Consider the following 72,089-nt stretch of genomic DNA (forward strand, 5'->3'; position numbering starts at 1 on the left):
GTACTCGTGGCTGATTTGACCCAAAAAATAATAATCAAAAAACGAATCTGGACCTTGCTGTATAGATTATCCTTTGCCAAAACCAGAGTCTTCACGTGGATCTTTGTGAGCTGACCGAACATAGCTTTAGCAATTGAGGAATAGTGAATCAGCCTAGTCCTTCGCGTATAGCAAACAGATGAACTTTTAGGCAATAATTGGCCTGGGAACTTTTAGGTTTGCCCCTCCGTATAGCAAACGGATATTCTGAAAAAGTGCAAATTGATTTGCACGACTCGGTCTTTGCGCCAGGGAGTCATACTCGATCTAGTCTGATTGGACTATTTTGCCTTCACATAGAAAAAAATACCAACACCGTACGCCTTGGATTTGCCTGCTACCACCGCTGTGAATTTCCTCCGGACTTGTACGTACACACCGCCACACATAACAAATAATCTCGCGTGCGTGTTTGTTCTGTTCCAGGTCAAAATATGGATTTGACTCGGCCTTCACTTTTAGGAAAAGGCGTGACTGATTCCCTCGAGACATGGAGCCTCACGCGGCTGCAGCGAGTTTTTTCCTTCGATCCGAAAAGTGAGATGCTTTCGATGGATGGAATCTCCTGTTGGTTTCGGCGACCTTCGTAGGCAGCAGAACCCGATCTAGACGGATCATCTGGTTACGTGCGGCCACGCGCACAACCCTAAATTTTCCTTGAACCTTAGATCTTACAAATATTCAAATCTGGACTGATGAACTTGACGCTGATGCAAATCCTTTCAAACCAGCTTTTTTATCCGAAAAATTACGAGCCCCTCGATCCCTAGGAGTGATCCCTCCAAGAACTCAACACCACCGTGCGCCTGGCCCCACGGTGGGCGCCAACTGTCGTGGAATTGTCACGTCAGATGTCCTTAATGTCAGGACTTAGTCGCGAGGCCAACACATCTATGTGGTAGCTTGAGAGGGGTTGAGCGGGACGATAGACGCGATGTTTTACCCAGGTTCGGCCCCTCACGGTGGAGGTAAAAGCCTACATCCTGCTTCATTGATATTGATGATGATGATCACGGTTACAAGAGTGCTCTATCTCGAGAGCTATTGTCTAAACCTAACTTGTCCAACTTGTGGAACTTGTCAATCTTGTCCCCTTTTGGGAAGCCCTGTCCCTCCTTATATATGTTGGAGGGGCGGGTTACATGTAGAGTCCTATTAGGATTAGGACTAATCTATCTCTAATACAAACCGGATACAAGTCCAGGTCTTAGCTCCTTGTAAGATAAATGTTCCTCATGCCTTTCCTCTTAAACCGGCCCATCATTAACATAAACCGGCATGTTGGGCCTTGGGCCTTGTCATTCATCTGGAACACGCGCCGGGTCACCAATGAGTCTTCAGGCTCGTGAATCGTCATACCAGTGAACCGCCAGACACGTAAATCGCCAATCACGTAAACCGCCAATTACGTAAACCGCCAATCCTCTGGCGGTTTACCAATGAAACGCCTAGTCCGGTCGGGTTATACTTCCGTCCGGTTTACACCGCGGGGTATATCCCCGACACAAAGAGAAGGAACCCTCACAGGATCATAGCTGAAGTGAGATCCCTGAAGAAACTGCCAGGTATTGGAGAACCTGCCGCCCTCTAACGCAAATGGACGTGCTCGTCCTCCTCCCTGACATGACGACGTACCACCTCCGGCGGGGCCGTCTCCCTCCGCACTGAAACTGGCCCACGCGAACGCCACGAAACGAGATCAGGGTCGACGATGGGACCCAGGGCCGGGTTCCTCATCAAGCGGCGCGCCCCTCCAGGCAGCACCTCCCAGTGCCAGCCCGGCGGAGCCCAGTCCCGAACATGGGTCAGCCGGACGTCGTCGCGGACGGGTCGACGGCGAGGATGCGGGCCGGGCACCGTCGAGAACAAATACTAGCTATATGCCCGCAAAAAGTAACATTTTTTTAATAATTGGATTTTGATAACTAAAATTTCTAACATTTCTATATAACTAACATTCCTATAACATTTCTAACAATGCTATATAACTAACATTTTTATAACATTTCTAATATTTCTATAACTAAAAAACAGAAGAAAAAAATTATAACATTTCTATATATATAACTAACATTTGTATAACATTTCTAATATTTCTATAACTAAAAAAAGAAAAATTTCTAACTTTTTTATAACTATTTCTATAACTAAAGAACAGAAAAATTTCTAACAATTCTAACATTTCTATAACATTTCTAACAATGCTATATAACTAACTATTTCTATAACTAAAAAAAGAAAAATTTCTAACATTTTTATAACTATTTCTACAACTGAAAAACTAAAAAAAATGTATGTGTGTGTGCTCACCGGCGAGGCGAGAGGCGACGGGGGGCGGCGACGGGGACAGCGACGGGCGCGGCGACGACGGGGATGGCGATGACGGGGATAGGGACGGGGCGGCGACGACGGGAACGGGGACGTACGGGCCGGGGCGGCGACGACGGGGACGGGGCGGCGATGACGGGGACGGGGATGACGCGTGACGGGCCGGGACGGGGCGGCGGTGACGACGGGGACAACGGGGACGGGGACGACGGGGACGGGGCGGCGACGAGGGATATGGAGACGGGGGCGGTGAGCGATGGGGCAGAGGAGAAGAAGCAGTTGAGAAACTGAAAATTTTGAAGTGTTTAGTTATATAGGATGAACCTTTAGTACCGGTTGGAGCCACCAACCGGTACTAAAAGCCTGTTTTGGCCAGGCCAAGCGGCGGCAAGCGCACCCCCTTTAGTACCGGGTGGTGGCTCCAACCGGTACTAAAGGCCCCCCTTTAGTATCGGTTGGTGCCACCACCCGGTACTAAAGGGGGTGCGCTGGCACAGGTGCGGTGTGGCAAGTTTAGTCCCACCTCGCTAGCTGAGGGGCGTCCGCACTGGTTTATAACCCCCCGTGCGGTAGCTCTCTCGAACTCCTCTCCAAAGCAGGCCTACTGGGCCTACATGTTTTGTGCTGCCCTGTGGGCCTACTGGGCCTTTGCGGGCCTGCATCCTGGCCCAACAACAAGTTGGGTTTCTAGTCGTATGCAGGCCGCTCTGGCCCAGTAGGCGGGCTTTTTATTTTTATTTTTTTGCTTTATTTATTTTTGAGTTGTTTTTTTGTGTATTTAGAGTTTCTTTGTGAATATTTTTGCTTTAGGTACAAAAAATTACAAACTTTCTGTGGAATCCAGATTGGCATAACGGGTTCTACGTGAAGTCAGCCGTTCGTAGTTTGTGAATAACTTAACTTTAAAAATCAGTAAAGGCATGAAAGAATTTGTTTGCACATAAAATTTCTTCGCGTTTCAAATGCCAAAACACATAACTACCCTAACTATTACAGAGATTCCCTCCTGGGTGTGAAACACAGAAGAAAGTGATGATAGTGAAGCCGATCACATCCCAGATATTTGGGTGTGAAACTTTTTCTTCGCGTGTGTCCCTTTGCGCCGTAACCATGGAAAATCTTCATCATTTAACAGGATGCTCGGGTCAATATTCACTGTGAATGGAGCAATTTCATCAAACTTTTCATAATCTTCTGACATGTCTGTCTTGTCATCCACTCCCACGATGTTTCTCTTCCCAGAAAGAACTATGTGCCGCTTTGGCTCATCATACGATGCATTCGCTTCCTTTTCTTTTCTTTTTCTTGGCTTGGTAGACATGTCCTTCACATAGAAAACCTGTGCCACATCATTGGCTAGGACGAATGTTTCGTCTGCATACGCAAGATTGTTGAGATCCACTGTTGTCATTCCGTACTACAGGTCTTCCGTTACCGCGCCTCGTGTCATATTGACCCATTTACACCGAAACAAAGGGACCTTCAAACCACGTCGATAGTCAAGTTCCCATATGTCCTGTATATAACCATAATATGTTTCCTTTCCCGTCTTGGTTTCTGCATCAAAGCGGACACCACTGTTTTGGTTGGTGCTCTTCTTATCTTGGGCGATCGTGTGAAATGTATTACCATTTATCTCGTACCCTTTGAAATTCATTATATTCGAAGATGGTAACTGGGACAACAAGTACAGGCCATCTTCAATAGAGGTGTCATGCATGGTACGTGTCTGCAACCAGCTGGCGAAACTCCTGGTTTGTTCACGTGTAATCCAGTCATCAGACCGCTCCGGTTGTTTGGAGCGTAGCAAATTCTTGTGTTCATCCATATACGGAGCCACCAGGGCGGAATTCTGTAGAACTGTGTAGTGTGCTTCAGTGAGAGAATGTCCGTCCATACATATTATTTGTTCCCCTCCTAGCGTGCCTTTTCCATCCAGTCTGCCCTTATGCCGCGATTCAGGAACACCAATCGGCTTAAGGTCAGGAATAAAGTCAATACAAAACTCAATGACCTCCTCATTTTCATGGCCCTTGGAGATGCTTCCTTCTGGCCTAGCATGGTTATGAACATATTTCTTTAAGACTCCCATGAACCTCTCAAAGGGGAACATATTGTGTAGAAATACAGGATCCAAAACGTTAATCTCTTCGCATAGGTGAACTAGGACGTGCGTCACGATGTTGAAGAAGGATGGTGGGAACACCAACTCGAAACTGACAAGACATTGCACCAAATCATTCTCTAACCTTGGTATGATTTCTGGATCGATTACCTTCTGAGAGATTGCATTGAGAAATGCACATAGCTTCACAATGGCTAATCTAACGTTTTCCGGTAGAAGCCCCCTCAATGCAACCGGAAGCAGTTGCGTCATAATCACGTGGCAGTGATGAGACTTTAGGTTCTGGAACTTTTTCTCTTCCATGTTTATTATTCCCTTTATATTCGACGAGAAGCCAGACGGTACCTTAATACTGAGCAGGCATTCAAAGAAGATTTCCTTCTCTTCTTTGGTAAGAGCGTAGCTACATGACCCTGATGTATGCCGTCTTTTCCGTGCATATGTTGCTGGTCCTCCCGTGCCTCAGGTGTATCTTTTGTCTTCCCATACACGCCCAAGAAGCCAAGAAGGGTCACACAAAGATTCTTCATCACGTGCATCACGTCGATTGCGGAGCGGACCTCTAGGTCTTTCCAATAGGGCAGGTCCCAAAATATAGATTTCTTCTTCCACATGGGTGCGCATCCGTCAGCGTCATTCGGAACAGGTTGTCCACCAGGACCCTTTCCAAAGACCACCTTCAAATCCTTGACCATATCATGTACATCAACACTAGTACGGTGGCGAGGCTTCGTCCGGTGATCCGCCTCACCTTTGAAATGCTTGCCTTTCTTTCTTACGGGATGCCTGCTCGGAAGAAATCGATGATGTCCCAGGTACACATTCTTCTTACAATTAGCCAAATATATACTGTCGGTATCGTCCAAACAGTGCGTGCATGCGCGGTATCCCTTGTTTGTCTGTCCTGAAAGGTTACTGAGAGCAGGCCAATCATTGATGGTCACGAACAGCAATGCCTTTAGGTCAAATTCTTCCCCCATGTGCTCATCCCACGCACGTACACCTATTCCATTCCACAGTTGTAAGAGTTCTTCAACTAATGGCCTTAGGTACACATCAATGTCGTTACCGGGTTGCTTAGGGCCTTGGATGAGCACTGACATCATAATGAACTTCTGCTTCATGCACAACCAAGGAGGAAGGTTATACAAACATAGAGTCACATGCCAGGTGCTATGGTTGCTGCTCTGCTCCCCAAAAGGATTAATGCCATCTGTGCTTAGACCAAACCATACGTTCTTTGCGTCATCTGCAAACTCCTTCCCGTACTTTCTTTCGATTTTTCTCCACTGCGACCCGTCAGCGGGTACTCTCAACTTTCCGTCTTTCTTACGGTCTTCTCTATGCCATCGCATCCCCTTGGCATGCTCTTTGTTTTGGAACAAATGTTTCAACCGTGGTATTATAGGAGCATACCACATCACCTTGGCAGGAATCTTCTTCTTGGGCGCTCGCCCTCGACATCACCAGGGTCATCGCGGCTGATCTTATAGCGCAATGCACCGCATACCGGGCAAGCGTTCAAATCCTCGTACTCACCGCGGTAGAGGATGCAATCATTAGGGCATGCATGTATCTTCTTCACCTCTAACCCTAGAGGGCAGACATCCTTCTTTGCTTTGTACGTACTCTCGGGAAATTCGTTGTCCTTTGGAAGCATATCCTTTATCATTACCAGCAACTTTCCAAATCCCTTGTCAGATACACCATTCTCTGCCTTCCATTGCAGCAATTCCAGTGTGGTGCCCAACTTTTTCTTGTCGCCTACGCAATTCGGGTACAACAATTTTTTGTGATCCTCTAACATGCGCTGCAACTTCTTCTTCTCCAAATCACTTGCGCAGTTTCTCTTTGCATCGGCAATGGCCCGACCTAGATCATCAACGGGCTCATCCGATGCCTCTTCTTCTGCTTCTTCCTGCATTGCCGGCTCAGCTTCTTCCCGCATTACCGGCTCAGCTTCTTCCCTCATTGTTGTATCATCGTATTCAGGGAACCCATGGCCAGGATAGCTGTCGTCGTCCTCTTCTTCTTCATTATCTTCCATCATAACCCCTCTTTCTCCATGCTTGGTCCAAACATTATAGTGGGGCATGAAACCAGACTCAAACAGGTGGACGTGAATGGTTCTTGACGTAGAGTAATTGTGACCATTCTTACAGCCAGCACATGGACAAGGCATAAAACCAGCCGCTCGCTTGTTTGCCTCAGCCGCAAGCAGAAAAGTACGCACGCCATTAATGAACTCGGGAGAGCATCGGTCATCGTACATCCATTGCCGGCTCATCTTCAATACACAGCACCAAAAACATCAAATTAATACAATACATAAAGTTCATACATAAAGATCATACAACACTTAAATGCAACAAACAAATAACTCTCTAGCTAAAGAATTTAAATGCAACAACAAATGCGATCAAGATCGCAACTAAGGTAACAATTGATCCAACAACATAATGATACCAAGCCTCACTATGAATGGCATATTTTCTAATCTTTCTAATCTTCAAGCGCATTTTCTCCATCTTAATCTTGTGATCATCGACGACATCGGCAACATGCAACTCCAATTGCATCTTCTCCCCCTCAATTCTTTTCAATTTTTCCTTCAAATCCTCGTTTTCTCTTTTAACTAAATTTAACCTCTCGACAATAGGGTCGGTTGGAATTTCCGGTTCAACTACCTCCTACATACAAATATCTATGTCAACTTGATGGGCATAATTTTTCATAAACACGAAATGCAATGAATAGTTTTAAAAGAGAATATACCACATCCGAATCATAACCTGGACGAGGGCAAACGGGGACGGATATCAAAACCATGGCACTATGTATAACAAACAACGTATGGGTAAGATAATTATACGAGTAACTATATATCCAAATCACACAAACATCAATTTTTTATATAAAACTTCATGAACAAGAAGCTCACCACAAGGTGGTGCCGGCGACGGGACGTTGCGAGCGATCGACGGTGGTTACAACAGAGATTTAGAAGGTACTAAGTAAACCACACCTACATATGCAAACTAAGTGTTATTTTTGACCTCAAATTGCATATAAATCAAATACTAGCACATATATATAATTCCTCCCAAATTACTAAACTCAAAAATCAATCACTATATAAAGCATTGCATGAGCTAATCTAGCAATGAGAGATGAAAGGAAAAAGTTGCTAACCTTTGTGATCATTTGAATGGATGGGGGCCTTCAAATCTTGACAAATTTTGGGCAAAATGTGTGATGAGCTTGAGAGGAAGAGGGAAAAGAACAGAGAGGAGAGGGGAAAGGGGAAGAACAGAGCGAGCTCGGGTGGACGAAGGGTCTATGTAGGACGACCTTTAGTACCGGTTCGTGATACGACCCGGTACTAAAGGTGCTGGAGGGGCCCCAGACTAACAACATCCTTCCACCACTCACTTTAGTACCGGTTCGTGGCATGAACCGGTGCTAAAGGTTCGCCATGAACCGGTACTAATGAGAACGGCCGGCTAGCCGTTGGAACCGGCACTAATGCACACATTAGTGCCGGCTCAAATTCAAACCGGCACTAATGTGCTTCACGTTTGACCCTTTTTCTACTAGTGGGGAAGGGTCTCGAACGCCTACTCGCGCATACGTACGGCCAAGGCTCATGTACATGGCTGGGTCGGAATGGAGAAACTGCGTCATCGTCGTGTTCTTGGGGAGACAACGGAATGCATCGTGTTCATCGGGAGGCAACGGAACACATGTTGTTCATCGGGAGCCAACTGGCTTGGACGGAACAACCGACGGAAACGAGCACTACTGCAGGATGCTACTAACGCGACGCTACGATCAGAGACCCTTCGACGAAACTATGTGCGATGCCATAATCGCAAACGGTGGTGTAAAAACCGTCAAAAAGGTGCAAAACATTTGCGATGGAGGATGCATCAAACACGGTTCAGATTTTAGTTGCATGTGCGATGCAGGGTATACGGTTCAGCTCAGTTAACCGTTTGCGATGAGGAGGAACAAAAGAAACGGGCAGCCAGATGAAGGTTTGTGCGATGTACAGCATACGGTTCACTCGGATGAACTGTTTGTCATTATGGATGCGGTTCACAAACAGTACAAAAAAACAGGCAGCTAGATGAAGGTGTGTGTGATATACAGCATGCGGTTCAATCGGATGAACTGTTTGCGTTGAGGCAAGAGAAAAGAAACGGTTCAATATAACAAGATGTTTGTGATACGCCGCAAACAGGTCTGTAATTTGAAATGTGTGCGAATACCGATAATAACAGAAACGGTTCCCTAGTGTGGTCCATGTTCATCTGATCATAATCTCCTTCTTGTGCTAGCTCGATGTTCATTCTATGCTAAGTTTCCATTAATTGATGGCGTATTATGAACACGCCACCGTTTCCCACCACCCAGTGATATTGTGCATAGGCGGCGCACGACGCACGGAGGCGACAAGTGCAGCCTGTAGAACATCCACCTTTTCCAAGCATACCAACCCACCAAAGCGCCGCCTCTGCCATCAACCTCGTCGACGAGAAAAACGAGCAGGCGCCACGGCCCGTCGAGGCCGAGGCGCTCCCCGGCAACATGATGGATGACGCCGTGATGCGCATCATCACCAGGGTTGAGCAGACCTTTGGCGCATGGCGCTTGAGCGCCGCGGATCAAGATAGGCATGTCATCACCGACAGGCTGCAACTCACTGCACAACATGATCGATGGCGCGCCGCAGAGCAAGCTAGGCGCGTTCGCACTGACAGGCTGCGGCTCACCGCACGGCGAGACTGTTGGAGTGCCGTAGAGCGAGAGGTGCGGCGCGCTGCATAGCAAAAGCGGATCCATCGGCGCTTGTATGCTGTCGACACGGCGTCGCAGCTGGGTACACGTCCGGTCAGTACCTTCATTCCTCACCAGGAGTGGCCAGAGGCCCTCAGCACCATACTTGCACCAGAGGCCGGCCGCGCCCTACTTGCACCGGACGCCCGCCACGTCGTTCGCATGGGTGCCGCCGTTCGCCTTATCCGCGGCCCGCTGGATGCCAACGCACTAGTCCGTAGGCTCGTCCGCCTCCTTGGTCCAGGTGTCCACCTGGGCGCAGTAGAGGAACATGGCCATCGCATCCTCGAGCCGGTGATCTCCGATGAAATAGCAAAATTGGAGCTCGAGATCGCGCTCCAGATGTACCGCGAGCATGTCGACCGCTTGGACGAACGCCTGCACGAGTTCAGGCAGAGCCAAGAGCGACCGTAGGCAAGGGCTGCTAGTCATGGTATCATGGACGCGTTTTATTTTGAAAAGTCATTTCGACATGGATAGCTATGTATTCACAGGAATCATAGTATTGCTCTGTTTCAATATGTGTACTCTGTTTTCCATTCTTATATGTTCTGTTTCAATGTGTGTATATAAGCTTTCCATTCTGTATATGTGGATGATAACAACTAGATTCAAATTAGTATACAAAAACAGATAGAAAATGGAATTCATAATATATATATATATATGTTAAATGTTCATTTGTTCATCACAGAATGAACATTTAACATATATATATATATATATATATATATATATATATAATATCATCACATATATGTGATGATACTTAACTACTAGGTACAATGCATAAAATTGAAAATGAACAATACTAAAACTAATAATCCCTCCTGGGGCCAGTATTCCGGCATCCCCTCGCCACCAGCTCCCTGGTGCGCGGCGTCTTCCCAGTGCAGAGGCAGTACTCCGCCTCCTCCGCCTCGCAGCGCTTGACATACCGATCTGCCTCTTGCTGGCGGACGTGCGTGGCTGATCTTGCCATTTCGTTGGGCGCCCACCGGAGCTCCTCGTCGGTGGCACACTGGAGCTTATCGGCCCACCTCCACGCAACGACGAGGTGCCCAGCGCCTATGACCTTCCTCGCGAAGTACCCGTCTTCGTACACCTCCTCAGCACAATGACGCGCCCGGCCCCAAAGCTCCGCCGCCTACTTTTTCCAGGCGGCATCACAGGCTTCACAGGCCGCCTGGTACCTGGCTTCCTCCTCCGCCATCTCCTTCTTGAACGCCACTTGCCTGGCTTTCTCAGCCGGCAGCAGCGACTTCCACAAACAAAGATTGTACTGGCCCCAAAACCAATCCAAAGTTGGGGGGTCTGGAGCAACCTCGTCAAGCGGCGCGTAGGGGTCCTCGTCGCTGCTAATCGAGTGAGCGTCCTCAGGGGGCGGCGACTCCTCGTCGACGCGTGGGCAGATAGGCGACGCCATGGCAAAGATTTGAGAGAGAGAGAGGGCGAGGGAGGGGAGGATGTAGATGAGAATGCAGGCGGGACGACGTGAGCAAGGTAGTATTTATTGGCGGCCGGAATATAGATCGACGGGGACAGTACAAACGCCGGTCGCCAGAATTTATGAGTACTATAGTTTGAATTACACATGATTCCCGCAGCAAATTCCGTGTGTGAACATAATAGCCAAAATCCGTGTGTGAACATAATACCTGATGGTTTCCAATGCAGAACCGTGTCTGATTAATGATCCCCGCCATTCACCGACCAAACCTCGAGCCGCGAGATAGACTGCCAATCGTGTGGGGGCCGGTTGTCTTGCCAGATCTTTACATTTTCTTTTTTGAACACCAGATATTTACATCGTATGATGATTTTTTAACTCACACACAAGTACACAAAAATATGATGTTTCAAACCGTTATGGTTAGGCATTGCATGTAGATGTAGTTCAAATTTGAATTACGGTCATTCAATGGTTAGAAAATCACTTAAATGTATTTAAAAGGTCAAATGACCTCTGAAATTCTCCAAATTTTCACAATATAGTTGTATTAGTGCACGTTAAACGTAGAAAAAAATTTGAAGGCCGTAAGAGGAAGCTATCTCCCATTCGTCATCGAACATGCATTGTTCCCTCTCGGAACCACAAACCTTCTAGTGAGTTGCTCCGGTTTGTGAGTGGTGTGTGTCCAAACTTTCGTCAAACAGGCCAATTTTTTTTACCACATCATCTTGGTGGCATGACATTAAATCAAGTAAGGTTTCATGTTTTTCTGATCATTTTTTAATTTTTTGGAATTAAAATGCCATGCTACTCCATGCATGTGTGCCCATGCCTTGAGACCAATATGTTTGAAAATTCCTTCTAATTTACCGCATATGGAATTAACTCGCACATAAGTACACAAAAATATGATTTTTCAAACCGTTATGGTTAGGCGTTGCATGTAGACGTAGTTCAAATTTGAATTACGATCATTAAATGGTTAGAAAATCACTTAAATGTCTTTAAAAGGTCAAATAACCCTTGAAATTTTCAAAAATTTCACATGATAGTTGTATTAGTGCATGTTAGACGTAGAAAAAAATTGAAGGTCGTAAGAGGAAGCTATCTCCCGTTCGTCATCAAACATGCATTGTTCCCTCTCGGAACTATGAACCTTCTAGTTAGTTGCTCCGGTTTGTGAGGGGTGTGTGTCCAAACTTTCTTCAAACGGGCTAATTTTTTTACCACATCATCTTGGTGACATGACATTAAATCAACCAAGGTTTCATGTTTTTCTGATCATTTTTTTAATTTTTGGAATTAAAATGCCATGTCACTCCATGCATACGTATGCATGTGTCCAAGTCGTGAGACCAATATTTTTGAACATTCCTTCTAATTTACTGCACATGGAATTAACTTGCACACAAGTACATAGATATGATTTTTCAAACCGTTTTGTTAGGCGTTGCATGTAGATATAGTTCAAATTTGAATTACGGTCATTAAATGGCTAGAAAATCACTTAAATTTTTTAAAAGGTCAAATGACCCCTAGAATATTCAAAAATTTCACATTACAGTTGTAGTAGTGCACGTTAGATGTAGAAAAAATTGAAGGCCGTAAGAGAAAGCTATCTCCCGTTCGTCATCAAACTTGTATTCTTCCGTCTCGGAACCACGAGCCTTCTAGTGAGTTGCTTCGGTTTGTGAGGGGTGTGTGTCATCAAACATGTCAATTTTTTACCACATCATTTTGGTGGCATGACATTACATCAACCAAGTTTTCATGTGTTTCTGATATTCTCTAATTTTTTTGGAATTAAAATGCCATGTCACTCCATGCATACATATGCATGTGTCCATGTCGTGAGACAAAAATATTTGAAAATTCCTTCTAATTTACTGCACATGGAATTAACTCACACACAAGTACACAAATATGATTTGTCAAACCATTATAGTTAGGTGTTGCATCTGATGTAGTTCAAATTTGAATTAAAAGGCTATAAAATCACTAAAATGTCTTTCAAATGTCAAATGACCCCTAGAATTTTCCAAAATTTCACATTACAGTTGTAGTAGTGCACGTTAAACATAGAAAAAAAAATTGAAGGCCGTAAGAGGAAGCTATCTCCCATTTGTCATCAAACATGCATTGTTCCCTCTCGGAACCACGAGCCTTCTAGTGAGTTGCTCCCGTTTGTGAGGGGTGTGTGTCCAAACTTTCATCAAACAGGCCAATTTTTTACCACATCATCTTGGTGGCATGACATTAAATCAAGCAAGGTTTCATGGTTTTTGATCATTTTTTAATTTTTTGGAATTAAAATGCCATGCTACTCCATGCGTGTGTGTCCATGCCTTGAGACCAATATGTTTGAAAATTCCTTCTAATTTACTGCACATGGAATTAACTCGCACAGAAGTACACAAAAATATGATTTTTCAAACCGTTATGGTTAGGCATTGCATGTAGATGTAGTTCAAATTTCAATTATGGTAATTAAATGGTTAGAAAATCACTTACATGTCTTTAAAAGGTCAAATGACACCTGAAATTTTGAAAAATTTCACATGATAGTTGTATTAGTGCATGTTAGACGTAGAAAAAATTTGAAGGCCGTAAGAGGAAGCTATCTCCCGTTCGTCATCAAACATGCATTGTTCCCTCTCAGAACCACGAACCTTCTAGTGAGTTGCTCTGGTTTGGGAGGGGTGTGTGTCCAAACTTTTGTCAAACAGGCCAATTATTTTACCACATCATCTTGGTGGCATGACATTAAATCAACCAAGGTTTCATGTTTTTCTAATCATTTTTTTAATTTTTTGGAATTAAAATGTCATGTAACTCCATGCATACGTATGCGTGTGTCCATGTTGTGAGACCAATATGTTTGAAAATTCCTTCTAATTTACTGCACATGGAATTAACTTGCACACAAGTACACAGATATGATTTTTCAAACCGTTTTGGTTAGGTGTTGCATGTAGATGTAGTTCAAATTTGAATTACGGTCATTAAATGGCTAGAAAATCACTTAATTTTTTAAAAAAGGTCAAATGACCCCTAGAATTTTCGAAAATTTCACATTACAGTTGTAGTAGTGCATGTTAGACGTAGAAAAAAATTGAAGGTCGTAAGAGGAAGCTATCTCCCGTTCGTCATCAGACATGCATTGTTCCCTCTCAGAACCACGAGCCTTCTAGTGAGTTGCTCCAGTTTGTGAGGGGTGTGTGTCCAAACTTTCGTCAAACATGCCAATTTTTTTACCACATCATCTTGGTGGCATGACATTACATCAACCAAGGTTTCATGTGTTTCTGATTTTTTTTATTTTTTTTGGAATTAAAATGCCATGTCACTCCATGCTTAATTGTGTCATAGCCTTGAGACCAATATGTTTGAAAATCCTTCCAATTTACTGCACATGGAATTAAATCGCACACAAGTACACAAAATATGAGTTTTCAAACCGTTATGGTTAGCTATTTCATGTACATGTAGTTCATATTTCAATTACGGTCATTAAATGGCTAAAAATCACTTAAATGTCTTCAAAGGTCAAATGACCCCTGAAATTTCCCAAAATTTGACATGACAGTTGTATTAGTACTACAAAAATTCTTGTACATTTAAAACACCATCTGTTGCCACTGTACTCCAAATTCGTCTTTCACAGCTAATAAAAAATATCTACAACATCATACACAGTTGGTTTCAAGAAACCGTTTGTGATGAAAATATATGGGTCTATTTAAGTCTCCCTCCTTAAGCTTCGCCGGCTCGTCTGCTCCAGTGCTGGCAACCCCCGAATCCATGAATCCCGACCCACATTCCCGCACCCCCTTCTTGCAAAGATGACTCCGTGGAAACGCTTCATGAAGGCCTATACGGTGGCCGCACCCCCCCCCGAGCGCCACCGCCTACGCTGAGAGTGTCGCCGCATCCGCATTGAGTGCGGCCGCTTCAGATGAGAGGGCGTCTGCGACAGCCGACAGGGCAGCTGCAGTCTCCGAGACGGCTGTAACTACTACTGCGACGGCGGCTGCAAACAACAAGAGCGCTCGAGCTGTCGTCTGTGCCGCTGATATCGCCCTGGCCCAGGTCGAGGTCATCCATGCCAAGATCGAGGATGCACACGCCAAGATATTCTGGGCCACCTCAGACTCCAGCATGCAACCCACGTCTGAAAACGTGGTGGTGGCCATGGAGCACCTGCTTCCTCATGAGGTCGCCAAGCGGGAGCTGGAGATGTAGGAGGCGGCGGAGATCGAGGAGCGCCAAGAGGAGTTGCGCGTGGCCGAGGTCGAGGTAGAGAAGAGTCTGTCCGTCAAGGAATCGGCGGTGGAGTACCAACGCGAGCTCTGGTGCACCCACTACTACGAGTACTACAACCTTCAGGGCAGCACCGAGGACGAGGACGCGGTCGACTTCAGCCGGTGGGACACGGAGTCCACCAATGGCGGCATGTCGCCAGGACAAGTCATCGACGTCTCATCTCACACCGGCGATGCATAGGCCGGTGAGGCGGCGGATTTGTTAAAATTATGTGTACTTAGGCTTTGTTTTTAATCCTGGTCTTTTGTTTAGCAATGTTTAGGTCAACTGTCTCTGTTTAATTACTAAAATTGCTCGATTCAGTAAGTGTGGTCTGTCTACTATACGCTCTTTTGTGTGCCCAAATTATCAAGCGATGTTAAATTATGCAATGACGTACCCGGGGAAATGTCCACCAAAATTTGAATTATCAAACTCATCCCATGCGCATAAAGTAGAAGAATCGTTTGCGATGCACACAATCGTTCAAAGTGAATGGTCCGGTGGCACTGCGCACAAAGTTTCCCTCCACATTTCCAAAATTTTGGCCTACCACCAAAATATCTACCCCCACCCCCTCCCCCCCTTCCCCACCCCCTTTTCTCCCTGACCACAAGTCACATTTCCCATGTTTCCTCCTTCCTTCCTTCCTTTCTAAGCTCTAGCCGCTTCCTTGCTCTCACCGTCCCGCATCCTACCGCCGGGGTCGCCATGGTCTTCTTCAAAGACATCTCCAGCGGTTCCTCCTCCGGCGAGTACTCCTTCACCACCCGGGTATGCCTCTCTTCTCTCTCTCAGGCTATGACTTGGAATGAAGGATTTTTACCCGGCGGTCGATTTGAGTCATTTCTTCCTCTTGTAGCTCCCTAAGACCATCAGTGGCAATGAATGGAGCGGGGTGGTTGAAGATCTATCTGCTCGTTGTCACCATCAATCTCCATACGTGAAGCTAGTTGCGTTTGATTCTGTGGACAGTGGGAGGAAGTTTCTGGCATGTGCACAGAAGGTTAGACCCTCTTTTGTTGTTACAAATCATTTGTTAGATGTGATTCAGACACTGTCACTGTCCCAACCCATTCATACCACAGCTTCAACCAAACGCATTCTAGGATAGTGTCACAGTTTGTACCTAGTATCTTAAATTGTTGAAATCTCATCAGCCGTGCCATTAGAAAATTATTTGGCACCGCTTTAGCATTTTGTGCAACCAACTTTGGTCCGCACATCCGAGCAGCCAAGCAGTAAAATACTAAATCTTTATGGCACGAAGGAACTGGGCATGGGAGCAACTACGTGCTCTGGGGTGCTAAATCTTTAGTGCTATTAGTTCTATGTTACTAAATTTGTGCATGTACACACCTGTTAATATCAATTGTTTACATCCAAACATTGTCTATGTTGTTGGAGTTATATTTACCTTCCTCATAAAATGTTCAATTTGTTATTTATTGTACATGAGTAAGAACTTGTAGCGTTGTTGTAGTTAATTATAGCTTTTGATGTTCCAGAATTTGGTTGTTGTCTCAGTACCAAATATTTCATTTGCACATTGATCTTTTTGAGAAGATATGTCATAATTAACATGTTTCTTCAGTTTTTCAAAATAAGCATTGGTGATTTTCTATCTTGCTATAAACCCATTTCCCCTAGAATTGTTATTGATCTAGTTTTAAATATTATAGGATGAACGGAAGTGTTCTTACTTGGAGTGGGTTGATCAAGAGTGGCCACAGTCTTTGAAGATGTGCCTAGCGAAAAGCTCTAGAGCATGTATGAGGAAGAGAACACACATAGGCTTAGAGAAAGTAATGTCAACGTTGAAGCATATTTCAAGATGCGGGATAAAAAGTTGAAGGTGGAGAATGAGCTCAGATTTTTTAAATCAGACTTTGCTAAGATGGTGTTGGCGAAGGAGCAGGCACTTTCCCATTTGGCCCGTGCAAAACAGGTTCTTACTGAACTGAAAGTAGAGGTGGATAAGATGAGCCTGGATGATCTTGATTAGGGAAATGAATATATTGTTCTTATGAAGTTGAACTAGCTATATGTTGTACTATCATGTTTTCATGTAGCTACTGTACTGTGATGTTATAATATATTTATGTGCCTGATATGAAATTGGCAAACAACTGTTCGATATGAAATGTGAATTAGCGTAATACTGGAATTATTAATTGTAAACTAATAAACCTGCTAAATGTGTCATGGACCTTTGCAAACGGTTCTAGCAGAAAAAGCACTTGCGATGGATAGCCCAATGCCACACAGTTTTCTTCATCAAATCGTGTGTGATATAGTTGATAAAAGCAAACAGTTAACCATGGCAAACCGTGTGTGATAATTACACCATTCACACACGAGCCTACACATAAAACTGTGTGGGGTGTACGTCCGAATGGAAACGTGTTCCCTAGATTAACTGTGTGGGATGTACATAAGAACGGAAACGTATTCCTTGGATTGACTGTGTGTGATGTACAAACGACCGAAATGTTTTTCTGGGATTCACCGTGTGGGATGTACATACCTACGGAAATGATTTTCTCGGATTACCATGTGGGATGTACATACCTATGGAAATGATTGGGTTTTGATGCCTCGCCCGATCGCACACGGCCCCAGCCTGGGTCCCAGGAGGGCCTATCCCCGATGATTTCTGGGTCATGTGCGAAGGACATGCTATCACATACACTCACTTGGCGATGGTTCCAAATGCCGTCGCGGAAAGGGGTTAAAAACCGTTTGTTTAGGACCGACGCGCACAAGTGGAGGCATGGCGTACCGCAGAATGGAGGAAACGGCCTTGTGTTCGATCGGCCACGGTCGAAACGGGATCATGTTCATCGGGAGGGGTCTGGCGTACCGCAAAATGGAGGAAACAGACTTCTCTTGGTCGAAACGGGGTCCTGTTGATCGGGAGGGGTGTGGCGTATAATTAGTCTGCAAGTTCGGGAAGAGGTGGAGTGATTCGGCTACGGCAGATATCGGTCTGTGTTACGGCGAGAGGCTTCACGAAAATTCCTGAAGGGCGGACAGGGGCGATGCAAGTCAGATTTCTTGGTAGATCACGGACTACGGCGTGGCTTCAGACGAGGAATACGAGATCAGTGATCTTTTTCGTGAGGAAGTCGCAGAGGAAAAGGGCGGTAAGACCGGCGGCAACAGGTTGGTTAGATCGCGGCTTGGCATGGCGCCGGGTTCACCAAATTTGATTTGGATAAATTCGATGGCACGGGTAACTTCGGTCTATGGCAGACAAGAGTCAAGGATATTCTGGTGCAGTAGGGAATGTTGAAGGGTTTGCAGGAGACGAAGCCGACCAAGGTTGACAACGATGCGTGGGAGGATATGCAAGTGCAGGCGGCCGCTATCATATGACTTTGTCTTGCGGATCAGGTCATGTATCATGTCATGGACAAAGATACTCCTAAGGGAATTTGGGACAAGTTGGCAAATCGTTATATGTCCAAGTCAGCAACCAATAAGTTGTATTTGAAGCAAAAGTTCTATGGGCTGAAGATGTAGGAGGGGTCGGATCTTGTGGAGCATGTGAATTCCTTTAATCAGTTGGTCACGGATCTAGCACGTCTGTATGTGAAGATTGAGGACGAGGATAAGGCACTACTTCTTATTGTTTCGTTGCCACCGTCCTATGATCATTTGGTCATTACATTGACACATGGAAAGACAACCGAAAATAATGAGGAGTCACTGCAACGTTCCTTGGACATGAGTTGAGGAAGCAAAAGAATGCTACAGAGGAGAGTACTCAAGGTTTGGGGTTGGCAGTTAAAGGTTATCAGCTCAGGAAGGGACAAGAGGCGGAGAAGAAAAAGAAGAAAAAGGTGCAGTGCTACAGGTGCAAGGACTGGGGACATGTAAAGAGGGAATGCCCAGAACTAAAGGGTGGGGCAAGTGCTAATGCACCTACTCATGGTGATGACTCAGACAGAAGTAGTGCTGTTCTCGTAGTATCAAACAGGCGGTTAACAAAAGCTGAAGCATGGATGTTGGATTCAGCTTGCTCTTTTCATGCGACGCCCAACAGGGAGTGGTTCTCTTCGTACAAGTATGGTGAGTTTGGTTTAGCCTATGTGGGCGATGACACAGGTTATCGTTGTTGGAAATATGCCCTAGAGGCAATAGTAAAATGGTTATTATTATATTTCCTTGTTCATGATAATTGTCTATTGTTCATGCTATAATTGTATTAACCGGAAACCGTAATACATGTGTGAATACATAGATCATAATATGTCCCTAGTAAGCCTCTAGTTGACTGGCTTGTTGATCAATAGATGGTCATGGTTTCCTGGCCATGGACATTGGATGTCATTGATAACGGGATCACATCATTAGGAGAATGATGTGATGGACAAGATCGAATCTTAAGTGTAGCACAAGATCGTGTAGTTCATTTGCTAAAGCTTTTCTAATGTCAAGTATCATTTCCTTAGACCATGAGATTGTGCAACTCCTGGATACCGTAGGAATGCTTTGGGTGTACCAAACGTCACAACGTAACTGGGTGGCTATAAAGGTGCACTACAGGTATCTCCGAAAGTGTCTGTTGGGTTGGCACAAATCAAGACTGGGATTAATCACTCCGTATGACGAAAGGTATCTCTGGGCCCACTCGGTAATGCATCATCATAATGAGCTCAATGTGACTAAGGAGTTAGCCACGGGATCATGCGTTACGGAACGAGTAAAGAGACTTGCCAGTAACAAGATTGAACGAGTTATGGGGACACCGACGATCGAATCTCGGGGAAGTAACATACTGATAGACAAAGGGAATTGTCTACGGGATTGATTGAATCCCCGACATCGTGGTTCATCCGATGAGATCATCGTGGAACATGTGGGAGCCAATATGGGTATCCAGATCCCGCTATTTTTTATTGGCCGGAGAGATGTCTCGGTCATGTCTGCATTGTTCCCGAACTCGTAGGGTCTACACACTTCAGGTTCAGTGACTCTAGAGTTGTTATGGGAAATAGTATGTGGTTACCGAAGGTTGTTCGGAGTCCCGAATGAGATCTCGTACATGACGAGGAGTTCCGGAATGGTCCGGAGGTGAAGATCGATGTATTGGACGACGGGTATTGGAGTCCGGAATTGTTCCAGGGGTACCGGGTGACGACCAGCGTGTCCGAAAGGTGTTTTGGAGGCCCCGACAAGCGTTGGGGGCCTTATGGGCCAAGGGGAGGGGGCACACCAGCCCACTAAGGGGCTGTGCGCCCTCCCAACCCCTCTCACATAACCTGGAGAGGTGGGGCGCTTCCCCTAGGGCAGCCACCCCTCCCAGCTTGGGGGGCAAGTTTCCTAGGGGTGGGGGCGCCCAAACCCATCTAGGGTTTCCCTTGTGGCCGCTGCCCCTCCCCTAGGGAACCCTAGGGCGCCTCCTCCACCCCCTTCCCCCCTATATATAGTGCGGGAGAGAGAGGGCAGCCGCACCCTTCCCCTGGTGCAGCCCCTCCCCCTCTCATACACCTCCTCCTCCGTAGTGCTTGGCGAAGCCCTGCCGGAGAACCACGAGCTCCATCACCACCACGCCGTCGTGTTGTCGGAGTTCTCCCTCAATTTCTCCTCTCCCCTTGCTGGATCAATAAGGAGGAGATGTTCCCGGGCTGTACGTGTGTTGAACGCGGAGGCGCCGTTGTTCGGCGCTTAGATCAGAATCAACCGCAATCTGAATCGCTGCGTGTACGACTCCACCAACCGCGTTCTTGTAACGCTTCCGCTTAGCAATATTCAAGGGTATGAAGATGCACTCCCTCTCTCTCATTGCTAGTATCTCCTAGATTGATCTTGGTGACACGTAGGATTTTTTTTTGAATTATTGCTACATTACCCAACAATCGTGTTGCTGGAGTAGGTGACATCAAAATCAGGATGTTTGATGGAGTTGAGCGAATGCTTCGGGGAGTCAGGCATGTGCCAGGGCTAAGGAGGAATCTAATTTTGCTTGGTGTTCTTCATGATGGTGGTATGGAATTCCGTTCTGACCGGGATAAGAAGACCATGAAAATCATGAAATATGGGGTGACTGTGATGATAGGAGAGAGGACGGCTTCACATCTTTACAAGTTGCAAGGGAGCACTATTGCAGGTGGAGCCATGGGGAGTGGAGCTGCAAGAGTAGCAGTGGAGTCTCACGGTGGCAGTGGGTTTGGCCCGTCGGGTAGCTCTCAGTAAGCTGCAAAGAAGACAACCTGTTGGGGCTATAGTTACTAGAGGTAAACCGGCTAGGCATGGCCGGATTAGTGCCATGAATATTGAAGCCCATGAAGATGAGAAGATACTGGCGCTTTAAGAAGGCCCAAGGACCAAAGACAGATTAAAGCCTGTAGAGGTGAACCAACTTTATCATGTAAACTTGTATTGTAAGTTAGAGGAATAGAGACCGAGCCGGACACCTCTATGATCCGGCCTCGGGACTCTGTAAACCGGAGGGCGTCAACCTATGTATATAAAGGGATGACCCGACCACGGTTTGAGGACAGAAAACAACAACTCGAGGGCCAGCCAAAGCAGATTCGCTCCCTAGCAATACCAATCACAACTAGACGTAGGCTTTTACCTTCATCGAAGGGGCCGAACTAGTATAAACTCCCCGTGTCCCCTTGTCCGGTTTAACCCCTCTAAGCTAACCCGTTGCGATGGCTCCACGACTAAGTCCTTTCATGAGGACATCTGCCGTGACAAACCCACGATAGTTGGCGCCCACCGTGGGGCTATCGCACGATGGTTTCAAGTTCTTAAAGGGCAGCTTTGATGGACTCAAGGGATACGCTGTGGGCCGGATGACGAAGATTCATCGTGGCAAGCTCTACATCTACAACGCGGGATGGGGCCCTGAGGCCGATTCAATCGAATACGGGTACCGGGTCCCCTTTGGTGGGATTCACGTCTTCATCGGCAAAATTGGCAAACCAGGCCCTGAGCCGGACACCTGCACCGACATCATCGAGATGGCTCAGCGTGCAAGCCCTTCCCCGGTTCAGCCCATGGCACAACATGTTTTTGTTGGTGTCATCCATGGGCAGAATATGAGGATGGACCGGCAACCGTTGTCTGCTCCGACGATGAGTCTTCTGGAGAGACCGAATCGCTCTATCAGTTGCAGGATGGCCGGATTAGTGGAGGTTCCGAGGGCAACATTATTCTGGACTCCCCTGATCTGCCAAACCGGGCCGCTATCTTCATGGCCGGTACACAATCAGAGCCCCACTCATCAACCGCCGCAGCGATGCTCTCCGGTTCAGCAACAGCCACGCCGGCGGGGACAGGGAGCTCTGCGCCACTTCCGGCTCAAGTTCTGTCTGACTTGTTCGACGCTTTGGAAACATTGATGGCCGCGGAGGTGGACACAGCTGTGGGGACCCCGACTCATAAGTCGAGATCACCGAATGCACGTGTACAGTGATCCCAGAGATCAATGCTCACTGAACACACAGAAGCTGAATAACAAGAGTCTTACATCCATACATACCGTCTTACACGAATTGTGACCATTATGGTCAAGTCTTACATAGATAAAGCCACAAGGGCTGAACACCAAATAAACTTAAGCAGCAGAAATTCTTCGTCGATAAGTAGAACCCATGCCATCTGCCTTAACCCTACAGGCATTCTGACTGGGGAACGTCCTAGTTCGCATGTTCGTCTCCAAAGAACTCTTCTTCGAACTCCTGTTCTTCCATGCCTGGCCAATTAAATAACCAGTGGCAAGCCAATGAGTACTTTGAATGTACTCGCAAGCAACCCATGATTGGAACAAGGCACAATAATGCAATGATATAGCACTAAGTAGGTAGTTTGCAGAAAGCTAGTTTTGAGTGCAATGGCATGATCTATCAACCTGTAAAGTATGAGAGTACTGATATCCGTATGAGCAAGTTACAGATATCAACATAAACAGAGTTGGACACCAATCCAACTTGATCATCGGGTCAAGTCATCTGACTTAACCCATTTAGCCTCATCAACACACACACACACACGTGGTTTGTAAAATTCTGGACCTAGTTTAAGCAGCACCGCCCAACTGTCCTTGACCGTGGACACAGCTATTCAAGTAGTTTTACACTCTGTAGAGGTTGCACACTTTACCCACAAGATCCGGGGAAATTCCTTGTCATCCACGACCCGCGGTACCTCAAGTACCCGGGGTAAGCACCCGATCACTATCTTTCCCTAGACGACACTAACAAGGAGTCCACTCGTTGTTCCATATCCTCACGATGTACATCATACGAGACTCACTCGGGATCGTACCATCCGAGAGGGGACACAACGGTGTATCCGGTGCACTGTGAAAACAGTCGTGGCCGCCCTACCTGGCACGAATCCGTCCTGGGAGAGAGCACCAACTCTCCCCCATCACTAGTAATGCGGGCTCCAAGCTAGTATCGGCCTAGGTAATCAATAATGCCCTTTCCGATACAAGGGTAGAGTGGTTGCGCATGTAAGGTTGGGACAGTCGACAAATCTTAAATCTAATCCGTTTTCGAAAACAACACACACACTTGCCTCGGTACACCACTTCGTCATAAAGTGGTTACCCATCTCATTATCTCCCTCGGGCATAAGTGGCACCCGACGGGGTTTTCGAAAGGTCTTTTGAAAAATACTTTGTCTCCTCCACCATGCATATTCCCGTCCCTTTTTGCGTAGCACTACTTTAGCATCCTATCTACTCCCACCGGGATAACCCTCATAAGAAGGTAGGGTCATGCACAATGCAAGTATCAACGAGGAAGTAATGGTGGCAAACCACCCCATGTGGTCACCACGGTATCATGACTTCGATGCAAGCAATAAAAGTGCTATATGACATGCATAAAAAGGGTTTCATAGACATGGTCAAAGGGCTGCTTGCCTGGCTCAACAAAGTCTTCTGGGTCTTCAAAGTCTTCTGGTCCAACTCCTTCGTCAGCAACGCAATCTATCATCGCAAAATAATAACGAGAAAAATAAGGCAATAATAAAACAGAAAAACCAAAGTGCTCAGAAAAATGTCAGCTCATTTTTGTTAAATACTATGGCGAAAACTAAGAAGGGCAAAATTCCTAGTTTTGGATTTGGAGTCATGGAAACAGTGCTAGGAATTTTAAATGACAGGCATAAATGCTCAAATTCAAATTTAAATTTGAACAGTGAAGAAAAGTTGGTTTGATAAGAATGAAAACTGCACCAATAAATAGGTGGAATTATTACAAGAATTTAGGAGTTGGAATTATTGCATTTGGATTATTATTTAATCCTGTGGATTTTTTGGAAAAGTTACAGAAAAAGAAAAGGAAAAAGGCCACTGTGCAACTGGGCCTATTCGGCCACAGTGCAGCAGGCCCAGGGGGAATCCAGCCGGTGTAAGGCTGCCACGTCGAAGGCGTATTTGGGAAATACGCCTCCAGCCGACGTAGCGAACCGGTGCGCGCGCGTGTGTTTTAAACCAGATGTGTGGGACCCACACGTCAGGACGTGAGGCTGACGGAATGGACCCACGGCCGTCGTCGTCAACCTTGGGTCAGAGAGGGCGGCGAGCTCGCCGGCGCCGCTGTGGTCGACGGCGAGGCGATCTGAGGGCACCGACGTGCTCAGGACAAAGTCGCCGTTCGGGTGGAGGTGGAGTTGGTCGCCGGGGTGCAGGGGTTCGCCGGCGACGAGGAAGCCGGCGGCGGAGCTTCGGGAGGTGCTTGCCCCAGTCGATTCCGGCTGCAATAGAGAGGGGGAACAGAGGGGAAATGATCAGGGAGGTGCGGAGGTTCAAGATCGAGGAAGAGGAGCAGCGGAGAGGGCTTGTACCCTTAGATCGACGGCGACCCGAGGCGGCGGAGCTCGAGCTCGGGCTCGTCTGGAGAGGAGTGAGTGGTGTAGGAGGGTGATTAGGGGAGTGAGAGAGCGAGTGGTGAGGAGAGAAGGGCTCGGGGAGGTCCTTAAATAGGCGAACGGCGAGGTGCCGTGGAACCGTGCGCCGGCGGGCTCCTGCTTGTTGCCACAGGGCTCGGGAGGAGCTGGCGCCATGTCTGGGGTGTTGCTGGGCATGGACATCGCCGAGGGAAGCTAAGGGAGAAAGCAGGGTAAGGCTAGGGATGCCGCGCGTGTGAGGCCGCTCATTGGAGCTCTCGGGCGGCCGGTGCGCGTGCGAGGAGGGTAATAGGAGGGAGAAGGAGGAGGGGGTCGACCAGCTGCCGTGTTGCAGACGTCAAGGCGTCTCGTCGGCCGCGCTGGGGAGGCCCAAGGTGGCCGGGGGCGGTTGGAAGGGGGCGGCTACATTGCGGGAGCGCACTGTAGTGCGCTCCAGAGCACCCAAATGGCCAGCATGGCCATTTTCTATGCAGTGTGGACACGACCACAGGTGTCTGGTGGCTCTAGGGGGGAGTAAAGAATGGGGGAGGGGCGTTGGATGCCCTGGGTGGCCACTGGGGTGAGGAGGGAGGTGAGTAAGGAGAAGAATGCTGCTGTCCAGAAGGGTAAATGGGGATGTTTCACTCTTCAATCATTGAGCTGAGGCCAGGGAAGAGTTACTGGAGGTAGGAGAGGACTAGGAGGAGCTGTGGTAAAAAGTTGAGCTCAAGGAGAATAGTGTTAGTGGTCAAAATGGTGATTTTTGAAAAGTGGTAGAAGGTGTTTGATAATGGTTTGGGCAAGCAAAATATTTCCAATTGCCATGAGACTCCACAGGGTGTAATAACACATATAATTAGGGCCTTCCACCAATTTGGAGCTTATTTGGGCAAAGTTGCCAATGCAACTTTTGTAAACCCTAGAAATTAGCAGAAATGAACTTGTGTAGATCTAGTTGAGCAAATCACTTCTCCTTGATGCACCACTTGGTGTAGTGGCCTCATTTGGTCATGTGAACATGCTCACAAAAGTTGGGGTCAAGGAGAGAAAGTTGGTAGTACAAAATTGTTCAAATTTGATTCTGGTCAGAGAGAGTTTTGGGGAAGTTTGGTGAACCAAAATGACCTTGATTGACATAAGGCTTTGCAAGGTGATCACAATATGCATTTGTGACTTGCTGGATTTTCCTTGGATTTTTGTGGAAATATTTCCTATAGAAATATTTCAAATCCTTGAAATGGGTAGAAATGGTTTTGGAAGGTTTTGTCCAATATTTTTAACATGACCATGTGTTGAAACTCTTATATATGGAAGATATATGTCCACTTGGTTTCCCTGATTTTTGTCAAATATTTTTGAAATAATAAAATATTTTTTTCCTATTAAAGACCATTTCTGGTCTTAAGAAAAAGCTTTTAAATAAAATAGGAAAATAACTCTTAAAATTAAATTTTTGTGGTTTATGGGAATCCTATATCTAATAGGTTTCAAATATACTCTTTGAAATATTTTTCATACCCAAAATCAAGTACTTGTAGTGCAAACCTCAATTCAGGGGTTTTTGGAAAACTAATTTTTGAAAATACTATTTGGCAAAATTATTTTTGTAAGAAAATACTATATTGCACTATACACATGGCATGATCATTGGGCAGAAGTTTGGGGCAAGGAAGTACAGAAGGTGGAGTAGTTCACTTTAAAGAGCACTTGAAAATCACAGAGAGAAAACCAACTCCAAAATAAAAAGCCAAATAGTGCAAAAGTTTTTATTGGTCCAAATCTTTATGCTTCATTAATGCAAATGAAATGTTACAAAATGCAGGGTGTGACAGCAGCAGCCCGGGATCAGCACAATGCGGAGATCGCAAAGGTGAAAGATTAGATAACTCAGGCTAAAGCGGACCTAGCGGCAGAGAGCGCTAGGATGGCTACTGAACGGGCCGAGTTGGAAGCTCAGGCCTACCGGCTTAGGCTGGATCAGAATGCTTCAGAAGAAGTCATGACAAGAAGATACCGATCGCATCTCCCGCCGAGTTATGAGCCAAGAAATCTCTTCAATACACCAGGAGTAGGAACTAGTAACCAGCCAATATTAAACCGGACGGAGGCGCCAGGAACAGGAGCGCCGGTTCAGCCGCGCACGATGGATCCGCCTCGTCAGAACAACATTGTGCCACAGTATGTTCCAACACCCCCCGGGCATTACTCCAACCCGTTGGACAACATTGTGGCCGCCACTTCACGGTTGGCAGCCCTCCCAACCGACGGCGAATCACCAGTTGCGATTGAGGCACGACGGGCCAGAGATCTCCTTCAAACAGCTCTAAACCAGCAGCAGGCATATTCGCACAGTCGTGAGAGGATTCATTCCACCCCCTGTCGAAGCCGGAGCTATAGCAGGCACGTTGAGGATGAACCGGCCGTGTCAAGCAGTGCACGTCGCCGTAACTTGCCGCGAGGGCACAACCCGGCAGGGGGAGGTGCTAATGCGCAGGATGTGGTGGATCATGGTTGCGCACGTCGAGAGGCCGAGTTAGCAGCTATGCACGGAGCCCGTCAACCTACTCCGGTTCACCCTACCGCTTCAGTAGAGCCAGGTGTGGTATTCAGTTCCTTAGGGGTGCAGTGTCTCACCCCCGCTTTGCGTAATGTGCGACTGCCCAAGGATTTCAAAGGACCTCGTAAGGTACCCAATTACACCGCCGATCTGCAACCAGAGGCATGGTTTGAAAGCTACGAGATGGCAATGGAGATGTTAGATGTGGATGAAGCAGTATGTGCTAAATACTTCACCATGATGTTGGGAGGAACAACTCGTACACTACACCACAACACCACTGTAATGGCATGTAATCTGCCGGGAGAAAGCTCTTAAAACGGCATACTGGCTGCTGGGATGGTAGTTCTCCCAACAGATAGAACCGCCACGAGAACGACTGCCGGGGATTACTTCTTCCGGCAGATAGATATCTCCCGGCAGTTTAATTGCCGTTACGTACGTATTTCCCGGCAGTTAGTTTTCTCCCGGCAGGTTCCTTAGCGCAAAGGGATTTTAGTTATCGGCAATGCAACTGCCGGTAAAAACTTGTTGGCCCGGCAGTTTGTATGCCATCACATTAATAAAATAGAATTTTGGGCAGCATATACCTATAATTTAATAACAATTCACAATGTCTAATTTAATATCCATGCACAATGTTTTAGCAAATCAGGACATCACACAATTTATGCATACACTTCAATCAGAGTTACATTTAGGCCTCATACTTCATTCGATAAACATAGGAAGCAAATATAACGAGTACATATATATATTTCGAGATGGCACATAACCAAATGAAGTTGTGCCACAAAAGGGGTAGTGGCTTAACAGCCACCAAAATGGGCAGAGCTAGTCTCTAGGTTTAACAAACAGTTTCTAGATATGCCGCATAACCAAAATAAAGTTGTGCCACAAAAGGGGAAGTGGCCATACAATGGCTTAACAGCCACCAAAATGGGCAGAGCTAAGTCTCTAGGTTCAACAAACATATTACATTATCATCCCAACACTCACCAACTTGCTGTGTATGTTTGGGAAACCTGCAACAGACCGGAAACTCAAAATGAAGCTCTTGTTTCAGATTTTAAATGAACACATTAAGGATTATGACATAGCAAGGAATAATACATAATTATATCAAACAGGAATTCTTTGACCTGCATATTCAAAATTCTTCCATGGGCAAATATGGCAAAACAGGAACCCGAGTTGAGTTGTAAAAGGAGTATATAATGTGTAGTTTGAATGCCAATTTACATTTCACATGTTTAGGTACTGGATGCAAACTGAATCATATATTCTTCCATGTAAAACACTTAGACTGAACACATGCATGTACATGATGCTACATTCCAAGAGCACAAGCTATGAAGACGTAATAATATATAATAGTCCAGTAAGTAAATAATTATTCTGGACTTTGCAAAGTAGAACGCCACTGGACAATGGACACATGCACTGAAAATAAAGAATGGCCACCAGTACACTTTGTACAGGGAGGTTTGAAAGATCACCATATATGTAGTCTCACCCAAATATTCAAAGGGGCTTAACGCCACTGGACAGGGGAAGCTTGATATTCATATACTACCAAAGTTGTTTTGTTGGCTATCTAATTATGACTCTTGAAATAGATTATTTGTATACAATGGCCTACAACAAAAATGGTTGAACAGGCAAAAAAAATCAAGGTTGTAAGTTCTGATTGTAATGTTTATGTATTTTAACCAGCAAAATTATTATTGTTGTTGTGTGGTGCAAAAGATGTGTATATTTATCTAATGTGCTCAAATGTTGGCATTTTTTGGTAAAAGGAAAAAAGGAGCGACTTTCTCTATCTACAAAGAAAAAGAAAGAAGACTCGCAATTGTAAACAAAAAGTACAGTACTGTAGCTCAACCATAATTTCATATTTATGTCACATATGTGTGTACTGATCACTAAACTCGACAGCTGTGGGCCGTACATTTACATCCTTTGTGAGAAAGCATCGAATGCAGGAAAGTCTATGTCCAAAAGAATAGCTCATGAGAGCTTAGCCTTTCTAGTAACCGAATATGGTAAGAGAAATATGTATATTACCTCCTCAGCTTGCTTATGGTCGCATTGCTGCATTTGCCATTGACTTGTCCACTTCCAACTAAATACATAGAAGCAAAAGAGTATTAAGCAATCAACCATGATAGTCATTGTAAATTTAGCAAAAGAACCCAAGCTTACATGCTTGTAAGGCCATGCGATACATCGCCCTTGAGCTTGCCCCATGGTTTTCATGTCCCCAACACCATGAGGCAGAATAGCATCCCTTTTTATTACATAGTTCACGACAACCTTACAATATTGAGAGCCAAGCTCCTGACCACCTACCTCCTCTCTTCGATCAACTGATAGAATTGTAGCTTTTGCCACGGGGCTATTATGATCCCAGTAAACATTATAAAGTATCACATCCCTTCCTTTCTGAGGAATAATGAAAAAGAAGTTAGATAAGCGGAAGTGATTCTTTTCCATCCTATAGAAACTAGAGGCAAAGTATAAACATAGTAAAATCTGACCTGATGATTTTTCTGCGTGATTGGAACTTCTTTCCGTAGGGATGTTTCCATGTTGGTTCGATGAAGTGTCACATCCTTATCTTGTTGCACTGTTGCCTTCTTCTTTTGGGAAATGGCAGCTGCCCTCTCTTGCAACACCTCATATTGAGCAGGGGGGATTGGACATTGTATTCCTCAGTGAATGGGGATTGGACACTGTAATCCTGAGTGAATGCTGCTACCTTCTTTTGCAACAGTGCCCCTTCTGTCTTCTTTTGCAAAATGGCTGCCTCCTTCTCTCGTCGCACCTCAAAGGTAGGGGTGGCAGATCCTACACTATCTTCTTGTCCATATGCACCTTCATGTCCATATGCATCTGCATCTACCCTCTGGGGGCAGCCATACCGTGGACTGAACTCAACATTTTGTCTAGCTTTTGATTGTAACAACAATCTCTTCATTTGCAGAAATTCATCCTTAAGACTTGTAACTACTGATTGGAAATCATTCTCGAGTTGATCTACACACTTATGTAGAAGCGCATTTTCTTGTCGAGCTTATTTTGCTTCTTCCTCGGCCATTTGAAGCTTCGTTGATTTCAGCTTTCTAGTTCCTAGCATGCCCAAACTTGCAGCACTTGGTCCCAGACCTTTACACCTGACATACCCATTCCTCTCCTTTGTAGTTACATGCGAGAAGAGGCCACCTTGCTGGATGGTTTTTTCCAAAAGTTCTGGACGCTCATTCTCCATATTTTCTATCTTTTTCTACAAGACATAACATATGATTCATTAACACAGTGATAATGTAGCGTTGCTTCAACTAATAACTTCAAAGCAAATAGGTTGCTAAAACTACTTCAAATACTTACAAACATATTTGCTGCAGCCACACTTGAAGGGGCACCGGTCTTCTTGCACTTTTGTGTTTCCATAAACACTTCATGTCTATGAGGGGGATATCCATTCTTCATATGCTGCCATTTATTTTCAAGTATTTAGATCAGAATAATCTAGAAATGATGGAAAAATAATTTGTGCAAGTAAGACTTATATGTACCATTTCATGAGAAACACGAGCATGACTTTTACTGCCTGATGTATGCAATAATTCCATCTCCTTTCGGTTTTGTTTCCCTTGCTGGCTACGCTTCTTCCCTCTTTCACTTTTCCAAAAGGCAACGAGTTCTTCCCAATCTGTTGGGCTAACTCTATTATCAGGGACAACTTGGAGTTCCTCATCGGTCTTGTCATCAAAATACAAAGTCTTCAACTCTGATTTGAAATCCCTCCATTTCTTGGCAGCGCTTCCCATGACCCAATCCTTAAGTTTGTCATCCACAACATAATACATCTGTTTTCAAGCATGTGTAAATGTATCAAGCATGTGTAATTATACAATGTAAGGGCGATGTATTAGATAAAGGGGCACATTATATTATACCTTTAAGGTTTTCCATAATTGAATTTTTTGCTCAACTTCAACCTTTCTCCAATCAGTGTGCCTAAGAGATATTTTACTTTTCGCAAGTGTGGAGATGAAGTTGGAAAACTCCGAGGCATTGTCCCCAACTGGTTGTCCATCTTCATTGTACTGTACACGAATTGGTGGCACTGTCCCAATCTATCATACACATTATGCATTCTAGTGCGCCTTTTGCCCTTCTTCCCTTTTGTTTCTTGACCCAACTCATGGTCTAAACATGGACAATAGTTACTAGGCTATCATACATTTAACTAACAGCCTATATGCACAAATATTAGAGCAACGCACCTTCATCCTCTTGGATGTTGTCACAAGGCATCTCTTCAACATCTCTAGTCGTTTGGGACCTAAGGACTCGAGTTACTTCAACAATAGGCTTTTCTGCAGTGCTCTACAAATAAACAAACAGGATGATGTATAAAGTTGTCATGAACTCAAAGCATGAATCAAAGTGCCTCAAAACTGAAGTAATAGATGCAGCAACTAAACAAAAGCATGATATATCACCTTCTTCCTTTTAGTTTGTCACTGACTAGCTGGGCCTCCATTTTCTTCATTTATATTTGAAAATCTAAAGCGACCAAATCGTTCAAAGTCCTCGCTGTTTCTTTCTCTAATTCTTGCTAGCCTCTCTTCCTCTCGTTCTTGAACATTGTCCTCATCTCTTCCTTTTTCCATTCTTTTTCCTGAAGAGAAAATTAATGACACATTAGATGTCAAGTAGGTAAGCATATAACTGAAAAATGTAAGGAAAAGACACACACTTTGGTTGCTGAATTGCACGAACGAGTGTTCCATCTATATCTGTCCTACTATGAGGTATATTTCTAACATCAACACTGAGATCTACATTGGCATCTAGATCAAGGATTGGTACACTAGGTGCATCATGCTGGTCATAAGCACCATCTTCCGCTTCAAACATATCATAAAGGTCTCGTGGATGTGGAAAACTTCTAACAAAACACCAATCTTTATCAAGATCATCTTGCACATAGTACACTTGAGTTGCTTGAGATGCCAAAATAAAAGGTTCATCAGACTTGAGTAAATGCTTGAAGTTCACACACGTGGCACCCAAATAATCAACTTGAACCCACTTGTCTTGTGCACGGTTGTCAACCCAATCACATTTGAAAAGCACAATACTTCCTTTGTTGTTATAATTTAACTCAAGAATTTCGGTTATCACACCATAATATATTTTATTTGTGACCATAAGATTTTCACTATCTTCACATGAGGGCGACAGAATTTGAGAGACAAGAGCAACCCCACTGCTTTGGGTAGGTCTACCCTCATCATAGGACTTCGTGTGGAAATTGTACCCATCTATGGTATAGCTATTACATTTCCTTGCAGCTGAGAAGGGCCCATTAGCTAAAGTTCGAATCTCTTCAGAAATATCTTCACCATTCGCAACTAGTTGTGCCACATGGGATTTAAACCACTCATGGAATTTCACATGGCGAGTGCGACTAATCTCTAACTTAGTCCCATGGCCAATTGAAGACAAATAGGCATCATACTTGCTGCAGGAGTTAAGTACAAAAGTTCAGCACTATGACAAATATCGTTCATAGGCTCAAATGATAACAATTCTTAGAATAACATACCTCAAGTATGGATCTATGTTATCATAATTAAACAAAACATATCGATGTGCTTGCAGCCATGACTTGTGATCCAAGGTCACTACATGCTTTCCAGCCAAAAATCGACCCTTGTTGGTAAAGAATGGCATAGTAGATACATTGGGCTCAGGGACATCAGTTCTGCATTTTCTATTAAATCTAGTCTCACATCCTTGTAAATAACGGGAACAATATGTAAGGGACTCATCAAACACATAGCCCTCTATAATTGACCCCTCAGGATGGCTCTTGGTACGAACAAACCCCTTTAGCTTCATATTATACCTATATAGTATATACATAACATATATCAGATTATTTTGGAGATGGGAAAGAAACCATATGATACCTAGAAAATAGGTTTAGGGATGACCTCTCTACCGGATACATGCTGCTGTACTTTACTGGGCCCCATAGCCTCACTTGGGTTGGAAGATGAACCATCAAGTGAACCATAAGATCAAAAAATGATGGCAGAAATATGGTCTCAAGAATGCACAAGGTCTCAGCTATTTCTCCCTCTAGCTTCTCCATATCACTTATGGAAATGACAGGAGAATATATTTTCTTGAAGAATCTGCTGACACGAACCAATGCAATGGCGACTTCCTTTGGCGGTGTGTTCCGAACAGCTAGCGGAAGCAATTGCTGCAAAAGAATATGATTGTCGTGGCTCTTCAACCCAGTGATCTTCTTCTGCTTGACAAGGACATTGCGGCGTATATCAGATGCACAACCATCAGGGAACCTAGCTCCCTTCAAAACTTGGCAAAACAATTTCTTATTTTCATTGACCATTGCATAGGGTGCAGCAGGAAAATCAAATTCTTCACCAACTGGGACAGGTTGGAGAGCTTTCCTTATTCCTAGATGCTCTAGATCTTTACGAGAAGCATAATTATCTTTTGATTTCTTATCCATGCCTAAAAGTGTGTTAATTATGTTTTCACATACATTCTTTTCAATATGCATTGCATCAAGATTATGAGGCTGCAGCAAGTCTTTCCAGTATCGCAACCTAAACCATATGGATTTTCTTTTCCGAACTATTGGTGGTTCGCCAACCTTGCGCTTCTTGGTGGTTGTTTTCTCGGAAGGGTTCTTTCCAAAAACAGTCTTTCATATTTTCAGTGAGGGCCAAAGCTTCCTCTCCGGTAAGTGGTACAGGTGCTGCCCCTAACTCCACACCACCATCAAAGGAGTCCTCATCAAATCTGTATTCATGGTTTGGATCAAGAAACCTTCTATGATTCATATAGCAAAATTTCTTGCCTTCCTTCAGCCGAAGAGAGCAAGTCTCTGAGCTGCACAATGGATAACCAAATTCACCCAAGGTTACAATACCAGATAGAGTGCATAAGCCTGGGAGGTTAGATGTAGTTGATAATACAGCAACATGGAGGTTGAAGGGTTTACCGGTCGAGGCATCATAGGTTCTAACACCCTCCTCATATAGCGAGTTCAAATCATCAATAAGTGGTTCAAGGAACACATCAATATCTCTCCCAGGTCACTTTGGACCAGGAATTAGCAGACATTGGATGAAATTTTCTTGCTTCATGCACAACCAAGGAGGAAGATTCAACGGAATTGCTACAACAGGCCAAACACTATATGATAAATTCATTGTCCTAAATGGATTAAAACCATCAGCACATATAAGCAGCCTAATGTTGCGACTATCTTCGGCAAACTTAGGATATTTGGCATCAAAGTCATTCCAAGCAGGTGCATCTGATGTATGCCTTATTAGTCCATCTCTTGTGCGTTCTTCATCATGCCATTTGCAATCTGTTGCACTCTTCGGGGACACGAACGGGCGTTGTAGCCTCTTCTTTATTGGAAAATAACGAAGAACCTTCCTTGGGACCTTGTGTACACGTTTCCCATCAAGTCTGTTCTTTTCAGATTTCCACCGGGAAGTTTTGCATGTAGGACAAATATCTTTATCTGCATGCTCCTTCCAAAACAGAATGCAATCATTCTCACATGCATGAATTTTAATATAACCCAGCTCAAGACATTTTATCATTTTCTTAGCTTCATAAAAGTTTTTGGGTAGCTTTGCTATTGGGAAGGCCTCTTTTAGCAACTCTAGCATCATGTCAAAGCTTTTATCGCTCCAACCTCCAAGAGATTTGGTATGTAGTAACCTAACAATGAAACGTAGTTTTGAAAAGGTTGTGCATCCTGGATAAAGCTCCTCGTTATCATCAGCTATGAATTGTTGAAAAGCATCTGCCTCATGCTTCTTTTTCTTTTCTAGAAGAGGGTCAACGCTCCCAGGCTCTACATCCTCGTGAATTGGATCCTCCCCGCCGTCACTATCACTCAAATCCCCAATTAGGTGTGCCATATCTTGAATCATTTCGAACATCTCATCATAATTATCTAGGTCATTCTCCTCTTGAACATCATTAGGTTGGACCGGATCATGGTCACTATCAGATGCAAGAGATGATGATGCCTCCCCATGATATATCCATCTTTTGTACCCAGTAATAAACCCATGATATAATAAGTGCTCATACACATCACTAGCTTCAAACCAACAACAGTTCAAGCATTTTCTACAAGGACATAATATAGCATTCCCTCTTGCTGAATGAGTAAAAGCAAACTCTATGAATTTCACTACCCCATCAATATATGCTTGTGTGTTTCTAGCTTTATCCATCCAACTCTTGTCCATTCTTGACCAAATTCACTATATTTACCTAACATACGAAATAAAGTATACTTCTATTAATGGGGGAAATCTAGTGACAAAATGCATGCCATTCATATCTAATACAAGCAAGGACAAATACAATACAGACCAAGAATGCAATCTAGCATAATAGAATAAATATTCAATTGAAAGATGTCATTTCAAGAACTGCAAAAACTAAAATAGTAGTAAGAATATTATTATCTATGTGATAAAAACAAAGCACTTGTTGTGTCCACAAATCTGATTTTTTTAAGGAATACACAAATCTGATTTCGTGAAACATAAACAAAGAAGTGTTGTAGAAACAAGGGTTGAGGAGGCATCCATATGATAAAAACAGAGCACTTATTCTGTCCACATGCTACAACTTCGCATCTATATAAAAATAGGCATTCATATGATAAAAACAGAGCACTTGTTCGGTCCACATGCTACAACTTTGAGGCATCAACTAAACACAAAAAGAAGTATTGTAAAAACTATAACTGAGTGCCTAGTACACAAATTAAACTAACCCATCTAACATTTTTGCAAGTTAGCATTGAATCATCTGCCAAGTTCACAGATTGAAATGGTAATAATTGTACAAGTCAGAATTAAATCTCATTTGCAGGTACAGAATTTAAACCAAACCCAGGCAGCAAAGAAATCTCACCAAATGCTCAGAGAGAGGATGTTCAGGAGGCAGCCCTGTCCACAGAGAGGATGTTGATGTTCAGGTGGCAGAACTGCTCGCCGGAGAAGAGGGATGCTCCGCTGCTTGGGGGAACGGAGAGGATGTTGACATGCTAGTGAGCTGCTCACCGGAGAAGAGGGACGCCCGCTGCTTGGAGGATCGGAGAGGACATACAGGAAGCGGCCCCGCTCGGTGCTCGACTCCTCGGTCCGTGGGGGTGCTGCGGCGCTGCTGTGCGGTTGTTGGGGCCAAGGACTGACTCCGTCCGGGTGGACGACAGTCGGTGGCGGTGGGGTGGCTGGAAGAGGCAGCGGGGCTGTGGTGGTGGGGGACGCCGGCGGCGGCGGGGCTGCGGTGGTGGGGGATGCTGGCGCCGATGGGAGGATTTGGGGGCGCCGGTCGGATTTGGGGGCGGCGGCTGCGGTCAGGTAGGGCACGAGGGATTGGGGGTGGCTGCGGTCTGGAGGTAGGGCACGAGAGGTAGTAGTTCTTTTGGGCTTTTTTGTCTCTCGCACGTTTTTCCTCACTTGCGCGCGCTTAGGCCCAAACTGTATTTTATTCTCACGCCAAAAGCGAACCCCAGCAGATAATGGGCCGTAGTAGGCTTCTCCAGGCAGACATGGCGCCCCCAAGTGTCCAGGCAGTTTGTTTGCCTTTGTTCTTCAAGTTCTACCAGCAGTTGCACCGCCGTGAGCTAGTTCTACCGGCAGTTGCAGATGCCCCGGTAGTAAATTTTCCCTTGTTTAGATACTTCTCCCGGCAGTTAACTGCCCTGAAACAAGTGTTGTGGTGTAGTGGTACTTGGTTGAAGAGCTTACCAACTAACTCTGTCGGATCATGGGCCGAATTGAAGCACCGGTTTATCCAGAACTTCAAAGATACTTGTAAGCAGCCCATGTCAATTGTGGATCTGGCCGCTTGTGTCCAAGAGGATGGGGAGTCCACGACCCATTGGGTAAAGCGAGTCTCAGCTATTTTTCATTCATCGGATCGTATCAATGCAGATACTGCAGTGCTAACGTTGGAGGGCAATTGCCGTTTTCTGTCGCTCAAACAGAAGTTAGGAAGGCACAAACATCACTGCAATGTTATGTCAACGCTTATGGCCGCTTTGGTTAAGTACGCCGATTCAGATAATACCAAAGGCCCTGACTCAGAGGAGGACAAACCGGGGAAAGGGAAAAAGAACGGCAACACCCAGGGTCAGCAGCATAATCCGGCAGGCCATGGGAACAATGGTAAGAACAAGGCCGACAACAGTTTGGACTTTGTGGCTAACACCAATGCTCAGGAGAATGGTCAGCGCCGTAAGGGCAAGCAGCCCTAGAGGGGCGGAGGTTCAGGCCCCAATTTGGAGCGTCTGTTAAATCAACCCTGTCCAAAGCATGGATCAAAGGAGAAGCCATCATCGCATCTTTGGAAGGATTGTTATATCATGTGAGATTTCAAGAACTCCAATATGTTTCAGTATGATAATGGCCCGCCCGGCGGTTTAGGAGGTGGTTTCCACGGGCCGGGTTATGGAGGCGGCAGCTCTGGTTCAGGATTTCAGGGCAATCAAACCGGACACATCAATCAAGGGAACCAGGGCAACCAGGGAGGTTACAACCATCAGGGGAACCAGCAGCAGCAGCTGTCGGGTTATCAGAGCAATCCTAAGCAGTTAAATAGTGGGCAATATCATGTCTTCACCACTAGCTTGTGTAAGCGTGATCAGAAGCTTTACAAGAGGGCGGTGAACTCTGTTTAACCGGCGGTGCCTCAGTATTTGCGCTGGTGTGAGCAACCCATTTTGTGGAGTAGAGAGGATCACCCGCCACGGGTTGACAATCTGGGTCATCTGGCATTAGTGGTGGCCCCTCAAGTTGCGGGATATAAGTTCACTAAGGTACTCATGGATGGAGGAAGTAGTATCAACATTCTATATTATGATACCTTCCGTCGTATGGGGTTGACAGATAAGAATCTTAAACCGTCAAACACTGTTTTGCATGGTGTGGTGCCTGGTAAGTCTGCATATCCAGTGGGCAAGATAGCCTTAGAGGTGGCTTTTAGAGATGATCATGATTCAAGATCATAAACACTGACCTTTGAGGTGGTAAAAATCAAAAGTCCGTATCACGCTTTGTTTGGGCGACCGGCTTACGCTAAATTCATGGCGAGGCCATGTTATGTTTATCTACATCTTAAAATGCCAGGTCATAAGGGGACCATCACAGTACATGGGAGCAGGAAGATCACTTTGGAATGTGAGGAAGGTGATGTGGCTTACGCTGAGTCGGTTTGTGCCACGGAGGAGCTGAAGTCTTACAAAGACAAGGTTGATTCGGTAGATATGACTTCTTTGAAAAAGCCAACTATGGAACACGACCCGCGTTGAAATTTAAATCGGCCATAGATACTGAGATGGTTGATTTTGTTCCTGGTGATTCATCCAAGAAGTTCAGTATCAGCGCTAACCTGGATCCCAAATAGGAAAGCGCGCTCATCACGTTCATCCATGAGAACCGGGACATCTTTGCACGGAAACCTTCTGACATGCCAGGTGTACCGAGGGAACTCGCTAAGAACACACTTAACATTGATCCTAAGTTTAAACCGGTCCGGCAGTTTCCGCACCGCTTCAATGAAGAAAGGCGCAAGGCTATTGGTGAAGAGGTAGCTCGGTTGTTGGCCGCATGGTTTATCTTGGAGGTCTTTCACCCGGAGTGGTTGGCTAATCCGGTGCTGGTTCTTTAAGAAAAACGACACTTGGCGTATGTGTGTAGATTACACAGACTTGAACAAGGCTTGCGCTGCAGATCCCTTTGCCCTCCCTCGTATTGATCAGATTATTGATGCTACGGCGGGTTGTGACCGTTTGTGTTTTCTGGACGCTTATTCTGGTTATCATCAGATCAAAATGGCAGTTAAGGACCAGGGGAAGACAACTTTTATAACTCCTTTTGGAGCCTTCTGCTATGTCCCCATGCCCTTTGGGCTCAAGAGTGCCCAGTCGACTTATCAACGCTGTGTTCAAAATTGTCTTCCTAAGAAGATTGGGCGCAATGTTCATGCATATGTGGATGATATTGTGATAAAATCTAGGAAGGAGGAAACATTGATAGATGATTTGAGATAAACCTTTGACAACCTCCGGGTTTACAAGATGATGCTCAATCCGGAAAAGTGTGTCTTTGGTGTCCCGGCAGGCAAACTCTTGGGTTTTCTGGTGTCAAACAGAGGCATTGAGGCTAATCTGGAAAAAAATCTCAGCAATTACATCTTTGGCTAAACCGGCGTGTATCATTGATGTTCAATGTTTTGCCGGCCGGATTGCGGTTCTGAGCCGGTTTATCAGTCGTCTTGGGGAGAAGGCTATCCCTTTATATCATATGTTAAAGAAAACAGATGATTTTGCCTGGAGCAAGGCGGCTGATAAAGCGTTTAAGGATCTGAAGAGGCAGTTAGCTGAACCGCCTGTGCTTGCAGCCTCGATCGATAAAGAGCCGTTATTACTGTATGTGGCTGCTAAAGCCCGAGCTGTTAGCGTGGCTATTGTGGTGGAGCGCAAGGAAGCTGGAAAGGAATATCTGGTTCAACGGCCGGTTTATTATATCAGTGAGGTTCTCATTGAATCAAAGCAGAGGTATCCACATTGGCAGAAGCTGGTGTATAGAGTGTTTTATGGCAAGCCGGAAGCTCAAACAGTATTTTCAGGGTCATCCTATCAGAGTGGTCAGTTCAGCCCCTCTGGGAGATATCATTCAAAACAGACAAGCAACTAGCCGGATTGCTAAGTGGGCTATTGAGCTTGGACCTCACGGGCTCAAACACACGCCTCGCACAGCAATTAAATCCCAAGTGCTTGTGGATTTCATCAATGATTGGACAAAGTTGCAGGCACCAGAGGAAAAGCCAGATAACACATATTGGACTATTCACTTTGATGGATCTAGACAGTTGGAGGGCTCGGGGGCTGGAGTCATACTAACTTCCCCACGAGGTGACAAGTTTTGTTATGTCCTCCGTTTAATGTTCCCTTGTACTAACAATGTAGCTGAATACGAGGCCTTGCTCCACGGTCTTCGGATGGCAAAGGAGATGAACTTAAGTCGAGTTAAGTGCTTTGGTGACTCGGATCTGGTGGCTCAACAGGTGTCTGGCACTTGGGATTCAAAAGACCCACTCATGGCGGCATACCGACGAGAGGTAGATATGGTGGCCGGCCATTTCAAGGGTTATCAAGTTGACCATATAGACCGGCAAAAGAATGAAGCGGCGGACGCTTTAAGCCGCCTTGGTTCTCAGCGTAAACCGGTCCCACCAAATGTCTTTCTTGACGTGCTGCATAATTCGTCGGTCAAGGTACCAACAGAGGAGGAGTTGGCTATTCCTGATCCGGAGGCTCAATTGGTAGCAGCTTTGCATGTCATACCGGATTGGACAATCCCATACCTGGCTTACATGAACCAGGGCGAGTTACCGGAGGATGAAACCTCGGCCGGCAGATAATCCAGCGTTCCAAGTCGATGACCATAATCAACAGAGAGTTACATCGTTAAAGCGTCTCAGGGGCAATTCAGCGTTGTGTCTCTCCCCAAGAGGGTTGTGAGATTTTGCGAGAAATCCATCAAGGGGATTGTGGTCACCACGCCGGTTCAAAGTCTTTGGTAGCTAAAGCTTTTTGCCACGGTTTTTATTGGTTAACAGCTCACGCTGATGCGGAGGATTTAGTCAAAAGATGTGACAGTTGTCAAAAATTCGCATGCCGTGCTCATATTCCAGCTCAGGAGTTGAGGATGATTCCAATAACTTGGCCGTTTGCGACTTGGGGGCTTGATATGGTTGGACCCTTCAAGCGTTCCAAGGACAAAAAGACCCACTTATTAGTGGTAGTTGACAAGTTCACCAAATGGGTGGAAGCAGAGCCAGTCAGTAAGTGATAATGGTACTAATAATGGTACCAAAGGGGAAGGTGATATTCCGGTTTGGCTTTCCACACAGTATTATAAATGATAATGGTACTAATCTGTCAAAGAGAGAGATGGAGGAATTTTGCCAACATGAGCACATCCGGCTTGATATAGCATCGGTGGCTCACCCCCAATATAATGGTCAAGCGGAGAGGGCAAATCAAGAAATTTTGAGAGGTATTAAACCCCGGCTTATGGTTCCTTTGAAGTGGACACCGGGTTGCTGGGTGGAGGAATTACCTTCTGTGTTATGGAGCATCAACACCACACCTAACAGATCTAAGGGTTACACACCTTTCTTCATGGTTTATGGAGCAGAGGCGGTTCTTCCTAGTGAAATCCGTCACGACTCGCCCCGTGTGGCAGCTTATGTTGAAGCTGATAATGAGAAGGCACGTCAGGATTCACTGGACCTGTTAGATGAGGAGCGTGGTCTTGCAGCAGCACGTTCGGCAATTTATCAACAAGATCTCCGACGTTATCACAGCCGCCGGGTTAAGACCAGAACTTTTCAAGAGGGCGATCTGGTGCTCCGCCTCATCCAGGATCAAACTGATATGCACAAATTATCCCCACCATGGGAATGAGCTTTTGTGGTCAGCAAGAATCTGCACAACGGGTCATACTACGTCATTGATGTTCGAGAGCACAAAGACTCACGTAAATCGGAGGAGGAGACCAAGCGGCCGTGGAATATAGCTCTTCTTCGGCCTTACTATACTTGAGCCACAGGCTCTTCGTATGTACATATTTATGACAATGTATATATTATATAATAAACCGAAGCCTCGAATAAAGCGGGTTCTCTGTTCTTTTTACATCGTGTGTGAGCTTACAAGAGTTTCTACTGGCAAAGCATAGTTTTATTAAACCAGCCTCTGCGGCCGCACGGATATAAAGAAAATCACTAGGGGGCTTGGTCGTATCTGAACCATAGCTACACCTCTTGATCGGTTTGAAACCACAAAGGGATATCACTAGGGGGCTTGGTTGTTGTCACACCATAGCCACACCTCCTGATCGGTTTAACACCACAAAGGGATATCACTAGGGGGCTTGGTTGTTGTCACACCATAGCTACACCTCTTGATAGGCGTTAAGCCAAAAGGAAATTATGTGGAGCCAAAGAGAGTCTGTTGCATTAAGCATAGCTCAAACATAGGTAACCACCGAGCACAACTCACATATTACCTGGGGGCTCTTTGCTTCTCAAAGAACAATGAGTTTTGAACCCTTGTAATAGGCTATCAAGCCAGGCTTGGAAGCCAGGTGTCTTCACCTAAAACCCCGGGTTATCCTGCCTCTTTAAGTAAGTCACTCCGTCCAGGTAAACCTGGTATGACCCATCGAACGTTTGATAAGTCAATCCCATGGACCCTGAACTTGTCACAGTTAAATCGATGATTGGTTAAAGATTAAGGTCCATCTTAAAAAGGCTTTGTAAAATGGTTTAACTCAGTGGCCCGGCAGCCCATGAAAACCCTCGATTTAGGGCCTGGCAGCCCATGAAAAGCCTTACATATTTCTTTTATTTTTGCTATTTTTATGATAAGGGATTTATAAACATTTTTCCTGACAGACCGATGTTCATTCCAACCCGGCTTGACTTTCAACGCTTAGTTGTCAGTACATGATCAGATTCTAAACCAGTAGCAAACTGCTCCGGTCTGGTTTTGACTAGATGTCACCATTCTTGTACAAACAAATCAACGGCTTTTTAGCCCAATATGATTTCTACATGAAACGGTAAGAGAGCCAGGAGTTATCAATGCTCTGGATTGGTGTTTTCACCTTTACCATACAAGCAGTTGGTCAGCCAACGAGGTATGTTGCAGATATTATTTTTAATACAAACTTTGATTATCCATCCAAGTATTGTATATTTTTGGGCATCATGACCCGTCCAGTGGTAAACCACTAGGACACTTTCAAGTTCTTGTATCCAGGAACACAAATCATCATGGGCAATGCATAAATAGATCCCAAAACAGTGAAACAAGTTTTCCACATGTCAAAGCAACATAAACATGCTCAAGGGCATGACAGATAATGGGGTTTTTCTATCCTATTACAAGAAGCTTCAAAACGGCTCCAATTGAATAATTCTTTCAAAGCAGTGGCACACAGTAGCTGGTAAACCGGCTGCCGGTTTAAGATGCTTCATCTGGACGGCTTGACGGTTGAGGATCATTTGGTGCAATCACTTCTTCTTCATCCCTCCCCAGATGCTGGAAATCAACTGTTGACCAATCGATTCCGGTTAAAGCTTGAAACACGGCTTCTTCATGGATAAGTCCGAAGGGGTTAATGTCAGGAGCGTAAGTATGCTTATGGATTGGAGGCACAAGTTCTTCGACTTCATGGATTTCAACCGGCTGTCTCTTCCCTTCAGTGTCGTAAGCCGGCTGGAAATGAGATAAGCCTGTGTCTTTTGCCAGTTTGCTGGCTATTGGCCGCATCTCCTTTGTCATCCTTCGAAGATCATCATTGTTGAAGCTTGAACCGTCCTCCTTCACACCTGGATATCCTTTAATGATGTCATCCACTTCAAGATCCGGAATCCATGCTTTGGCCCGGATTAGTGCGGTCAGCGCTCCTGCTCTTGCGGCTGCCTTCTTCAGTTCAGTAATCCGGGCTGGTAGCATGGCCAGCTTCTCAAGGGTTTCTTTTATCAGTGTTGGTGCCGGTTTATTGTAGGCTGCAGCGCATATAGCACGCTGGGATCCAGAGTAAAGCTGTTCTATTAAGGTGTAAGCCGCTTTAAGCTTCATCCACATATCAGCGCCCAGATGAGTAATGCGAGTGCCTGTCATGGTTTAATATCAGCCAGACTGGTAAACAATAAGATCTCATGAATCGGACAAACAGCATAAGGAGATACTTACCAAATACGGCGGACGTCATGGCGTTGATTTGCCGCTTCAAACCAGTTAGTTCATCTACAACTGGCTTCAGGCCTACTTCGGCATCCTCAGCTCTTTTGGTTAAACCGGCCTTTTCGGTTTCCCAGTCAGCACGCTCCTTGATAAAAGTCTCCTTTAGCTTTTCCATAGCTGTCAGGGCATTGGTCAGCTCCTCCTTGGCTTTCACAGCCTCTGCTTGTTGGGACTTCACGTTCTCTTTCAGGTTAGTGGTTCGGGCATCTCTATTGCTTAGCTCGGCCTGTAATAGCGAAGATATGTCAACAACAGGATATGTATTTTCGAAGTACTAAGCGTATAACAAGTTATGCACTTCGTACTTGGGGGCTAATGCCTATTTGCTCTATTATCAATACATCTTTTCTAAGTCTCAAGAACAATGAAAGCATTATCCTTGACACTTGGGGGCTAATGTACATCTGTTCAAAACTGACGAATGGATTCAAGACCCGGATTGCCTCGCAAAGCTAAACCGGCCTTTGGGGGATACACTGATGAAAGCTACATAACTACATTGGTAAAGTATCAGTTTTGTTTTTACTAAGGACCCGACATATTGAGGGTCAGCAGGAGAGGATTAAAGTATTACAAAGTCCCGGATTACCTCGCAAAGATAAACCGGCCCTTGGGGGCTACTTGGACTAGTGTTTCAACTTTGGAATCAAGAAATAAAGGGAGATGAAAAATACCTCATAGCATTCCTTCATCAAGTTCACCAAACCGGCCTCATAATCTCGTTTTGAGTGCAAACGGTTTAAAAAACCGGAATGGAGATCTTCAGCACTGAGATGAGCATAACTTGACAAATCAGTGCTCCATTTACCCTTCTCCATGGCAGCACGCTCTTCTTTGGCGCTACGGTTGGCCAAGATTATAGGATGGCCAGGAGAGTTGTGGCCCATGCCAGTAATGATAACGTCATCTCTTGAGCCTCCAGTAGTTTTTGTGGGTGATGGTGGAGTGCTAGTAACTCTCACCGGATTAGCCTGGATTGGAGCTGCCGGTTCAGTATCAGGAACAACAGTATCAGCTTCAGTTTGTTCATTTATATTCCGGTCTTGAGGGGGTGGCCTATCAAAGGTAGCATCAGGATGGGGACCCTCCGGTTCATGAGTTTGGTCTGGTTCATCTGTTTGCTCCTGTTCAAGAACCACCTGATTTTCAGACGGATTGTTCACCCGAGCTTTTTTGCTGGGTCTGGCTTTGGCTCTGCAAACAAAAATAAAAGAGGTGAAAATTTAGCATATTACTCAGAATATGCAAAACATTCGAAGAAAGGGTTTGAGTACTTACCCAGCTACAGTTTTGAGAGGAGGGAGTTGGGTTGCTGTTGACTCGCCAAAGGATGAGGGAGGTGTCACCTGATAATTTGAATCGGACGGATTAAGAGGTTGTCTGAAATAACCTGCCTTGGGATAAGAATTGTCAGAAGTGGGGGATACCTTAGATCGGCGCTTCCGAACCAGGGTATCAGGTAAACCGACCGAAGTGACCTGTTGGCCGTTATGCCGGGTTATCCGACGAGCTTCATGCTGTTGCGTCTTCAAAATAAATATTGGATCCAAGTAAGCAAGAGGATGATAAAAGCTTACTTTCCGGACCGCTTGATGGGTTTTTTGTGTTGACATAGAGTCTGAACCGAAGGAAAGGTAATTACCTCTACATCATCAGCCTGGCTGCCTTCTACGTCCTCCTGATAAAGATCATTGTTAATGAGATGCATGAAAAGGGAGCCAAGGGAGTCAAGTTCTACCTCAACTTCTGGTTCCTCTGAATCTTCATCAAGTTCCATGTTGATACGTTCGGCTGTTTTCCGCTTTGAGGTTCGCTTGACGGCTTTGGTTTTGGGACGGGATGGCTTTGCTGCTTTATCTGTGGATTTCTGCTTCTAGAAGGGATCATCACCCTGTTTATACACAAACAGAAGAAAGTTTACAAGTTGAAAAATTTAAAGATATTAAAGATAAAAAGGAAGCATAGCACTTATAGCAGGCGGTTTATTTTGAGTGTAGAAGGGGTTCAAGCCGGTTTGGCGACAGACTGATTCCGATTCATTCAAAATTTTCTTAATGCCTTCAGTGACCTCTTCATCGGTTAACTAAATGTTGATGTGGCGTTGGGGGTCTTCTAATTCACCGGTGTACTCACACATTCAACCGGGGCGGTGGCTTAGTGGCAAGATGCTCGAAGATATCCAGCAACACACGAAATCAACGCCTGATAAACCGTTGGCCATAAAGGCCCAGAGCTTGGCGAGTTGAGGGGCATATTTGGCCCGTTCTGCAGAACTTAAACATTGCGGTAATGGATGAGTGTTGGAAAGCCGGTGATCACGGTAGCCTGGAAGAGGGTTCTCATCTTCAGGAGAGGTAACTATGTAGTAGAACCAAGTCTGGTTCCATTCCTTAGGGTGACTGTGCAGTTTGACATGAGGGAATTCAACTTCTTTTCGCTTTTGAACAGATACACCACCAAGTTCAGTGTTGGGACTGTCTACAAATTCTGTACGCCGGTTCAGATGAAAAAAGTCTCGGAACAGCTCAGCAGTTGGTTCTTCTTGTAAGTACACTTCACAGAAGACTTGGAAGTTGCATAGATTGGACACCGAGTTGGGTCCGATATCTTGAGGATGGAGTTGGAAACTGGCAAGCACATCTCGGAAAAACTTCGACCCGGGCGGTTTGAAACCACGACCTATGTGGTCGACAAAGACCACTACCTCACCCTGCCTCGGGGTAGGAGGATTCTCTATTCCTGGAACTCGCCATCGAATTTCAGTTTTCTTGGGCAAGGTGCCGATATTGACCATTCCATTCAACTATTCTTCGGTGACCCGGGAAGGAACCCAGTTGCAAGCGTAAAACTATTTGGCCATTGTGAAACGAAAAGCTGAAAAAGAAATGCCGGTTTACAAATCATTCATGGTGGTACGCAAGATGCAATGGAATAAAGATATACAGATATGTGAAATTGCATAAACCGGAGACTGATACAATAATGAATGACAAGGTCATATCAAGGGTATACATGTGTTGTTAAACCAGACTATTACAATGAATGTAAAGGGGGTTTGCCGGTTTACCAAGGGACTAATGGTGTGAGATAGATTGTTTTTACAAGGGTAAACCGCCTACATGGTAAAGAGGATACAGACCCAAGGTAAAATGACTGAGTAAGGAGAAACAGATTCCGCAAGAGGGCATGGAAAATTTGGATCTATTGAAGACAGGAAATCAAAAATATTTTGACCTAACAAGGGTTGGACCCACAATAGTTCGTAATGCTTCAGATCGGTTTTTGCGTACAAAAGGATTGTTCTGGTAGCGGAAAGTAAGATATTTACGCGCAATATATCAAGCGTGAAGTTTTTAAATCCATAGATGAGGAGGAATAGAGCCGTACTGGAGCCCCGATGAACCTTGATAAACTGCGAAGAACGAATGAACCTTCAACAGATCTACAAAGGGGGAAGGGGAAAGAACTCACAGAGGATGAAGCAACAAAGGAGCACCGTAGTTTTCTAGTACAACCAGGTTGATGCAGTGGCCGATGGAGGAACAGTGGCAAAGCTTGGTAGCGGCGGCGGCGCTCAGGGACAGAGATGTCGCAAGGAGGAAGAAGAGGGAAGTGGAGACAAAGGGGATAAAGAGAAGGGCCCGTGGTCTTATTTATAAGGTGAGACGATAAGTGACAAGTGCGTAAATCAAGGAGCTAGAAATGGATAGTTATTAAGGATGACGCCTCGAGGGTTGAAATGATCATTAATGAAGGGCATCTTCGGCTTCAACGAGTAGATGACATCATAACGATTGGCTGCGGATTTAAAGGATGACGTCACAGCGATTTACCAGATTTATACAAAGGTGCCAGAGCAAGAATTTTTCTAAGTATTGGAGATTGACATGAACAGGTTCAAATCAATCTGGGGCCTAGTGTTGGGGATATAGTTACTGGAGGTAAACCGGCTAGGCATGGCCGGATTAGCTCCATGAAGATTGAAGCCCATGAAGATGAGAAGATACTGGCCCTTTAAGAAAGCCCAAGGCCCAAAGACAGATTATAGCCTGTAGAGGTGAACCAACTTTATCATGTAAACTTGTATTGTAAGTTAGAGGAATAGAGACCGAGCCGGACACCTCTATGATCTGGCCTCGGGACTTTGTAAACCGGCGAGCGTCTACCTGTGTATACAAAGGGATGACCCGACCACGGTTTGAGGACAGAAAACAACAACTCGAGGGCCAGTCAAAGCGGATTCGCTCCCTGGTCATCGAAACCCTAGCAATACCAATCACAACTAGACGTAGGATTTTACCTTCATCGAAGGGGCCGAACTAGTATAAACTCCCCGTGTCCCCTTGTTCGGTTTAACCCCTCTAAGCTAACCCGTTGCGATGGCTCCACGACTAAGTCCTTTCACGAGGACATCTGCCGTGACAAACCCACGACACAACACAAGTCCGGAGTACATGGAAGTTCGAGCATGGACGACTTCTAAGTGGTGGAGAATATTCGCCAAGGTGGAGTTTGCTATATTTGTGTCGAATATTATGTACGCAAGGGGTTACGTGGACTTGGAGATGTAATTGGTGTGGTTAGGTACGAGTTGTGTAGGAGTAGGACACTTGTATCCTAGGCCTCTTATATATGGAGGGACACCACACGTTGTAACCCATGACGACTCGATAGCAACAGGTACGTGGGGGAGCCGACAGCTTGTGCCGACGCCCGGGCGGCCGGTGTTGCCGTATCTTGGGGAGGAGTGCCTGTAGTCATGCCCTGGGGATGTAGCCATATCGGTGAACCTCGTTAACAAATATCGTGCCTCGGTGTGTCGTCTATGATCTTGCATTAGCGTTTTATTCTAACAAGGACGACCACGGCTCACGGCAGCAGAGAGCTCGGGCAGCGGTGCTGGCCTTGGGGATGCGCGGCCAGGGGCACTCCCGTGACGGGCTGAGGGGGTGGAGCGGACCGCCAGGAGGTGCGGAAGATGGTGGTGTGGCTAGAGGGGGAGAGGAGGCCCGAGGCGACTGGGATAGCTCGAACTCTGGTGATGGCCGAGGAGGAGCGGCAAAGAAACGACGGGATTGGGCACTTCCCGTGAGCAAATGAGGCGAGGGAGGGAGTGGTGAGGTGCGGAGGAGCTCGGAGCGCTTAAATAGCCGTGGGAGAAGCCTCTAGAGCATCACGGGTGAGCTCGAGTAGTGCTCTAATGAAGGACATGGGCTGGACGCGGCACGGGCATGGTGTTTGCGGCAGAACGGTGATGAAACGGGAGGGGGCCTGGGCACGGGATGACGCATATGAGCACGAGGGAACTCCTGGATAAGGTTGCATGTCGGGACACAGAGGGAGCGGACGAGCACAGCGGCCGGAACGAGCCAGAGCTCACAATTAGCATGACGTAAGCGTGATCACCGCGTGCATTGATGCAAGCGTCGCGTTCTGGCCAAGCCGACCATGTCACACGTGTAGTCCCTCAAAGCTAGGTTACAAATGAGGTGATGAATCGATCAGGGGCACTTTGGTTAGATGGTAATGATCCTCTGAAGTTTAATGTTGCAAACTTGATCAAGTCATTGTGATTCACAGGGAGATGCTAAGGGCCAAACATGATGTCTGGGGTGTTTAGGCTAGGGAAGACTATGATCATGTGCACTTAGAGGGGAAATGGACCACAACTTAACATAGTTGCTTTGCAACTACATATTTGGTCCAGAAAAGATATTTGGATGGTGCACTCACATACGTGCATGAAATGAGCTGAAAATGGGCTTGGCCCAATTATTAGAAGAAATGAAGATTCTCAAAAAGTTTCATGCCATTTGGATTAGCCAAACTAGCACTTGCTTCATATAGCTTCTCTCTGGACAGAAACTTGGAAAAATTGCACAGGGCAAATGAATTAATGAATTGAGCCAAAAATTATTGGATAGAGTTGATATGGATAGGAGAATGTCTTGGAAAATTTTGAGCTTAAGTGAAGCAATATAAAATATGGTTGCTTTACAAACTGACAATCTGACCAGAAACCAAAATTTAGAGCTGGGCTCACATAGATAGGTTACATGAGCTCAAATTTTGTGGAGAGTGATGATTTGATCAAATGAAGGACCTTGCAAAATTTAAACTCATTTGGACATGCCTAGCTTGTACTTCCTTCACACAGGCTTCCCTCAGACAGGGACTTTGAAACATTGCTCAGAAATATTTACTAGGGAACTTGAGTTGAATTTTGGCATGGAGCCATTATATGGACAGGAAAAGATGTCCAAAAAGTTTGGGATCAATCAAGTAAAGATAAATGACACTTCCTTCTCAAACAATCTCTCAGGGTAGAATGAGAAAAGGAATATTTGTGAATTATCTTTGATGATGCCAAGGAAGGATTTTGACATATTTGAGGAATATATGACCCAAACAATTTATGAGAAATTTTTGGAAATTTTGGGAGTGACAAAAATATAGGTTGCTTCACAACCTGGGGCAAAAAGGATTATTCCTTTAATAGAAAAATGAATATTCCCAAGAAAAAAATATTGGATTAGGTCAAGGTTGAAAATGACAAGATCTTGGGATGATGATGAGGATGACAAATAACTATAAAACTAAGGAAGACATGATCTTCCCAAGTTTCATAACCACATAGCCACAGAAAAGCAAATCAAATCAAGAAATCCAAGAAAATCATTAGAAAAAGAAAAGGGCAAAATCCAGGGTGTTATGTCGTCTCTTGGGTATCTCTCATGCTACTTGTATGTCGACAATAATCTTTTATCTTCGTAACACACTGATGGTACTCTCTCCCTCGACCATCACTCTATCTCTCTCTAAGTATATCTATGTGTCTCTAACTATGATTCTCCCTGTCAAATCTCTTTCTCTCACACGAACACAAACTTCATCTCTCGGGGTCTTAAATATCTCTACTATTCCCTTGTGTGCCACTAGCACACCCCCTCTCACACATCTCTATCTATGATTCTCCCTGTGAAATCTTTTTCTCTCACACGAACACAAACTTCGTCTCCCGGGGTCTCATTTCTCTCTACTATTCCCCTGTGTGCCACTCGCACACCCCCCTCACATAGAGATGTCTTGCGCTCCTTAGGTATGAGAAGCTACGACCCTTCCTCTTAAATATCTCTTTCTCACACACAAACACAAACTCTGACTCCCAGGGTCTCATATCTCTCCACCATTCTCTTGTATGTCTCTCCCTCTCTCTCTCACACACCCACACACACTCTCCCTAGAGATATCTCGCGTTCCCTGATATGTCTCTGTAGCTATCACTCTCGTTGTGAAATATCTTTGTCTCTCGCAAACACAAAACTCCGTCTCTCGGGATCTCATTTCTCTCTAATATTTGTTTGTATCACTAGTAGAAAACAGGGCTTTGGTCTAGGCCGGGTCAGCCCATTAGACCCGGTTCAGTCCAGAACCGTGACCAATGGGGGCATTGGTCCTGGTTCGTGAGCCCAGGGGGCGGGCCGAGCCACGTGGGCCATTGGTCACGGTTCATCTGGACCTTTTGGTCCCGGTTGGTGGGATGAACCGGGACCAATGGGCCTCGCTGCTGGCCCACCACCATTAGTCCCGGTTGGTGGCTTGAACCGGGACCAAAGGCTCCCCTTTAGTCCCGGTTCATGCCACCAACCGGGACCAATGAAGTGCCTATATATAGCCCCTCGCGTAAGAGCAGAGCACACTGCTCTGTTTTTTTCTGGCCGAGGGGGAGAGGGCTTCGTGGTGCTCTAGCTCACCTCCTATGCACACAAGGTGTTCGATGGAATGCCCGAGCCACACTACTTAAGCTTTCTCCTCTCCAAGCTCCACCTCCAAGCTCCATTTTCCACAATATTTGTCTAGGTTTAGCGGTCCGTCACGCCCCGTCCACGTCTTCACCACCGTCGATCACCCGCGTCGAGCTCATCACCGGCACCACCGTGGTGACCCTCTTGTTCTTATCTTCTTTATGAAAGGAAAAATATTCTTACTTGTATGTTTACATAGATACTTGTATTATTTTCTTGTTTACATAGTGCGATGGTTTTGGTATCCGCCCCCGTCGGCCCTCGTCCTGTCTATGATTCGGATGTGGTATATATATTATCTTTATAACTTTGGTTCATTTATTGTTTATGAAAATTATGCCTACCAACGTGACATAGATTTTATTTATGTAGGATGTATGTGAATAGGAAATGCCAACCGACCCTATTGTCGAGAGGTTAAATTTAGTTGAAGAAGAAAACAATTTGTTGAAGGAAAAAATAAAAAATTGAGGAGGAGAAGATGATATTGGAGTTGCATGTTGCGGATGTCGTCGATGATCACAAGATCAAGATGGATGCAATGCGCTTGAAGATTAGAAAGATTAGAAAATATGCCATTCATACCGAGGCTTGGTATCATTATGCCGTTGGATCAATTGTTACCTTGGTTGCGATTATGATCGCATTTGTTTTCGCATTGAAATGTTTTACATAGTTTCAATGTATGGTTTAATTAATTAGATGCTCTGGAGAGCTATATGTTGTTAGATGAGAACTATGTATGCACTTTGGTTTTAATGTGATGATGAACTTCTATTAATTTGGACACTTAATTATATATAATGCACGCAGATGAACCGGCAATGGATGTACGGTGACAGACACACCTGCGAGTACATTAAGGGCGTGCATGAGGTTCTCGATGCGGCTGAGGCAAACAAGTAGAATGGTTTTATGTGTTGTCCATGCACTGAATGTGGGAATACAAGGTCTTACTCTAACCAGAAAATACTTCACTCCCACCTGCTTTACAAGGGTTTCATGCCACACTATAATGTTTGGACGAGGCATGGAGAAATAGGGGTTATGATGGAAGACGGCGAAGAAGAAGAGTACGATGACAACTATGTGCCCCCTGAATACGGTGATGCTGCAACGGGGGGAGCTGGTGAAGATCAAGAGGAACCAGACGATGTGCCCAATGATGCTGCAACGGGTGAAGCTGCTGAAGATCAAGAGGAACCAGACGATGTGCCCGATGATGATGATCTCCGCCGGGTCATTGTCGATGCAAGGACGCAATGCGAAAGTCAAAAGGAGAAGCTGAACTTCGATCGCATGTTAGAGGATCACAAAAAAGGTTTGTACCCCAATTGGGAAGATGGCAACACAAAGCTCGGTACCGTAATGGAATTGCTGCAGTGGAAGGCAGAGAATGCTGTGGATGACAAAGGATTTGAGAAGCTACTGAAAATATTGAAGAAGAAGCTTCCAAAGGATAACGCAGCAAAGAAGGTCGTATGCCCTCTAGGATTGGAGGTGGAGAAGATACATGCATGCCCTAATGACTGCATCCTCTACCGCGGTGCATACAAGGATCTGAACGCATGCCCGGCATGCGGTGCATTGCGGTATAAGATCAGACGAGATGACCCTGGTGATGTTGACGGTGAGCCCCCCAGGAAGAGGGTTCCTGCGAAGGTGATGTGGTATGCTCCTATAATACCACGATTGAAATGTCTGTTCAGAAACGAAGCGCATGCCAAGTTGATGCGATGGCACAGTGAGAACTGAAAGAAAGATGGGAAGTTGAGAGCACCCGCTGATGGGTCACAGTGGAGAAAAATCGAGAGAAAGTACTGGGATGAGTTTGCAAAGGACCCAAGGAATGTATGGTTTGCTTCAAGCGCGGATGGCATTAATCCTTTCGGGGAGCAGAGCAGCAATCACAGCACTTGGCCCGTGACTCTATGTATGTATAACCTTCCTCCTTGGATGTGCATGAAGCGGAAGTTCATTATGATGCCAGTTCTCATCCAAGGCCCTAAGCAACCCAACAACGACATTGATGTGTACCTAAGGCCATTAGTTGAAGAACTTTTACAACTGTGGAATGGAAATGGTGTATATACGTGGGATGAGCACAGACAGGAGGAATTTAACCTTAAGGCGTTGCTGTTCGTGACCATCAATGATTGGTCCACTCTCAGTAACCTTTCAGGACAGACAAACAAAGGATACCACGCACGCACGCACTGTTTAGATGACACTGAAAGTATATACCTGGACAAGTGTACCTGGGCCATCGTTGATTTCTTCCGACCAACCATCAATGTCGAAAGAAAGGCAAGCAATTCAAAGGCGAGGCAGATCACCAGAAGAAGCCCGCCATGCGTACCGGTGATCACGTACTTGCTATGGTCAATGATTTACACGTAATCTTTGGAAAGGGTCCCGGTGGACTAGCTGTTCCGAATGACGCTGAGGGACACGCACCCATGTGGAAGAAGAAATCTATATTTTGGGACCTACCCTACTGGAAAGACCTAGAGGTCCGCTCTTCAATCGACGTGATGCACGTGACGAAGAACCTTTGCGTGAACCTGCTAGGCTTCTTGGGCGTGTATGGGAAGACAAAAGATACACCTGAGGCACGGGAGGACCTGCAACGTTTGCACGAAAAAGACGGCATGCCTCCGAAGCAGTATAAAGGTCCTGCCAGCTACGCTCTTACGAAAGAAGAGAAAGAAATCTTCTTTGAATGCCTGCTCAGTATGAAGGTCACGACTGGCTTCTCGTCGAATATAAAGGGAATAATAAATATGCCAGAGAAAAAGTTTCAGAACCTAAAGTCTCATGACTGCCATGTGATTATGACGCAACTGCTTCCGGTTGCATTGAGGGGGCTTCTACCGGAAAACGTCCGATTAGCCATTGCGAAGCTATGTGCATTCCTCAATGAAATCTCTCAAAAGGTGATCGATCCAGAAATTGTACCAAGGCTAAGGAGTGATGTGGCGCAATGTCTTGTCAGTTTCGAGCTGGTGTTCCCACCATCCTTCATCAATATCATGACGCACGTCCTAGTTCATCTAGTCGATGAGATTGTCATCCTGGGGCCCGTATTTCTACACAATATGTTCCCCTTTGAGAGGTTCATGGGAGTCCTAAAGAAATATGTCCGTAACCGCGCTAGGCCAGAAGGAAGCATCTCCATGGGCCATCAAGCAGAGGATGTTATCGGGTTTTGTGTTGACTTCATTCCTGGCCTTAAGAAGATAGGTCTCCCTAAATCGCGGTATGAGGGGAGACTGACTGGAAAAGGCACTCTTGGAAGAGACTCAATAATATGCAGGGACGGATATTCTTGGTCTCAAGCACACTACACAGTTCTACAGAACTCTACCTTGGTGACCCCGTATGTCGATGAACACAAGAACAGTCTGCGCTCCAAACACCCGGAGCAGTGCGACGACTGGATTACATGTGAACACATCAGGACTTTCAGCAGTTGGTTGGAAACACGTCTCAGAGGTGACAACACTGTTTTTGATGAGTTGTACTTGTTGTCCAGGGGACCATCTTTGACTGTATTGACTTACAAAGGATACGAGATAAATGGGAATACATTTTACACGATCGCCCAAGATCAAAAGAGCACCAACCAAAACAGCGGTGTCCACTTTGATGCAGCAACCGAGAGCGGAAAGGGCACATATTATGGTTACATAATGGACATATGGGAACTTGACTATGGACCTGATTTTAAGGTCCCGTTGTTTAAGTGCAAATGGGTCAATCTGTCAGGCGGCGGGGTACAGGTAGACCCACAGTACGGAATGACAACAGTGGATCTGAAAAATCTTGGGTACACTGACGAACTGTTCGTCCTAGCCAATGATTTGGCACAGGTTATCTATGTGAAGGACATGTCTACCAAACCGAGAAAAAGAAAATATAAGGAAGTGAATACATCATACGATGAGCCAAAGAGCCACATAGTTGTTTCAGGAAAAAGGGACATCCTGGGAGTGGACGGCAAGACAGACATGTCTGAAGATTATGAAAAGTTTCATGAAATTCCTCCCTTCAATGTCAAGGCTGACCCAAGCATCCTGATAAACAATGAAGATTATCCATGGTTACGGCGCAATAAGCAAATGACACAAGCGAAGAAAAAGTGAAGACTTTCTCCCGCAACTATTATGATGATACCATGCCAACTTTGTAACACACGAACATTCTACCATTGTCCGTTTTGTACATGCACATGCTATGTGGGTGAAATTATGATACCATGCCAACTTTCAACTTTTTCAGAGTTCATTTGAAATGCTTTAATGTCTTATGGTTCGGCCCTCGTAATACCATTATTCAAATTTTAACTATTCAAATTTGAAAACTAATGGCACTAACAGAAAGTTTATATTTTTTTTCTAAAACTGATGGCACTAACAGAAAGTTTATAAATTTTTCTAACCTAAAAGCAAAAAGAATTAAAAAATGCAAAAAACAAAAGAAAATAAATAATGCAAAAAACAAAAAAAACTGGAAAAAAGTAAAGTTAATCACAAACTTGTGATTCAAACAATTTTCAAAGAATTCAAATTTTAACTATTCAAATTTGAAAAATAATAGCACTAATAGAAAGTTTATAATTTTTCTAAAACTAGTGGCACTAACAGAAAGTTTATAATTTTTCTCCTCACCCCTGGCCCATGACCATTAGTCCCGGTTTGTGCCACAAACCGAGACTACAGGGTTGGTCCTCGTTGCGGGCAGAGTTTAGTCCCACCTCGCCAACCGAAGGGGGCTCACACCGGTTTATAAGCCCTTCCCTCTCTGCCTTGTTGAGCTCCTCTCAAAGTGAAAATAGATGCCCTAATAGAGAAAAGTTTAACCTAAATTCATAGTGAATTTCTCTGAAATTTATAGAAATTTACTATGAATTTAGGTTGAATTTTCTCTATAAGCGCATCTATTCTCATTTTTTTAGTAAGTTAATCAAAACTTGTGATTCACACAAATTTCAAAGAATTCAAATTTTAACTATTCAAATTTGAAAACTAATGGCACTAACAGAAAGTTTATAATTTTTCTAAAACTAATGGCACTAACAAAAAGTTTATAATTTTGCTAACCTAAAAGCAAACAGAATTAAAAATTAAAGCAAAAAACAAAAGAAAATAAATAATGCAAAAAACAAATCAAAAAAAGAGGAAAAAAACTATTTTTATAGTAAAGTTAATCACAAAATAAAATAAATAAAGTAACAAAGAAAACAAAAAAACTAAAAAAGTGTTTTCAAATTTGAAAACTAATGGCACTAACAGAAAGTTTATAATTTTTTAAAACTAAAAGCAAAAAGAATAAAAAAAAGCAAAAAACAAAAGAAAATAAATAATGTAGAAAACAAAACAAAAAAACTGGAAAAAATAGCAACAATAAGTATTTTGTTGTAAGTAGAAACAAAATAAAATAAATAAAGCAACAAAGAAAACAAAAAAAACAAAAAAAGTGTTTTCAAATTTGAAAACTAATGGCATTAACAAAAATTTATCATTTTTCTAAAACTAAAAGCATAAAGAATTAATAAATAAAGCGAAAAAACAAAATAAAATAAAATAAATAAAGCAACAAAAAAAGAAAAAAATGCCACCTACTGGGCCCCCACGACCTGAATACGACTAGAAACCCATCCAAGGGCCAGGATTCAGGCCCGCAGGAGGCCCAGTAGGCCCACATGCATAGCAGTGACAATTAGGCCCGTAAGCCTGCAATGGAGAGAAGCTCGAGAGGGGTGAGGTAGTGGGGCTTATAAACCACTGCGCACCCCTCTCAACTAGCGAGGTGGGACTAAACTTTCGATGCCGCAGCCGCACAAGGCCTTTGGTCTCGGTTGGTGGCACCAACCGGGACTAATGCCCACCTTTAGTCCCGGTTGCTGCCACGAACCGGGACTAAAGGCTCTGCTATATAAGTCCACACTTAGGAAATTTTCACTCTCATCTTGCAGTTGCCGCCCCCGACGACGCCGACGCCGCCAGGCTGCCCCGACGCCGCCCGCCCCGGCCCGCCCCCATCGTCGCCGTCGCCCGCGCCCCTGCCCCGACGCGCGCCGCCCCGGCCCGCCCCCGCCGTAGCCCGCGCCCCCTACCCCGAGCGCGCGCCCACTGCCCCGTCGCCATCCTCGCCGCCGAACACGCGGTCCTCCTGGTCCGGCCGGCGCCCTCCCTAGCTAGCTAGCATTTTTTTCATATATATGCTTATATGCTTGTTTTTATATATATGTATATATGTTCACTGTGTATATATATGTTCATGTATATATGCAAAAGATAGTTTTTTAGAAAAATTAGGATTTTTTTCTGTTCATAGATTTTTTTGGTGATATTAATTATTGTAAATATGCAAATGTTTGTATATTCATATGAACAATGAATTACGCAATACTAGGCAATACTACTTCATGTATTTTTAAGAAGGAAGAAGAAGAAAAAGAATGAGAGGAAAAAGGAAATAAGAAGAGGAAGAAAGGAGAAGAAGAGGGGAGAGGAAGACGAAGGAAATAAATAAGAAGAAGAAAAAAGAAAAAAAGAGGAGAAGAAGAAAGGAATAGAGGAGAAGAAGAGAAAAATAGAATATATATTCTATTTTCTCTTTTCTCCTCTATTCCTTTCTTCTTCTCCTCTTTTTTTTCTTCTTTTTTTTCTTCGACACGTGGGGGGGGGTCGAGAACGTCGGACATTCATGAGAGAGGCGAGGAAGAAGGGGAAGAAGAGGGAGAAGAAGAGGAGAGGAAGAAGAGGAAGTCTTCTCCTCTATTCTTTCTTCTCTTCTTTTTTCTTCTTCTTCCTATATGTATTAGTTTTTTTATTTAGGTTGTTAATTAGTAGATATTAATTTTGTTCATATATGTATGGATGCATGTGATATGTATGTATGTATGTATCGGGTATGTCGTTGTCGATATACCCCCTACCCGATAATTTCGACATGAGGGGGTCGAGAGGGGGTCTAGGGTCGCCGAGGGGTCGAGGGTCGTCGAACATGAGAGGAAGAAAAGGATAAAAAAAGAAGAGGAAGAAGAAAAAAAAAGGACAAGAAAGAATAGAGGAGTTCTCCTCTATTCTTCTTCTCTTTTTTTTCTTCTTCTTCCTCTTTATTTTATCAGGAACGAGGGTCGTCGAGGGTTGCCGAGCGGTAGAGGAAACCCTAAATAGAAAGTATCGTCGGTGTGAGATACATGTACCGTCGGTGTCGGACACTACATCCACGTCCCACAAGTGTTCCCGATAAAAAAAAGAGGAGAAGAAAGAATAGAGGAGTTCTTACTCCTCTATTCTTTCTTCTCCTCTTTTTTTTCTTCTTCCTCAACTCCTCTATTCTTTCTTCTCCTCTTTTTTTCTTCTTCTTCCTCTTTTTTTATCCTTGAAGCGTTGTTGAGACCACCCCAAACCCTAGAGAAGCAGCGTCGAGGCCACCCCAAACCCTAGAGAAGTAGCGTCGAGGCCACTAATTAATATTAGTTCTACGTTTGCCACTAATATATCCATCTGTCATGTTTCAATAATAATTGCCATGTTTTCAATATTTGTAGAAACTATGGACACCGCCCGAGACGAAGTACAAGAAGAGTTGTTGGGGGACATAATCGCACGAGGAAGTGATGTCGTCTGCTCGTTGTTTCTCAACGACACCGATGGTCTGGAAGCAGCTGGCTATGAGTATGATGGCTCCGGTGACCTAATGCCGGTGCAAGAAGGAGACCGTGAGGACGGCTCCGGTGACCCAATGCCGGTGCAAGGAGACCGTAATGACGTCTCCGGTGACCGAACCGAGTCCGGCCAGGTATATATATTAGTTAAGCTTCTGCTGACTAGCTAATTGATGCATTCATTGTTTTGGTACGTACACATATTAATTAAGTCTTTGTTCTTTTTTCTAGCCCTCCGGATCGAGCACAACTTCGGTAAAGAGACGAGGCCCGAAGAAAAAGTTGAGCTCGGATGAAAAGTTTGAGATCATAGCAATCGCACCCGACGGCCAACCGATTGAACCCCTCCGGACGAAGAGCGCATTTGTTGCTCAGTGCGGGGTTTTGGTTAGGGACAAGATCCTGATCAGCATCCAGCAATGGTTAAAGCCGGCTACAGAAGACCCTGAGGTGTCTTATGTCAATGATATGCATAAAAATGATCTTTGGACTGAGCTGAAGTCAAATTTCACCCTACCGCCAGAGGATGATCCAGAGAAGCCAGTGAAAGAGCAATTAATCAAATCTCTTGCTCTTAAGAGGATGGCAGAACTATTCAGGAGGTGGAAGAAAGAGCTGAATAAGTTTGTCGAAAATAAAGAGACACCAGAATTAAAGGGTAGATATGAGAAGATCAGAGATCACTGGCCCGCATTTGTGGCCCACAAGACATCGGAAAAGAGTAAGAAGATGTCGGCGACAAACAAGCAAAATGCTGCGAAGAAGAAGCATCACCATCGCACGGGGTTAGGTGGCTACCTCGTAGCCTGGCCTAAGTGGGCCAAGACTGAGAATGATCTGGTTGATAAAGGGATCGAACCAGAGACAATTAACTGGCCAGACTGTTGCCGGACTTGGTTTTTTGGGGCTGGCGGAACCTTGGACCCTGTAACAGGGAAGTGCATTTGGACGAACGATCAAATGGACATACCAGTCAGGAAGCTTCAGCAGTATATCAAAGCAGCGCAGCAAGGGATGTTCTTTCCAGACAGATAGAACAACAAGCTCACAATGGCCCTCGGGAATCCTGAGCACCCTGGACGGACACGAGGCACGCCAGGCTCCATTCCGTGGAAGGTTGGATTTCCGGACGCAGGCGGTTACAAATCCCAGGAGAGGAGGAAAAAATTGCAGCAGACCCAAATGCAGGCGCTACAAGCCAGGGTACAAGCGATAGAGGAACGAGAAGAAAATCGCAGCAAACGTACTGAAGAAGCTTCCCCCGAAGCTACCCCGCCATCTCAGCGGAGAAGCAGCGTGGCTTCCACCGAGCTGCTTCAGCCGGAGCATGCCTTGACGGCTCCTGCCAGCTATCCCGTGGATGCTATCACGGAGTCTCAAAATTGCCACCTTATGACGCAATGGATGAATTTGAAGGTCAAGGGGGCTGTTGGCTCTGTTTATCCTACCGAACCTGGCGCAACTTTTCACTGCCGGCTGATTCCAGAAGGATATGCTAGGGTGATGGTGGATTAAATAATGGAGGGATTTGAGGACCTCCAGCTTGACCACCCTACCGGTGAAGGGGAGACTAGGCTGGGGTCTGCTCTGAAGACTCCATGCCTATGGCGGAAGGAGCTCATCAACCTTCCGAACTGGACGCCTCCGCCTCCTCCTCCTCCTCTGGCAAGTCAGGGCACTCCGCCTCCTCCACTGCCTCCTCCCTCCAGCGAGTCACGATCAGGGCACTCGACCGGCTCCTTCTCCGGCGCATGGCGGCACTCCGCCTCCTTCTCCGCCTGCGCCGACACGCCCGAGCAGCCAGCCTCCTCCTTCTCCGCCTCGTCAGCAAGGGCGGAAGAGACCTGCCACCGCTCCGGCTGCTCCGGCGCGTTGTAGTCCTTCTCCTCCGCCTCGTAAGCAAGTAAAGAAGACAACCGCTCTGTCTGCTCTGCCGGCGTCTAGCAGTACAGCTAGAGGTGGGAGGAAATACAGATTTGGTCCTTCTCTGAAGACTCCAGAGAAGCTACCATACGAGAGGACCCCAGAGGAGAACGCCGAGATCGCACGAGAAGAAGTGAGGAACTACTTTGAAGGGGTGAAAGTAAAGAAACATCCACCTCCGGAGGAGAAGCTAGATCCGGTGAAAGCGAAGCGCACTCTGGCTGTCCTGACAAAACCTCCCAAGTCTCTGCCGAAAGGAAACTATGAGCGCATTATTGGAAAGGAATTTGCCAAAGCAGAGCGGTCGGGAAGTACTGTCAGTGATCAAAGGCTGAAAGAACGACGAGCTGGGAAACAAATTGCCCAGCTCGGCGAACAAACGAAGCAATCGTGCCCCCCGCTCAAGGTGCCTAGCAACAATGTCGCTAATGATCCGAGGATGGTGCCCGGTTATAGCAATCTTGGAGATTACCTGCCCGATGATGTACATTATGATTTCATGGAGGTGCAGATACAAAGATACGAGTACGGGAAGCCTCTCGTCAAAGATGAAAGATCTCTATCAACGATGATGCGAAGATTGCATGATTTGTACTTGAAAATCTGCAGAGACTCTGGGGGGAGGAGTACTTTGTATGTGAAAGTTAAAAAGGAGCATGACCTCATTGGAATTGAACTGTTGCCTGTTCCATTTGAGGAGTTCTTTCAGTTTTTCAATCAATTGGCCCTCGATAAAACAACGGTCACCTGCTACTGTCTGTAAGTAGTACTACTTATGTCATTAAGTCTCTCTATATAGCTCAGCTCTTTCATTGCATGTATTTATAATCATCCTCACTATATTATGCAGATTGAAGATCACCGAATTGAAGAAAAGACAAGTCGGTGATATTGGGATCATTAACACATATCTCATAGATGCAACTCAGGTTAAATTTCATGCCACAGATACCGAGGCCAACTTGCTATGATCGTTGGTAATAAATGAAAACAAAGATATAATACTCTTTCCTTACAACTTCAAGTGAGTGTTACTGTCTTGTGCGTATTCGGTTTCCCTTATATATTAGTCAAGGTTATAGTAATGTAATTGATGAGTTATGCATGCGTGTGCAGTTACCACTATATTCTCCTAGAGATTAAGCTTGAGCAGGGACTAGTAACCGTCTTAGACTCAAGACGAAAAGATCCCCAAGACTATGCGGACATGACTCAAATGCTCGAGAAGTAAGTTAAATCGATCATTATCCACCATATCGGCAACTTTGTTCATTTCCTGATATATCAAGTAATTGTTTTCTTTGTCTGGCAGGGTTTGGAAAAAATTCTCCAAAAAAGCTCCAGGACTCCCGAAGAAGCTGCAATTTAGACACCAGAAAGTAAGTACTATAGTAGCATGTTCCACGCATCTCCTATTGATTCAAGCGCTAGTTTCATCAATACCATTTGGCATTCTTGCTTATCAGTTTGATTAACCTCTATTTCTTGTAAAGTGGTTGTGGCAGGAACAAGGGAATGATTTCTGTGGATACTACGTTTGCGAGTCCATCCGCCACACGACCTGTGAGTGGGGCTACACTGACGAACAATGTGAAGTACGTAAATAACAACATTCACAATTTTATTTTATTACCATCATTTGTGTTGAGTTTCATTCATTCATATATATATATATATGTATTGACCCCCTTCTTCAAATTAGATGTTTCGGAAGCGGGATGAACTCCTAGCACCAGCTCGCATGCGAGCAATTCAAGACGAATTGGCGGCATTCTTTCTTGATCTCGTGATCGCTGAAGACGGAGAATACTATGTGGACCATGAGTCCGTATGATTATATTTGTAAGATATAATTATTGTATATATGTAGCCGGTAGTGTCGGATAGATATACGAGAACTTGTTGTTCGACCAATCTCTCGGAGAAGGAGAGGTGGTCGATATCACTTCTCTCTGTATGCATATATGTTCATGACGATCTTCTGTTTCCTTCGTTTGCTTACTAGCTAGCTAGCGTGTCTAGTCCTCTCTATACGTATGTATAGTACGTAGCGTCGACCAAGCACGGACATAAGAGAGGACACTTCTCTCTATTAGCTAGCTAACACAATATATGAAACACCTAAATTAACCCCCCCAAACCCCCCAACCCCCCCCCCCCTTCAAAAAAAAAACAAAAACCCCAGCCACAGAAATGCTGACGCCTGGATGCCTATTGGTCCCGGTTGGTGCCACCAACCGGGACCAAAGGGTCTCCTGCCTGGGCTCCGCGCACAGGCCACGTGGAGGCCCATCTGTCCTGGTTCTGGATTGAACCGGGACTAAAAGGACAGGGCATTAGTACCGAGCCTTTAGTCCCGGTTCAGGAACCGGGAAAAAAGGCCCTTACGAACCGGGACAACAGGCCCTTTTTCTACCAGTGTATGTGACTCACATGCACCCTATCTCTATCTCTCTCACACCTTATGATGACATGTACCTAGGGTAGGGCAATAGACCTCATCTAAGCACCCTTCCCAAGGACGCTGCCCTACAGTCCAAGACATTCAAAGGAAAGTAAAATCTACCGACTGAAATCACCTCCGGATGCAACTCACTCGACCATGAGTTCCACTCGGACAACCCAATTCTATTTGACCAGGATATAATCATTCGACCACATCCGAAACAACTCGGAGTACAGAAGATCTAAGGTCACTCTGGATGGCAACGATCATGCGTTCACTCCATAGTCTTAAGGATCATTTATATCACTTTAATGCTGACATTACCAGTAACATCGGATCTTTATGTACGTTGAACTTTATGTAACGGGGGATGGCTGGGGTCCTGGTGCACTCTATATAAGCCACCCCCTCCTCTAGGACAAGGGTTCGCACCCTGTGTAACTTCGTGCATAATCCAATCGACTAGCCTCTGGGCACTGAGACGTAGGGCTGTTACTTCCTCCGAGAAGGGCCTGAACTCGTAAATCTTGCGTGCACAACTTAACTGTAGCTAGGATCTTTCCTCCTCATACCTACCCCCGTTTCTACTGCCAGACTTAGAAGCACGACAACACCCACACACATAACTCAGCCTTCTGATGGTTTCCGGTGGAGGTTTGGCTGAGGGCCGTGAGATCCGTCTCGGCGCGGTTGTTTTCATTGCCGACGACTCCGCTTGGCTTCAGGAAGCTCCCGTCGACGTCGAGACACTCCCCATCCACGGGGCGACGCATTTTCGCGCATGCGTTCGTGGCGTCCTTCTGCGGCAGCCGTCGACCCAGTATCGGTCGGCTCCCGTGGTGTCTTTGCTCCCCGCTGTTCGTTGTTGCAAGCGGTCCGGTCGGTCGCGACTTCAGCGGTGGGTGAAGCATGTGGTGGCACGTTAGTCGGCCACCCCTCAAGTCGCGGCAATCGAGCCCGACAAATCTCTCTATGGCCTGTTCGATCTGTCGACTAGCTCCGTCGAGACCCTATCCGAGTGCGATAGCAGCTACCCCGCGGTGGAGGTCCTGATGGTCGACACGCCATGCAGCCCGCCTGGCATGCGTCGCAACAGCGGCGACGACGGCGGCGGCGATCCATCATGCGTTCACGAGGAGTACCATCCCGAAACCCTCTCTTCTCAGCAGAGGGAGGAACTTCACCGCCGCAATATGGAGGCACTCCACAAGCCCGTTGTCGGAGAGACCTCTGAGGCTCGGGCCTTGGAGGCAACGCGCTTGGACACTTTAGATGAGCGCACTCGACTTGAGAACCTTCAGCGTGCACTCGACGAACGTGCTCGGCGGCAGATCCCCGAATCCAGTCGGCGGCAGGGACAGCTGTTCCCGCCTGAACCACAGGTATACCGCACTCCGATTCAGAACCTGACAGCTGCAGCCCGCATAGCCGAATCTATTCAACCATCCCAGTCAGAAGCTGGTAGAGGTTTGGTGCAGATCAGAGCACTTCTCCGGGCAGCAGGAGATCAGAACACTGTAGTGTCTCAGTCGCGTAATAGAATTCATAGTAGATATATGGTGACTGACACAGTTTAGCCGGCTCACAGCCCAAGATCGCCTCCGCGGCGTGAGGGATGAGGGCATCGCCAAAGGCAGTACTTGGGTAGGAACCACAAGCAGCATGATCATCGGCTCGACCATGATGAACGTTGTCGAGTGCTTACGCCTCCTCCGAGGGGCAGATCATATGTGCCCCGGCATTATGATGATAGGCGCCCATATAGCGAGGAGCGGAGGATGCCAGTTGACCCAAGAGAACCAGGGTTTGATGAGAGGTCAATTCTGGTGCAAGGTTTGGTTGACAGGAATCGAGCACACAGAGAAGGGCAAGACAGAGATCGCCCGACTGGAAGCATAGTGCATGTTTCTGGTCCCGAGTGTTTTAGCAGAGCCATTAGGGCTGCAAAGATCCCTCCCAACTTCAGGTTGGCGACTGGAGTCAGTAAATTCACTGGTGAATCGAAGCCTGACACTTGGCTTGAGGATTACCGAGTGGCTGTTCAGATTGGTGGTGGAAACAATGAGGTGGCCATGAAACACCTTCCCTTGATGCATGAATGGTCAGCTAGGGCTTGGTTGAATCAGTTGGCTCCGAGAAGTATATTCAGTTGGGAGGAGTTAGCCCGAGTGTATGTCAGAACGTTCGAGGGCACATGCAAACGACCTGCAGGGTTGACATAATTGCAGCATTGTGTGCAAAAACTGAATTAAACTTTGAGGGATTACATCCAGAGGTGGATCACTTTGCATCACACTGTGGATAATGTGTCGTAGCATCAAGCAGTTTGCGCCTTCAAGGAGGGCGTTCGGTACAGAGAGCTTAACCTGAAATTCGGTCGGACAGGAGACATGACCCTGACCCGAATGATGGAAATACCCACTCAGTACGCAAACGGCAAAGAAGAAGACCGACTCAGCAGCGGCAAAGGCAAACTAGTCGGCCAGGATACTAGAGGAGGTAATTCCAATCGGAAGCAAAAGCGCAAAGCGGAACTTGCGGGTCCTGGAGAGGTTGAAGTCGCAACCCAAGGAAAATTTAAGGGAAAGCCTAAAGGGCCTTGGATCCCCAAGAAGGTGAAGGATTCATCAGGGAATGACGTGTTGGATTTGCCATGTCACATTCACATCAAGAAGGATGGAAAGGGTAATCTGATTTATCCCAAACATACCACTCGACAGTGTCGAGTCCTTATACAGCAGTTCCGAGAAAAACAACCCAGTGAGAAAGAGAAGGAATCTGATAAGGATGAGGACAAGGGAGAGGATGATGAAGGATTTCCCAATGTCAATTCCACTTTGGTGATTATTGCTGACATTGGAAGTAAAAGTCAATTGAAAGTCATCAATTGAGAAGTAAACATGGTTGCTCTGGCAACGACGACATATCTGAAATGGTCAAAGACTCCCATCACATTCGACCAGTCCGACCACCCGCCGCACATCGCCACCCCCGGGAGGCAAGCGTTGGTGGTTGACCCAGTCATTGGAGGCACCCGATTGACCAAAGTCTTGATGGATGGCGACAGTGGTTTGAACATTTTGTATGCTGAGACCCTCCGAGGGATGGGCATTCCGATGTCCTAGCTCAGCGAGAGCAACATGTGGTTCCACGGAGTTATACCTGGAAAGAAAGCTGATTCACTCAGCCAGATCACTCTTGACGTGGTCTTCGGTGATTCAAAGAATTACCGTAAGGAAAAGTTGACATTTGAAGTTGTAGATTTTCATAGTGCCTATCATGCTATCCTGGGCAGAACTATGTATGCTTGATTCATGGCTCAACCATGTTACATGTACCTCAAACTCAAGATGCCTGGCCCTGGGGGCGTGATTACAGTCACTGGTAATCGGCAGCGAGCAGAAGAGTGCTTCCAAAAAGGCTCAAAGATTGCCGATGAACAGATGGCAGCAGTAGAAATGGAAGAATACAAGAAGACTGCAGATCCGTGTGATTTGTTGAGAGCTAAGAAGCCTGCTTCAGAATCTGCATTTAAGTCATCTGGTGAAACAAAGTCAGTTCATATTCACCCGACTGATCCCAGTGCTGCTCCGACTCATATCTCAACAACACTCGACAGCAAATAGGAAGAAGCGCTCATCCAGTTCCTCCGTGAGAACTGGGACATCTTTGCATGGAAACCTTCTGACATGCCAGGTGTACCCAGGGAACTGGCTGGCACCGTTTGCGAGTTGACCCAAAAGCAAAACCTATCAAAGAGCATCTTCGATGGTCCGCTGTGGAGAAAACAAAGGCAATTGGTGAGGAAGTGGCTCGGCTTCTGGCAGCTGAGTTCATCCGAGAGATTTACCACTCCGAGTGGTTGGCCAACATCGTCATGGTCCCTAAGAAAGATGATTCACTCTGTATGTGTATTGACTTCAAGCATATCAATCAGGCCTGCCCGAAAGATCACTTCCCTCTCCCGCGCATCGATCAAACAGTAAATTCAACTGCGGGATGTGAACGATTGTCCTTTCTGGACGCATACTCCGGGTACCATCAGATCCGACTGTATGGACCTAACGAAATAAAAATAGCTTTTATCACCCCATTCAGGTGCTTTTGCTATGTTACTATGCCCTTTGGTCTCAAGAATGCTGGTGCCACATTCATGCGCATGATACAGAAGTGCCTGCTCACTCAAATCAGTCGGAATGTGGAAGCATACACAGATGACAACGTGGTTAAGTCACGTAAAGGTTCCGACCTGCTAACTGACCTCTCTGAGATCTTTGCCAATCTGAGAAGATATGATATCAAGCTTAGCCCGTCGAAGTGTACATTCAGAGTTCTAGGTGGAAAGTTACTCGGTTTCCTCGTTTCCGAACATGGTATCGATGCAAACCCAGAGAAAGTTGGCGCAATACTTCGAATGAAATGCCCTGTGAGCTTACACGATGTTCAGAAGCTTACTAGTTGTTTGGCCGCTTTGAGTCGATTCATCTCTCGTCTCGGTGAAAAGGCATTGCCTCTTTACCGATTGATGAAGAAATTTGATAAGTTCGAGTGGACTCCTGAAGCTGACGCAGCGTTTGCAGAGCTCAAAACCCTGCTTTCCACCTAGCCGATGCTCGCTACTCCAATCAGCAAAGAGCCTTTACTGCTTTATATTGCAGCCATTGGACAAGTTGTCAGTACAGTACTCACGGTCGAGCGGGAAGAAGAAGGTAAAGCCTATAAGGTTCAACGCCCAGTGTACTATATTTCTGAAGTCTTAACTCCGTCCAAGCAGAGATATCTGCATTATCAGAAGCTTGTCTATGGAATTTACTTGACCACAAAGACGGTTGCACTTTATTTCTCAGATCACACTATCATAGTCATAAGCGATTCTCCATTGTTAGAAATTCTGAACAACAGAGATGCAACTGGTTGAGTGGCAAAGTGGGCGATTGAACTCCTTCTGTTGGATATCAAGTTTGAGGCAAAGAAAGCAATCAAGTCCCAAGCAATATCGATTTCCTCATTGAGTGGATCGAACAGCAGAAACCGACTCAAGTTCACGTGGAACATTGGACTATGTTCTTTGATGGATCCAAGATGTTGAGTGGTTCTGGCGCTGGAGTGGTCCTGGTATCCCCGCGAGGTGACAAACTCAGTTATGTCCATCAGATTCACTTTGATTCCTCCAACAATGAAGCTGAATACGAAGCACTTCTGTATGGGTTGTGAATGGCCATTTCACTCAGCGTCCGTGGCCTAATGGTATACAGTGACTCAGATTTGGTGGTCAATCATGTGATGAAGGAGTGGGACGTCAGAAGTCCAGCTATGACTGGTTATTGCAATGCAGTAAGAAAGTTAGAAAAGAAGTTTGAAGGGCTAGAGCTCCACCACATTCCCCGGTTGAAGAACCAGGCAGTGGATGACCTGGCAAAGATAGGTTCCAAGCGGGAGCCCATTCCTAGCAATGTGTTCTTGTAGCATCTTCACACACCATCATTTCAAGAGGATCCTTTCACAGAAGAGCCCCCGCAGCCTAAGAGTTCTACTGATCCGACTGAAGTTGAAATCCCAATCATGGTCGACTTAATCATGGAAGTTTTGGTCGTCATTCTTGATTGGACAGTGCCGTATATCACATATATTCTCAGGAGAGAGCTTCCAGAAGACGAAGATGAAGTATGCCAGATTGTCCATCGATCCAAAGCCTTCACTATGATAAGTGGTCGACTGTACAGGGAGAGTGTGACTGGAGTTGCTCAGCGATGCATTACCCCAGAGGAAGGTCGAATGATCCTCAATGATATCCACTCGGGGACCTGTGGTCACCATGTGTCCTCTCAGACAATCATGGCCAAAGCATGCTGAGCGGGTTTTTACTGGCCACGAGCGAATGAAATGGCAAAAGAAATAGTCGACGAGTGTGAGGGTTGCCAGTTCTACTCCAACATGTCTCACAAGCCTGCTTCAGCTTTGAAGACCATTCCACTCGTCTATCCATTTTCTATTTGGGGGTTGGATATGGTTGGACCCTTGAGGACTGACAGAAGTGGTCTCACCCACCTACTTGTTGCAGTCGACAAGTTCACTAAATGGATTGAAGCCAAACCCATCAAGAACCTTGATTCGGGACCCGCCATCAGCTTCATCAGAGAGTTAACATTCAGATATGGAGTCCCGCACAGCATCATCACGGACAATGATTCAAACTTTGATTCAGATGAGTTCACAGCTTTCTGTGCTTCTCAGGGCACCCAGGTCGACTATGCTTCAGTCGCTCACCCACAGTCGAATGGACAAGCAGAAAGAGCAAATGGTTTGTTCTTACAAGGGTTGAAGCCCATATTGATGCACGACCTCAAGCATGCGGCTGGTGCCTGGGTACATGAGTTACCATCAGTACTTTGGGGTCTGAGAACAACGCCAAATCGGTCGCTGGACTCACTTCTTCATGGTTTATGGAGCTGAGGCCGTGCTGCCAACTGATTTACTCCATAATGTCCCGCGAGTGGAGCTTTTCTCAGAGGCAGAAGCAGAACAAGCCCGACAAGACGTTGTTGATCTTTTGGAAGAACAAAGAGAGATGGCCCTGATCAGGTCGACCATCTATCAGCAAGACCTTCGTCGGTTCCACGCTAGGAACGTAAGAGGTCGAGCATTTCAGGAAGGGGACTTGGTTCTCCGAGTGGATCAGCAATGACCACACAAGCTTGCTCCCGCCTGGGAAGGCCCCTTCATCATCACCAAAGTTCTCCACAACGGAGCATACCACCTGTACGATGTGGAACACAAGAAAGACGAGCCACGCGCTTGGAATGTGGAGCTTCTCCACCATTTTAATACTTAAGCATTCAGACTGTCGAGATGTAATAAGAAGTACCTTTCAGTTTGTTTATCAAAGACATGGTTTTACAGTCTCCTACATGATTGTTATTACTTATACGTGTGTCCAAAATCCCCCAGTGGGTCACTTGGCCGCGAATCTGATTCGCCTAAGTTTCAAAAAAAAAATCCTACTGAGTGAAGAGCAAGCCTCTCACTCAGGGGCTTAGCTGCGAATCCGATTCGCCTAAGTTTGCAAAATCCTACCGAGTAGAGAGCAACCCTCCCACTCGGGGGCTTAGCGGCAGTCTCGTACTCGCCTAAGTTTGAAAAATCATACCGAGTGGAGAGCAACCCTCTCACTCGGGGGCTTAGCTGCAGTCCCGCACTCGCCTAAGTTTGAAAAATCCTACCAAGTGGAGAGCAATCCTCCCACTCGGGGGCTTAGCCTAAGTTTTAAAAAAATCCTACCGAGCGGAGAGCAATCCTCCCACTCGGGGGCCTAGCTGCAGTCTCGTACTCGCCTAAGTTTAAAAAATCCTACCGAGTGGAGAGCAATCCTCCCACTTGGGGGCTTAGCTCCAGTCTCGTACTCGCCTAAGTTGGAAAATCCTACTGAGTGGAGAGCAATCCTCCCAGTCGGGGGCTTAGCTCCAGTCCTATACTTGCCTAAGTTTGAAAAATCCTACCGAGTGGAGAGCAATCCTCCCACTCGGGGCTTAGCTGCAGTCTCGTACTCACCTAAGTTTAAAAAATCCTACCGAGTGGAGAGCAATCCTCCCACTCGGGGGCTTAGCCGCAGTCTCATACTCGGCTAAGTTTAAAAAATCCTACCGAGTGGAGAGCAATCCTCCCACTCGGGGGCTTAGCTGCAGTTCCGTACTCGCCTAAGTTTAAAAAATCCTACCGAGTGGAGGGCAATTCTCCCACTCGGGGGCTTAGCTGCAGTCCCGTGCTTTCCTAAGTTTAAAAAATCCAACCGAGTGGAGAGCAATCCTCCCACTCGGGGGCTTA

General features: G+C 45.6%; 1 protein-coding gene across 3 annotated transcripts; it reads right to left on the reverse strand.

Annotated features, from left to right (window-relative positions):
* Positions 1 to 28,157: 28,157 nt before the first annotated feature.
* Positions 28,158 to 36,982, reverse strand: LOC125544641. 3 transcript variants are annotated; one of them, XR_007299594.1, is made up of 10 exons: positions 36,505 to 36,963; positions 32,010 to 32,188; positions 31,791 to 31,893; positions 31,461 to 31,713; positions 31,077 to 31,370; positions 30,889 to 30,993; positions 30,039 to 30,784; positions 29,704 to 29,943; positions 29,566 to 29,623; positions 28,158 to 28,523 (listed from the first exon to the last, which is right to left on the reverse strand). XR_007299594.1 is itself a non-coding variant. In XM_048708390.1 (10 exons), the coding sequence occupies exons 3-6, from the start codon at positions 34,106 to 34,108 to the stop codon at positions 32,161 to 32,163; spliced, it is 1,698 nt and encodes a 565-aa protein (XP_048564347.1). In that variant the 5' UTR covers positions 34,109 to 34,440; positions 34,553 to 35,853; positions 36,505 to 36,982; the 3' UTR covers positions 30,889 to 30,993; positions 31,077 to 31,370; positions 31,461 to 31,713; positions 31,791 to 31,893; positions 32,010 to 32,160. The 3 variants fall into 3 exon arrangements, 2 of the variants coding, with proteins under 2 accessions (XP_048564347.1, XP_048564342.1); XM_048708390.1 differs by lacking the exons at positions 28,158 to 28,523; positions 29,566 to 29,623; positions 29,704 to 29,943; positions 30,039 to 30,784 and adding exons at positions 32,267 to 33,034; positions 33,119 to 33,421; positions 33,510 to 34,440; positions 34,553 to 35,853 and having other exon boundaries at positions 36,505 to 36,982; XM_048708385.1 differs by lacking the exons at positions 28,158 to 28,523; positions 29,566 to 29,623; positions 29,704 to 29,943; positions 30,039 to 30,784 and adding exons at positions 32,267 to 33,034; positions 33,119 to 33,421; positions 33,510 to 35,853 and having other exon boundaries at positions 36,505 to 36,982.
* Between the last annotated feature and the right edge of the window lie 35,107 nt (positions 36,983 to 72,089).

This window comes from Triticum urartu, chromosome 1, assembly GCF_003073215.2.
Source record: "Triticum urartu cultivar G1812 chromosome 1, Tu2.1, whole genome shotgun sequence".
NCBI lineage: Eukaryota > Viridiplantae > Streptophyta > Magnoliopsida > Poales > Poaceae > Triticum > Triticum urartu.

Bases quoted from the DNA above. Each gene is read 5' to 3' on its own strand.
- LOC125544641 (XM_048708390.1), bottom strand. From the start codon at position 34,108: ATGCATATTGAAAAGAATGTATGTGAAAACATAATTAACACACTTTTA. The intron at 33,422-33,509 runs GTCATCCCTAAA...TATACTATATAG, and splicing joins AGCATGTATCCGGTAGAGAG to GTATAATATGAAGCTAAAGG. The intron at 32,189-32,266 runs GTGTGTGTCTTT...TTTTCTCTTCAG, and splicing joins CGTGCAATTCAGCAACCAAA to GAAAAAGAATGGAAAAAGGA.